General features: G+C 51.6%; 3 protein-coding genes across 3 annotated transcripts; all 3 read right to left on the bottom strand.

The window, feature by feature from the left end:
- Positions 1 to 13,414: 13,414 nt before the first annotated feature.
- On the bottom strand, positions 13,415 to 14,170 carry LOC309801059 (large ribosomal subunit protein bL32m-like; the record flags this gene model as incomplete). Its single annotated transcript, XM_082615508.1, has 2 exons — positions 13,415 to 13,659; positions 13,885 to 14,170. Coding segments are annotated over 2 exons (531 nt in total), but the record flags the coding sequence as incomplete, so codon positions are not given.
- Positions 14,171 to 17,377: 3,207 nt separating this feature from the next.
- Positions 17,378 to 35,640, bottom strand: NUAK2 (NUAK family kinase 2). Its single transcript, XM_082615018.1, has 7 exons — positions 35,270 to 35,640; positions 26,151 to 26,271; positions 23,374 to 23,525; positions 22,954 to 23,019; positions 20,919 to 21,038; positions 20,230 to 20,362; positions 17,378 to 19,546 (listed from the first exon to the last, which is right to left on the bottom strand). Exons 1-7 carry the CDS (start codon positions 35,513 to 35,515, stop codon positions 18,483 to 18,485), a joined length of 1,902 nt encoding a protein of 633 aa, XP_082471144.1. The 5' UTR covers positions 35,516 to 35,640; the 3' UTR covers positions 17,378 to 18,482.
- A 14,175-nt stretch (positions 35,641 to 49,815) lies between these two features.
- On the bottom strand, positions 49,816 to 57,017 carry KLHDC8A (kelch domain containing 8A). Its single transcript, XM_082616315.1, has 5 exons — positions 56,034 to 57,017; positions 52,935 to 53,099; positions 52,487 to 52,702; positions 51,776 to 51,877; positions 49,816 to 50,884 (listed from the first exon to the last, which is right to left on the bottom strand). Exons 1-5 carry the CDS (start codon positions 56,407 to 56,409, stop codon positions 50,691 to 50,693), a joined length of 1,053 nt encoding a protein of 350 aa, XP_082472441.1. The 5' UTR covers positions 56,410 to 57,017; the 3' UTR covers positions 49,816 to 50,690.
- Between the last annotated feature and the right edge of the window lie 3,931 nt (positions 57,018 to 60,948).

Below are 60,948 nucleotides of genomic sequence, written 5' to 3'. Positions count from 1 at the left end.
AGATGGGCAGCCTGTAGTCCAGGTAGCCTGTAGCGCAAACCACTAGGCTTAGGTTCAATGAAATTCAAGAAATGCAGTTTTGAACACCTGCTCTGTGGCAGGCACGCAGACACAAAGAAAAGTAAGACATGGTCCATGCCCTCATGGAGCTCTCAGCCTAGTGGCGACACATACACACACAGCCCTCTAACACAGAGGCAGGAAGAGATAAGTGCTGCAGCAGGGGACGGGGTGGGAAGTCCAGGGAGGGAGAGCTCCACTCTGATAGGGACCTTTGGGGAGGCTTCTCAGAGCACTGAAGGATGGGCAAGAGGCAAGATGGGAGAGTGTCCCAAGCAGATAGTTTTGGTCAGGTTCTGGGCTTGCAGGTGAGACAGAGGCATCGTTACATGGTTTGAAGGGATATGCAGTGTTTCAGGCATCAATACTGCCCAGCCTACACCCCAGAGGGCAGGATACCTGGGGAAGGGGCTTCTAAGGCCACTCCAGTGAGAGGGAGAGGGAAGAGGGGAAGGGAACCCCTACTCCAGAACTTATGGGACTTGGGGGTTTCAGAGGGGTTGTTTGTGCTTGAAAGAGAAAGGGAAGGTGAGGGGAGTTTGGGGAGAGAAGGGAAAGGGTGAGCATTCTCCTCAGGAAGATCTGGGACCATCTGGAAGTCTAGGGACTTGGGGGCTAACACTCAACTATGCTGTGTGATACTGAGAAGGTCATGCAACCTCTCTGGGCCTTAGGGTCCCCACCTCCACACAAATGGAGAATTTAGGATGGAGAGATTGACGAGGCTAGTGAGTTTCTGGGAAATCCAGAAAGTATCTCTGTGAAGCAGACTCAAGGGCAGGCTCCCGGTGTGGTGGAGAGGCGGCTTGGTTTGGGTGAGGTCTGTGAGCAGGAACGCATGCAGACAGAGGAGTCGGGATGGTGTTCTAACCGTGGGGAGTCCTCACTGCTGGATGCCTAGGTTGGGGGGAGGGCACCTGAAGGTGAGTCGGAGAGCAAGGTTGGCTCCAAAGGCTCTCCTGGCCTCCCTCTCACCTTCCCCCGGGAGCGGGGCAAAAGATGAAAGAATGCCAGGGTTCTCTTCTCCACTTGGCAGCTGTGAGATGAAAAGGGAGGTGGCTTCCACGCACAGCCGTCGTCTGCTCAGGTATGATTTTGAGGGTGTGGGGAGACCCCTCCCTCCTGGCCCAGAGTCATGGCAATATCAATCCCTTTTCCTATCCAAGACCTCACAGCTAACAATGCTTTGTGTACATGGATTCATTTTATCTCCACCATAACCCTAGTGGGTAGCTAGAGAGGTGATATAAGACTCCACTTCCAGATAGCAAACCGAGTCTCAGAAAGATGAGGGGAACTTACTCAGGGACACAGCTGGTGAATGGCCGCCCCAGGACAAACCCAGGCTTGCTGACAACGCCGCCGCAGCCGTAGCTGAAGTCTGACACCCACAGGTAGGCTAAGCGTTGCTTGTTACATGTACAAATGCAGGTAAACCTTGAGCCATTCACACCTTAGTATGAATTCGTTTATCCCATTGAACACTTTCTTTACTCTGCCAGAGAAAGAGAAGGTTAGGGTTTGAGAGGTTGAAGAAAAAACATTTTCAAGGAGGCAGAAAGGGAAAAACAATTTTCTACAAATTCCATTGACTTCCTATTTTTTCCCAAGGCTGTCCTTTGAGCCACAGAGCTTAGTGCCAACCCCAGAGGGAAAAGTCTAGGGAGGATCCAAAGGAACAATTTATTCATCTGTTCATCAAACGTACATGAACATCTGTTTTATGTAAGAGATGGAGGATACTGAGGTGAACTAGACAAACTCTTTCTCTTCGAACATCTCAAAATCTATCCAGGAAGACAGGTAAAAAAATGGCAACGGAGCTTGGTAACTGCTAAAACGAAGTTATGATCTAAGAAAGAGCAGCTAGTTGCTGGAGGGGAGCTGGATTAGCAAAGTTCTCTTCCCTCGATGACACATCTTTCATCACACATTTTTCGCCCGTCCCAGCACCTCATAAGCCTTCCAGCCAGACAGTCCTTTCTTTCACCTCACTTAAGTCCCTCTTGCTCAGCAGTGCCCAGTACCCCTGGCCATGCCCAGTAATCCCAGCCTGTGACCTCAGCAGCTAGGTGAAGGGCCGTGGGGCCTTTATGGAATCTCTGGCCAAGACTCCCATTATACACATGAGGAAACTGAGGCCCAGATAGAGGCGGTGACCTGCTCGAATTTGCCACAGTGAGGTCGTGCTGAGCCTGGGCTCTCACCGGCAGATGTGCACATTACGACAAGCACACCTGGAGGGGTTTGACCGAGGAATCCCTGCGCTCTGTACAGGGTCGGAGAAGGAAGGTAAGGTGGCTGAGGGGGAGGCAGTAGAGGAAGGTAGAGGAAGCTCTGAAGCCGGGGAGGAAAGAGAGGGCAGTGAAGAGGGCACTCATCAGGAAGGGCTCAGATGGTGACAGGGCAGCAAACTTTCTTCTAGAGGCCAGCATCAGGAGTTCCCTGGTGGCCTAGTGGTTAGGACTCCAGGCTTTCACTGCCGCAGCCCGGGTTCAGTCAATCCCTAGTCGGGGAACTGAGATCCCGAAAGCTGCGTGGCGTGGCCAAAATAAATAAATAAAGCCCAGCATCATCATCCACAGTCTGTCTTATTGAACTCTCAAAGGCCAGGCCTACTTAAAATTAAATGTAAGTTAATTAAAATTCAATAAAATTAAAAATTCATTTCCTCGGCTGCACTAGCTACATTTCAAGTGCTCAGGAGCTACGTGTGGCTGGTGTCTGCTGTACTGGATGGCACAGATGGAACGCATTTCCATCATGGCAGAAGTGCTGTTCTAGACACTTTACATGTATAATCTCATTTAAATAATATCTTCTGAGAATGATTAATACATGTTTGTCGTAGAAAATTTGAGGGAACTTCAGTCACAGATGATGCCCTCCACCCCCTATTAGCATTTGACATACATCTTTCTAGCCTTTACTTTTCCTTTAAAAGAAAATTCAAATAACGCACAGTCGGTGTAAAAAATGCAAACGATATGGGGGCTAGAGAGTAAAAATGCTGTCCCTCCGCAGGGGAAAGCACTGTCAGCAGCTTGGCACGTGTTCCTCCTGAGTCTGCGTTTCCCTCAGCCCCACGATCTCAGGAACACTGGGGGGCTGCTTTAACCACAGAATCTCTATTTCACTGGCTCTGCCCTCATCCACCTTTGAGAAGACTTCCGGTCCCTCCCCTTCCACTAACGCGAAGTGCCACAGGCCTGGGACCCTCGCGGTGGCCTCTGCTTTGGACCCAGAAGCCCCTCTCTCCTCTTCCCTCACCCAGCCCTGCTCCTTGCGACACCTCATCAGGGCCTGGGGAAGGGACGCTCTATCCTGTTACCTCACCCCCGTCATTTCTCCCAGCCATCCTCGGAGGCCACGGCAGAATAGCAGAGTGGTCCAGAGCACGGGCCCTGGGATCAGACAGTCACAGGTTATGTCCCAGCTCTACCACCTATCAGGATTCCCAAGATCCTGCACGATGTATCTGAACCTCAGTTTTCTCATCTGAACGTTGGAGATAATATCTACCTCAAACTGTTTGCTGTGAGAGTTAAATGAGATAATAAATGTAACACATTCTGCATTTCGAGATAGCAATTATTGTCATTTTGCAGATGAGAAAACTGAGGCTCAGTGAGACCTAGGTACTTCTCAAGGTCCTGCTGGCAGGAACCAGGGTTCTAACCTATGCCTGTCTGGCTCCAAAGCCCACGTTGCTGACCCCACAGGGCCATCCCTTTCTTAACCTCGCTCCTACGCTCCAGAACACCTTCATATGGGTCCAGAATAGCAAAGAAGCAAGGGAGGCAGCAGGAGAACTGTCAGGCGGCTCTAAACCTCAGACTTCTCCCAAGTCAGAGGCCTGCCGGGGCCAGGAGGGCAGCAGTCCCCTGCCATGCGGTCCCCCAGCTTCCCACTGCAGACTGGGCATCCTGCTGCTTGTGTCTGCTCTCTGCAGGCCTCAGTTTCCCCATATATATAACAACCCTGACAGTCTGTCATTTTGCACTTCCGTGACCTCCAACCCCAGAAGTCATCAGGGACCCAGACTCGACTGGAGGCAGGAGGCCAGCCCTGCCCCTCAGACCAGACCAGGCCCTGGTGAGGGGCTGACCCGCAGTTACCTCACTCTCCCTAGGCTCCCCTGGGGCCCTGAGGTGGGGCGTGGTGCTCGACAGGCCTGCTGGGTGAGGGCAGGTTTGGAAAGAGGTTTAGGAAGGGTGTGGCAGTGAGGGTGCGCCTGGCAGGCTCAGGTGAGGTCACTAGAGAGAGGGCACGCCTGCCAGCTTCCTCGGCTGTGCCAGACAGGGCCGGGCAGCTTCCCCCTCAGACCACGTCTCTGGGCTCCTCTGTGGGACCCCCATCCTTTGTGAAGTGTGAGCGGAGTTGGACAAACTCCCCTCAACATCCATCCAAGGCCAACTCACGGGACCTGCCCTGCTGGGTGGTGGGCCAGGAGGGCCCCAAGAGCTGTGAGGGCAGGAGTGGGAAACCTGTGTGCAAGCTGTGTGCAAGACAGCAGGGTCCATGGAGGAAGGGATTTGACCACAGTTGATCCAGGCAGTCAGAGAAGACTCCTTTGTGAAAGCAGGCAGAGGCCACAGGGGCCCAGATCTGGCTTGCTGTTCCCTGCCCTGCCCCTTCTCCCCTCTACAAGGCAACACCCATTCTCCCTGAGTCCCAGGGGAGGAATGGTCATTGTCTCTTCTTCCTCTTCTTCTGGGATAGAGCTTAGACCCTGCAATTTATTCCCTTCCAAAAGACCAAATATGTGGGGTAGTGGGGAGTTCCAGTCCATCCACTCCATGAAGCTCACTGTTAGAAAGTATTTCCTTTTACTGAGTTACTCTCTGCCTCCCTATAGAATCCACTAGAGAGCACTTCAAGAATTTAATGTCCACTCCCAGTCTCCATGTACTCTGTAATTCTTTGCTCTGAGCCAAATACCCTCAGTTCTTTTAGTCATTCCTCCTAAGACTGGTTTCAAGACATTTTGACAGCTTGGCCTGTGTCCCCTGGAAATATTTCCGTTTATCTGCATTCTTATAGTAACATGGTATCTAGAATGGGACTTGGCTTTCCAGTCAAAATCAGGCCAACATAGAGAACAGTACAGAACAATCACCTCCTCGACTTTGGCATGATATAGATCCCATGAGCTCTATTGTCTTGCTGGCCTGCATAGAACTTGGGCTCAGCAAACACCTCCTTGGCGATTTTGGACTCATGTGGCTGTTTAGACATGTCCTTGTTGAGTGGGTACACATAGGTCACTCAGCCTGCATGACTGTTGCCTCCAACGATTCAGAGGCCCCTCGGCCTTCCTGGGTCGGGGTTCCCTGGCAGATGACCCCCAGGGATGAAGCCCAAGGCTCAGGCAGTGGCTCTCAACAGGTCTTCACTTGTCCACTCTCTTGAGGGTCTGATGAAAAGCTCTGCATTATCTTCCCAGAAAATGTACCTTCTCAAAAAACCTACAAATGCCACCAGGACTCCCTGCAGAACACTGGGACCCCAGGTTAGGAATCCCCATGTGGAAGATGATGCCTGAAAAGTAAACTCTGAGACAGCCTCCCTGTTCTAACCATGGGGGCTCAGGACTCCCACAAAGTAACAGCCTTTCACACCAGTGCTGTGCCTTATAGCTCACAAAGTGTGTTCACACATATTGCCTCGGACAGACCCTAGAGTACAGATTATACTTGAACAAATAGGAGGTCAACGTCCACTGACTTGCCCAAGGTCACACAGCCAATCTGGGCAGAGCCAACACTCTCCTTCTCACATGGGGCCTCAGAGGAGCCAACACCGTCTGTCTGACGGTGGGGAAGACACAACAGAGAAACGGTTGCACTTGGCCGCAGGGGAGATTGGTCCTGACCGTGCCCAGCGGGCTCCTGCTGCAGCTCCAGAGAGACACACCCAACCTGCCCCCGTGCTGAGCTGTGCTTCTAACAGCCTCCCTCCTGGCACAGCAGTGAGGGGCCAAGCTACCAGGCTGCAGCTTGTGAGACAGGAGAGACAAGGGCAGAAACCAGGCCTGGAGCCTGAACCTCAGGAACCCGGGGGACAGAGAAAGAGCCCCTGGACTTGCCTCTCCCTAGAGAGCAGATACCTTACCTGGCAGGAGCACATCCGAGGATAAAATGGGGCTGGAGAGGGGGTGGCAGTCGGGATATGGAGCACAACTGAGTGAATGAGGTTTACATACAGGCACCAGACTTGACTGTTTGAAGTCAGTGTTTAAGTTTTCAAGGAATTCTTGCTCCTTAAAAACCCCTCTACTTGACCCAGAAAACTCAGCCTGCGACACGCAGCTCACTCCCTCCACGAAGCTTTCCCCAGTGTCCTGTGTAATGACGGTGCCCCTAGCAGGCTGGAGCTCTGGACTCAACATCCCACCCTGGTCCCTGGCAATAGGGGCTCAATCCATGTTTGTTCAGTAAGCTCTAGACACCAGAAATGACAGACTGTCTTTTGTCTCTACCTGTTCTGTGACTTCGAACTGGGTCCCAAACCTCCATGGTCAACGAAGGCCAGCCTGCCTCATACACACAATCACCCACTTTAACTGGAAGCCAATCATGGCCTTTAGAAACCCTCTCAAGAAGCATCTAACAGGTTTTCCCAGGATGGGATGGGGTGAGGGAGAAGGTTCAAGAAAGAAAACTGTCATTTTTATATCTTTCCCCAAACTGGGTTATTTTCCTTTGCTCCAAACAGTTGGCAGAGATGTGTGGGCAGAGAAAGGGTCTGGAACTTGGAGTGTTGCTCTGCAGGCATCTGGGTGGTTCTCCACCCTCAGCTGGTTTGCAGCCCGGGCTGGGGCTGGGGGTTGCTAAAGGGAGGGGGCTGGTTTGCAGTGGGTGGGTTGCTGCTCGGGCCTTTGATCATTAACCCTTATCAAAAAGAATTCATAAATTTGTGTTGGTTTTATGCATCTGTCTCCTCCACCGGACTCTGGAGGGTGGGAACCACATTTATTCAATTCAGAATCCTCAGGGCTGGGTACAATGCCAAGTATAGAGTAATGCTAAATACATGTTGAAGGCAAAAAAATAAAATAATTTTTAAAAAAAGCACCAAAACCTCCCTGCTAGTTTTATTTCTGGGGCACCCCTGCCTCTTTTTTTTTTTTTTTTTTTTTTTTTTGCGGTACGCAGGCCTCTCACTGTTGTGGCCTCTCCCGTTGCGGAGCACAGGCTCCGGACACGCAGGCTCCGCGGCCATGGCTCACGGGCCCAGCCGCTCCGTGGCATATGGGATCTTCTAGGACGGGGGCACGAACCCGTGTCCCCTGCATCGGCAGGCAGACTCTCAACCACTGCGCCACCAGCGAAGCCCCTACCCCTTCCTCTCTTAAAGGAAAGAGCTTCTTAGAGCTTCCCTATGCTGATGGGAGGAGAGACACGTCATTGGCCTCCATTCTAGCTGAAGGTGTGGGCCCTTCTCCCCTGGGCTGCTCCTAAGACTAATTCTTTGTCTCTGTTATTTCTAGCCCCAAACGTGTGTCTTAGGTTTCCTGCCACCTGGCCTGACGGCCCAACCGCCCCAGCTATATCTCTGCCCAGCCCCAACCAGACATGGAGATTCACCCCTGGCTTCCTGACAGCTCTCACCCCTATGGCAACCACAACTATTTTTAGCAGAGCTCAGGGGCAGCTGAATGACCTCACTGCCTCATGTTTTTGACATCCTTCAGAGACCTCAGTCCTCCCGACGGTGGGTTTCACTTTCCACTGCTTTTGCTAATCCTCCAGCTGCCTGGGTTTCTTAGAGTGAGTCTTGGGCCCAGCTCAGGGAAGACCCTTTGTCCCCGCCCCCCGCTCCTGGCTGTAACCCCTAGCCCTAAGCATTTATGGCCCTCAGACCCAGTCGTTTTTCTCAAAGCTGTCAGAAATTCTCCATCCTTTCCTGGGTCAGAATCCTAACATCTGACTCAAGTTCTCAGTCTAACCTAAATCTTTCCCGCTGTCAGGGTTGCCAGATTTAGCAAATAAAAATACAGAATACCCAGTTAAATTTGAATTTCACATAAACAACAAATAATTTTTTAGTTCAGCATGTTTTAGGTAATATTACACTAAAAAATTATTCATTGTTTATGTGAAATTCAAATTTAACTGGGTATCCTGTATTTTATCTGGCAACCCTACCTGCTGTATTCCTTCTCAGTAGAGCAGCAGTTATTAAATGTTTTGGTTTCAGGATCCCTTTATACTCTAAAAACTTATTGAGGACCCTCAAAGAGCATTTATGTGGGTGAACTGATGTTTATCATATTAGAAATTAAAACATAAATTTAAAATATTTATTAATTTATTTTAAAATAAGTTTTAAGAAGTGACAGTAATAACTCATTACACATTTACATATATAAAACATTTTTACAAAACCTTGCTATATTTTCCAAAACAAACCAAAAAAATAGTGAGAAGAGTGGCATTGTTCTACATGCTTTGCAAATGTTTTTAATGTTTGGCTTAATGAAAAAGAGACAGATTCTTTTCTTTAAAATTAAAAAATTTAATTGTGGTAACAAAATACATAACATAAAATTTACTATCCGAACTGTTTTAAGTGTGTAGTTTGATTGTATTAAGTATGTTCACATTGCTGTGCAGAGTTGGATTCTTATGTCTCCTTCAGCATCCGGTCTGTTATAATATCACACACCATGAAGCTTCTGGAAAATTCCACTGTGCACTCATGAGAGAATGACAGTAAAAAGGCAAATGATGTTTTCATATTATGATGAAAACAGTTTTGACCTTGTTTTCCTCTGAAAGGACATGGGGAACCCCCAGGGGTCCCTGACCACACTTTGAGAGCTGGTGCTCTAGAGCAACACCAGAGACTTCAGTGCCGATCAGTAGCAGCAACCTTGCCCCTGACATTGATTTTGGGTGGGTATGACACACTGCACACATAATTTAATGTGATTCCAAGCTGGTTCTTATTTCTGAGATAGGTAGTGGGGGTAGGAGGAGGCTGAGGCTGGATCTTCCCTAGTGCCTTAGCAGGGATGAAAAAAATGGGTCTAGAAAGACTCGGACCCAAGGGACCTAGGGGTGGCACACAAGTTATGAAGTGGACCAAGCTGACTCAGAGACAGAGTTACAATTCTGCCTCATCTTGAGGCTCTGAGAGGCTCTAAAGAAGGTAAACTCCTCCAGGTAGGGAGAAAAGAATGGATGGGCTCCTGGGGACAGGGTCAAAGAACCAATGTGCTCGCTGCCCCAACCGGCCCCAACCATGGCTGGCAAGGAGGGAGCTGACCACCTTACTACCCCGTCCCTCCTTGGTGCTCATCTGCTCATTCTGACCGTGTCTCTCATTTCCTGCCACGGCTAGTGGTTGTGAGGAAGGACAGCTGGGCCCTCACATTTCAACTGAGTGGACTCAAGTGAGACCCTGCCTTGGGGCCTAGACACCTAGAGACTTAGTTAGTGGGGGGCTTATTCCTTTACTGACCAATCTAGTGACAAAAGAGTGGGGACCCAAAACAGCCAGTGGTCCATCCCTCGTCCACACAAGTGGTCCCATTACAACCAAGTCCAATGGAACATGAGCGTCCTACACATTTTTTGTACCAGACATACACCCTTAGCACACTCACCTCTGGGCTGTTCACGATCATCCTGTAGATGTTATTTTATAGCTTCAACTTTATTATACACAAATTCCTTGAGGGAGGGAACCATGCCTTTATTGCTTCTGTATTTTCCACAGCACCTAGAACAAAGTAAGGTCTCAATACACATTGATGGGTTTATTAGGGGATGGCTTTTCACTGATTCAGCTATCAGATTCCCATTTCTAAGGGGCTGGGGCCGGGAGAGCAGGTGGAGGCCCTTTATTAAACATTTATTGAGTACCTTCTCCCACTCCTTAGTTTCTTTGGGGAGGTGTTGCTTACAAAGCACATTCATGAGTCATCCAGTTTAATCCTTGGGGCAACAGGACTGGTGTGAGTGTACTGTGAAAGGGGCTTTCTAAGTGACTGCACTGTGTTCTGCCTAAAGGAGGAATGTGCTAAGCCAGGAGCTTGTCTCTGGGGCAACAAATACATGTGTGGGATGTCCTCCAGAGCTGTACTGGGGAAGCGCGTCCTGAACACGGCCACCTGGCGCGTCCTGGCTGAGAGGCTGGTACTCCACGAAGACCATTCATGGCCACAGTGTTCCCTGCCCAGCTCCCATGCTGCCTGAGTAACCGTCCCACTGAATCTCGGCTTCCCCTCATGTGAAATGGCCAACAGACAGCGAACGTGCTCATCAGCAAACCCGAGTGTCTGGTTGGTTTCACAGCAGTTATATTTTTCATTATAAATCAACAAATTGGCATTCTGGCTGTGTCTGTTCATCTCCTGGAGCTTTGTGAGTCTGCCCCCTAGTCTCCTGGGCCTGTTGCAAGCAAGGTTTCTGAGCAGCCACCTGAGGCCCAGACCCTGAATTGTGAAAGGGTCTCAAGGGAGACCTGGCCAGTGTGTGAGGTTCTGAGGAGGAGACAGCCAGCTCTCCCCAGGTGCCACCTGGCCAGTGGCTTTTCCATTCACAGAGAACTGGGCACTGGGCTGGGAGGCAGAGCAAGCCAGGGGTCCCTTAGCAGAGGGGGGCTCCATGCCAGCGGCTGGCCTGCTACCAACCAGGGGCCCACCTGCTTGATGGGCACAGCCAAGGATCAGGAAGACACTGCAGGCCAGGCTGGAGGGTGATTCAGAATCCAGCCGGGGAACTTTAAAAGGTCACTGCACCCTTTCCCCGGGGTCTGGGTGAGGCATGTGGTCAGCCCTGCTGGGATAGCTGAGCGCCTGTGCTGTCCAGAGCCTGGGTCAGCGCCGCCTGGAGCTGCGTTCTCCTAGGAGGGGAAAGCAGTGAGGAGTAGGGAGGGGGTGGTGCTGGCTGGGCCCTCGTTTCCGCCCGGAAATGGGATTTTGGCCTCTTGGGCTGGGAAAATCCTGGCCGGCACTGTCTGTTTATCAGGGAAGCTGAGTCAGTCTCCTATCTCCTAAAAAACTGCTGTTTCTAGAATTTCATTGGTTAGCACCTCTCCCGATGCCTTCCTTTTCTCTGGGGAATTCCTTTGGGGGCAGGGGACAGTGGGGAGAAATTGGCTCTTTCCTAGAGACTGAGACCTGAAATCAGAGTTTTTGCCCATTTATGGACTTAAAGCCCCCCTCCCCAACCCTAGGATGACTCATTCCCCCAACTTGACCTAAATGCCCCCAGAGGGGAAAAGGTGAAATTGAGAAGGTGGGATTAGCTGCCTGGAGTGAGCAGAGAAGAGCCTGAAAAGCAGAGGGAATTCTTCCGAGAAACAATCAGTGAGGGGAGGATTTTAGAGCCAAAAGGAGGCAGAATAAGTGCGAGAGGGGGCTTCCCTGGGGGCTTCCCTGGTGGCGCAGTGGTTGAGAGTCCGCCTGCCGATGCAGGGGACACGGGTTTGTGCCCCGGTCTGGGAAGATCCCACATGCCGCGGAGCGGCTGGGCCCGTGAGCCAGGGCTGCTGAGCCTGCGCGTCCGGAGCCTGTGCTCCGCAACGGGAGAGGCCGCAACAGTGAGAGGCCCGCGTACCGCAAAAAATGTAGATTACCAGGCCCCTGTGGGCTACGCTCAAGCTCCCCAGTGATCTGAAGCAGGAAGCTCTGAAACACAGGAAGAGAACTGGGAATCTGGGAGCCGGCTTGCTCTCTGGGGCCTGGGTTGTACAAGGCAACTCCCACCCCCTCTGCCAGTTTCAGAGGCAGAGCCCTGGCCCAAGGGTGAACTTTCCAATGTTCTTATAAAACCTGTAAAAGCCTTAGAAGATGCACGGTCGTAAAGTTTCAGAGCGGGAGGGTCCTGAGAAGTCTTTTAGTACAACCCTCTCGTACAGGAAGACTCGGTTCTACAATGGACCTTCCCCCCCACCCCGCCCCCCAGCCTTCTCCCAAGGATGGGAGAAGCCCCGTTGTCTTCCTCAGGAGGAGAAAGCCAGTTGCAAACAGGCAGAACTGCCTTCCCAACTCAGCAACATCCACCTCACCCGCTGTCAAGCTTTCACAGACAACTGGTCACTTATACAAATAGCTGCTTTCCTATTCAATAAAATCCTAGAACCTTTAGAACTCAGGGACTTCAGAGATCAACTAAGGTGATTTTCCACCCAAAGCAGAAATTCTTTCCTAGCAACAACTCCTAAATCTCTATCTCCAACTCACATCTCTTTCCCAAATTCCAGACTCCTTATACCTCTTATTCTACTGCTGGAGGTCGAAGTGCTCCCCAGCTTCCCCTACCACCCCCCCGCCACCTGCCACCTTTCCCCCTCTTGAATACTGGACGTACCATCCCTCAAGTCCTCCAGGTCACCCCCACCCGCTCGCTGTTCTCAACGAGCAGCCAGAGGAATTAACAAAAAAAATCCATAGTCAGATTACGCCATTCCTTTTGCTCAAAACCTCCCACTGGCTCCCCATTTCACTCAGAAAAAAACCATAACCTGTATAATGGCTCACAAGGCCCTAGATGCTCTACTGCCCGACCCCTGCTACCTATCTTGACCCCCTAGTCTGCTACTTTCTCCTTCACTCACTCTGTTCCAGCCTCAATGGCTGTTTTTGTTTTAAAGTGCCATACAAAGGCAATTTTAATTTGCTAAAACAAACAAACAAAAAAACCCAAACAGAACGAACTTTTTCTTCCTGCTACATCTACCCTCTTAAAAAAGCGATACCCAGAATTTAAATAACCTATTTTCAGGTGTTACTTAAACAAAAGCACTTGTGTAACTATTCCTGTTTTTTTGTTTGTTTGTTTTTTGCGGTACGCGGGCCTCTCACTGTTGTGGCCTCTCCCGTTGCGGAGCACAGGCTCCGGACGCGCAGGCTCAGCAGCCATGGCTCACGGGCCCAGCCGCTCCGCGGCATGTGGGATCTTCCCGGACCAGGGCACGAACCTGTGTCCCCTGCATCGGCAGGCGGACTCTCAACCACTGCACCACCAGGGAAGCCCTGTGTAAGTATTCTTGTAAGAAAAACCAGTGGCAAACAAAACCAGAGCCCAGACGCATAATTCTGGCTACGAATTTTAAATCAGGTTTTATTCTTCTGTCCTGAAAATTCTGTTTACTAAAACTTCATAGTATAATAGAAACAGACACATAAATCCATTGAGCCTCTGCATGAACAAACATTTTCAGACTTTACTCCTGATGCATTCTTCAAATTACCCGCAAAAAACTAACTGCTTATAAAGAATGTTTTAGGCTATGCTGATGATTTAAAAACAAGCACACAACCAACATAAAAACAAAGAATCTTCCTCTTTTTCAGGAGAAACGTCTTATGTGAAGTTATCCTCTCGAAACATGTTTGGAGTCAATTCTGGGTGAACCAGGATGGCCGCTTCTGTTCTCTCTCAATGATCCTCTTGCCCTGATCTTGCTTGGAGGGTGTCTCCTCCAAGTACAGCACCATGGTCTTCATGGTAGGAGCCTTGAAAGGGCCTCCCTCTTGCTTCCCTATCTGTCGTCTGATTTCCACTGTCTCTTTACACCCCTTCTCATAGCAATAGCCACAGAGGACGTGTTTCTGTTTCAGGTGACCACATTCAGGACAAACGTCTATATTGTTTTTTTTTTTTTTTTTTTTTTTTTGCGGTACGCGGGCCTCTCACTGTTGTGGCCTCTCCCGTTGCGGAGCACAGGCTCCGGACGCGCAGGCTCAGCAGCCATGGCTCACGGGCCCAGCCGCTCCGCGGCACGTAGGATCCTCCTGGACCGGGACACGAACCTGTGTCCCCTGCATCGGCAGGCGGACTCTCAACCACTGTGCCACCAGGAAAGCCCTTATATTGTTCTTAACTTTAATAAGCTTATGAGGGTTTCTTCTCCTATACCTGTTAACTTCAATGCTGCGTCTGCTTTTGGGAGCTGCCATCCAAAAGATGCTCTCCAAAAAGCTGGAAATCTCCTTACTTCCATTGGTATCATTTGCTGGTTCTGTAAATACAGCTGGACCTTGGACCGCTAATGCTGGTCCCCATTGAGGACTGGGAAAGCCTGGCCAGCTCTGCCGAAGTTTCCGCTGCAGTTGCTCCCAACAGTTCCGGAGGAGTCCCTGGGCTGCGGGCCATGGCGCGGAACGGCAGAACCATTAGCATCGGCATGGCAGGTGCCATGTTGCTCGCCCGAAAACCTCAATGGCTGTTTTAGAACTAGCCTGACCTGCTCCCACCTTAAGGCATTTCTATTGTCTGTTCCCTCCACCTGGAACACTGTTTCCCCAAATATCTATGTGGTTAGCACCTCCCTCCTTCAGGTCTTTGCACAAATGCCACCTTCTTGATGAGCCCTTCTCTGATCACCCCAATTTAAAACGTTATTCCCTGTCCCCTTCCCATTATCCTCATGCTTATGACCTGTTAATATACTATATAATTCACCTATTTATTATATCTATTGCTTTGTCTATCTTCCTCTGCTAGAATGGAAACCCCATAAGGGCAGAGATTTTTTGTCCGTTTTGTATACAAATGTATCCCCCCAACCCCAGTCTCCTCTTAAAAATGCCCAGGCTCCTCAGCTAGCCCTTTGTCCTGGCTTCATCGCAGTCCAGACATGCTCTGGCTGTCAGTGAGTCTCTGGATTCTGGCTTGCAGAGCTGAGCAGAAGCTCTAGTGGGATGTGGGCGCTGTGCCATGCAGGGGACAGTTGCATTGCCATTTCCCCTTCCCACCAGCCCATCAGAAGGTCCAAGGCAGCCTGACTGGATGGCGTCCGGGGAGAAGGGAAGGGCTCCTCCTGACATGTCTGCCGTGGGGGTCTCCCCGCTCTGCACAGAGGAGCCTCTGTACTACCCAGTGAGGGGGTTTCCACTCAGGGACAGCCTGGATGGACTTGCCCCAGGAAAGGGCTGAGGGTAAGATGAGAATTCTGACTAAGACTTTCTTGTCTTGGTTTCTGAAGGCCCTTTCCTGTCTCCCAAAGTTGCCCCCGGTGGTTGTCTGGGTTATTCACATTCCAGAAGCACTGATGTGGCACTAAATATTCCTAGGGCTCCAGCCTTCCCCCCTGGGGCCCGGAGTCATCTCTTTGAGCCTGCTTTCTGGAATGTTTTTGGTATGAAGCATCCTGGCAAGTGAGGGGAAGTTCCGTGCAAATGGAATCCCCGAGCCTGGGTCTCTAGGGGCTGGAGTAATAGACATTCTCTTCCCACCCAGAGTCTCTTTCCCCAGCGGGCTTCCGCCACATCCATCCCCTCTCCTGCCCACCCCTCCCATCCCCTCTCCTGCCCACCCCTCCCAGCCCCTGGCTTGGAAGAGGTTAAGCAAACAGACCTCAAAGAGGACAAAGATCTCAGAACCAAGTACCTTTGTGTCCCCCCCTCTTCCTAGAAATCCGCCCCGCCAACAGTGCTAGTAGGATGGGCTGCAGGGGTTTGGCGTCCCTTCTCTCCCCCCATCCTGTCTCCCCACTCTAGCTTCTCCGTGTTCTCACTCAGTGCTAGTAGGATGGGCTGCAGGGGTTTGGCGTCCCTTCTCTCCTCCCATCCTGTCTCCCCACTCTAGCTTCTCCGTGTTCTCACTCACCCTTTATTTCCCAGCTCCCTTTTGGGGCTTTGGAGGTAAGGGGAAGGCATTTGGGGCAGAAGGAATTGCCATACTCCTTGTGCCTGGACAAGAGTGTGGCATGTCATAGTGTCTCAATAAGTATTTGTAGTTCCATTCACTGATATTCTCCCAACCCTCCAAACCCCATCTAGTTTAAATGAGCCCTCCATCGCCCACTCTGCTAAGATTTGGCATCCCTCAGACCTGGATTTGAGTTGAGTTTTCCCACCTGCTAACTAGGCAAGTTACTTTATGTTTTTGAGTCTCAATTTCTTCCTCTGTGACCCGAGAATGATAAAGATTGTACCGAACTAACAAGGCTTTCCTGGGCATTACATAACATCAGGTCTTTGATACGTAAGCACTTAATAAATGGTAGCTCTGTTATCTCCTAAGTTGCAATTCTTCTCTCTCATCATCCCAACTCCCCTTCAACATTCTCTGAACTAAAACTTTTTCTGTTGAATTTTACTTATTTTTATGCATGCTGGCTTGCTGTTCAGTCTGCAGCCTCTCTGAGGTTAGGATCTTATGCGTTGCACCAGAAACAGAGCAATTAATTACCTCTGTCTTCCATGGAGCTTAGCACACAATAGGGCTTGATTCCAGAGTCAATGAATAAATGAACACAGTTAGCTCCACATCTGAACTCTATGCTTCTTGGGTAAAGACCCTCATATTTTTCCTGTGTCTACCCACAGTCTAGCCCAGAGCTCCAGCACTCAGTTGGACCTGCCTTGTTTTCAAGTGGTAGAGCCTCGGGGCTGGAAGAGCTGTGAAAAGTCTCCATGAAAAGGCTGGAGGTGGGAACCCCATCACCAGGAGACATGGAGCCTTTTCAAAATTATCAGACTGAAATACCCCATTTGTAGCCTAAACGGTTTCTTGTTTACTCTCCCATCCTGATCCCATAGTTGCCTGGCCTCCCCGCTTCTTCCCCAGACTCAGCAACTTTGCCGGCTCCCCACGAGCAGGGAGGGGGAGGGCAGTGCAGATACTCCAAACCGGCAGGCACCGAAGGCTGGTAGGAGGGCAGGTGTACGGGGAGCAGACTGTTTGGGGGCCTTCGAACACCAGAGCCGGGTGAGGTATGGGGGAGGGAGCCTGCTTGAAGCTGGAGCCAGGCGGCTGCCTGCCTGCACTTTGTCCTTATCCTCCCTTTCATCCTGGCCCTCAGAGCCTGGGAGTTTCTCAATGGAGCGGGAGTCCGGGGAATGCTCTGCAGGGGGTGGAGAGGGACGGCCAACGAGGGGGGCATTCCAAGCATTCTTTACTTCCTTTAAGAGTCAGGCGGTTGGGGGGGCGGAGTGGGGAGCAGCTGCCTGCACTGGAGGGAAAGGGATTTCTTTGGAGGGAGAGAATAAAGGCGGTGGAGGTGCCTACAAGCAGCAGGGGACGTAGCTAGATGGGGGAGGGATGGGAGAGGGGGGGGAAGGGTGGGGGCAGGGCTGTATAATCTGCCAAACCCAGTTCTTCAGTGCTAAAGGCAGGAGGAGCAAATTGGGACCCTTAACCCAGGGCACCCTCCCCGCTGTGTGTTTACAAGGGCAGAACCGCTGATGGAGGTATAACAGGGAGTCCTTTGGAGCTAAGAGCTCGGTTTTTGGTGTGTGTTTTGTTTTTATGAAGCAGGTTCTCTTTTTTCCACCTGTGAGAGCCCAAGGGAGTGTGTGTTAAGAGAAAACCCAAAGACCTGTGCCCCACTCCCCCAAACAGAACCACAGAAGCTATTTTCCAATCATCGTTCTGGTTTTTAATGGGGTGGCTCTTTCTAGCCACCACAGAAGGGAAGAGGGACCATCAGGTAGATGGAAACAGGGCGTGGAGTGAGGGAGCCAGAGACCCCTTCCAGATAGTGCGATGGGACATGTAGATTTATAAAAGGCCCCCGGCTTCCCCTTGATCAGTAGGGAATCATTGCAAAAATATCTCCCTTTACACAAAACTTAGATGTCATAGTGCATTTCCCCAGAACATAGTATTCACATTATTGAAAACAGTAAGATTCACTATTTTTAAAATGCAGAGCTGAAAACATAAAAATAAATAAGAACATTCTAGGCCCTGAAAGCCCAGAGAAACAGATACATCCATTCTCAGTAGCAGGAGCAGCTTGGAGGCTAGAGAAGTTCAGAGTCTTTGAGGTCCAAGGTGGGGTCCAGGGGAATCTGGGCCCCTTGAGATGATGTCCAATAGCAGCCTGAGGCTTTTCAAGTCTTTCAGATTCATAGCAGCGACTCCAGGAGGCTTGGGCCAGGTTTGGAGGATGAGAAAGGGGAGAGAACCTTTGAGGAAACAGAGGCTGTGTTCTCTTACTGCTCAGATAAATAAGGAAGGGCACACTCTAGAAGACAATTCCCAGGACACCCCAGGCACATTAGGGGGGTGCCACACTCCAGTTTGAGTGGTTGGTGGAGATGGGAATGTGTATGTGAATAAAGAGTTTCCATCCCCACCTTGGCAGGAAGGCACCAATCACAAAACTTCCTCTTTATAGGAGCTGGGCGCTGAGAGTGCTCTTTCCAGCTCTCTGTGGCCCTACTATGTGTACAAGAAACAGGCAACCTGGACTCAGCCTTGGGCCTTCCTCTCTACTTCTCTACTCATTTCCCTTCTACTACCTTCTTGGTTCCATGCGGCTGAAGACATTGAACCGTCAGTGTACTTCACTTGCCCACTTCCCACATCCAGCCCTCCCCAGGGCTCAATTGCAAACCATCCCAGCCTTCTGGGCTGGGATGCTGGTCCTGGGAGGCAGGGAAGAAGGCATTTTCCCCTCAGGGTGCAGCCAGCTGCGTCTTAGAGCCAGCCAGGATGGGGCAATGCCCCACACCTTCAGCTGAGCTTTGAGCGGACCCCCAGTGCCTGTTGGTAGGTCTCTGTCACCTCCTGGCAGTCCATCAGGGAAAAGCAGCTGTCCCCCAGGGGGTCCTGCCGCCAGCACCTCACGCCCCTGCTTCCAGGGCCCTCTGAGGGGGGCTCCTCAAGCCCCATGAGGTTGTCCACAGACACACAGCCCCGCAGTGGGGGCTCAGGGAGCCGTTCGGGCAAGTCCAACTGGTCAAAGGACTCAGAGGACAGGATGCTCTCCTCACTCACTGCCCCCGAGGGGCGGCTGGCCCGGGCTGGAGGGTGAGGTGAGGCCAGTTCATCCAAAGAACCGAAAGTGGTGTGGGTTGTGAGCTCCAGGGCTGCGTGGGAGAACTTGCCGTTATGTTTGAGGATGCCCTTGCGATGGAGCAGCAGCCCTGAGGCTTGGGGGGGCGTGTGCTCCATGGCGTCCCCACTTACAAACACGTCCCCTGCATCCAAGAGCTCCCCAGACTCACTGGGTTCAGGAGAGGAGTAGTAGCCGGATTCCCGCTGGCGAGGCTTCTTGAGGATGCCCTTCTTGGGGAGGAGGGGGGCAGCCTGTCCTGAGCTCGCAGGGACGGGGCCAAGCTCAGGGTCCTCCCTTGCCCCTTCCGAGGAGGTTGATGCCTTCTTCTTGAGAATGCTTTTCGGCAGCTTGAGGTTGCCCTTGCCAGGGCGAGGGGAGGCATCAGCAGCTGGGTCCCCCTGGAGAGTCTGGGCCATGTCATTCTCTTTGCGGGACTTCTTGAGCGAATGCTGGCGCTCCAGGCCAGGGGCGAGACTCCCGCCTCCAGGTGCATGCTGCTTGAAGAAGCTGCAGACCTTGGCCCCGTTCTCCAGGAGGGGGCGGGAGGACCGCCGGAGCCAGTCAGCCACGGAGGCCCGGCCAGAGTCGCTGCCGGTGCGCCTTCCCTCGTGCACAGCTTCCTGCTCCCCGACACGGGTGGCGTAGCCCCAGTTGACCCACCAGTGACTGGCCACATCCTCCAGGGTGGCCCGGCGGGTAGGGTTCACCATTAATAGCCACCGGATCAGGCCACAGGCATCTAAAAGAAGAAGGAGAAGGGTTTCAGATCCATAGCCATGAGCATGGGCACCCACAGTCCCCCTCACTGGCTTACCCCCATTTGTGCTACGACACTGCTCACTCCTGTGTCAGATATGCCACTCCCACCTAGGGCTCCATACACGCCGCAGCCCAGGCCGGTTCCCCAGTCTCCAGCTTTTCTGGATTGACTGTCGGATTTCCTCTTCCATCCCACCACCCCTCAGGACCACCGCCATGTTTATGTGTTAGTGTGTATCCTCCTTTGCTCCACTGACATGCAACCCTCTGAGGGCAGGGACTGCTCAAGAGTAAACCAACGTCCTCACACCTTTCTTCTTGCCTTAAACATCGTACGTGAAAGGACAAAAAGATTTCTAAGGACAAGGACAAAAGCAGTAGGAAATGAGACAATTGTAGCAAAGAGGATCTAAGCTAGACCTTAGGAAGCACATTCCAAATATGATAAAGCTTGTCCATAAAGGAAGGAAGGAGCTATCCCTTCCTTCCTCGGAGGTCACAGACATAGGAGGCAAAGAGATGACAGCAGGAGTTGAGGTGGAAGGTATGCTCCATCTACAGTGGGCTGCCCTCTTCACTTTACTGTCACTGTTTAATTCCTGCCTCAGGAATGAGCAAAGGACACCCAGCACCTAGATGAGAACACCTACACCTCTCACTCACCAGAGGGTTTAGGCGGCTGCCGGTAGGCCCCATTGCTGATCTGTTTCACCAGCGTCTTATGGTCCTGCCCATCAAAGGGCATGGAGCCATGCACCAGGATGTACAGGAGAACACCCAGGGACCAGCTGTCCACCTGAGGGAGAGAGAGGATCAGCCAGGACCTCCTCATGCCACAGGCTAGAGGGCTTCCAGCCTCACCTTCATTCAATACCATGGGGAAAAGGGAGCCCATGTTGGAGAACTCAAGAGCCCAGTGTAGCTGAGGACCACCTCCTTCTAGTACCCAGGGGCAGAGAGGGTGACACTGCAGAAGGGACTGAGGTTCATGGGGAGAGCTGCCGTCATTTGCCTCCCCTTGGGAGGAGCAGCCACAAACACAAGATCAGTGACGAGGTCATCCCTTCTGGGCCAGGAGTGGTGGTTGTGACAGATACCATCCCTCCAGGGAGGCTGGCTGGGGGCTGGGAAAGGAAATGGGAATGTGGAAGGTGAGGCACAGAACCAGACTGGGGGTCAGAAGACTTAAGCTCTTGTTCCAGTTTTGCCACTCCCGCTAGAGACCTGGCCACACACTACTTTGGTGGGGAAGTGAGTTTTTTGATCTGAGAAAGGGAATAACTAGAAAGCCAGAGCATCCCTCTCTCAGGATCTAAGCTGAGGCAGGCTGGCGGAGGAGTCCAGACACTTACCTCTGGGCCCGTGTAGGGCTTCCCGTTGACGATTTCGGGCGAGGCGTAGAGGGGGCTCCCACAGAATGTCTGCAGGAACTTGCCTTGGTGGTAGAGGTTGGAGAGGCCAAAGTCAGCGATCTGCAGAATTGGGTCAAACACAGGCAGGGGTCACACCGAGGCCTGTGTTGTTCTATAGCTCCTGGTCTGCCCCCCGCCAGACCCCAGGGAAACCCAGGCCCTAGCAGGAGGAAAGGGTGCCCATGACCCCTACCCCATACCGGGCACCACCAACACAGCTCAGGCCGTGGAAGAAAGAGCCCTTTGGAGGTTGTGTCAATGAGGAAAGCCTAGGCAGAGGTGTCGGGGAGCTCCAGGGTCCTCACTGTTCCCCAGGCCCCTTTGCTCACGCTGTACTCTACTCCAGGGATGCTCTCTCTGCCTGCACACATCCTCCTGACCCAGCAAGCCCACCTCCTCCAGGAAGCCTTCCATTGCCCTGAGATCTCCTCCTCCCATGAAGCCCTACAATTTGCAGCGGCTCACGGTGGCCCCTGCTTGTCAGTTCCGTCTCCTCACACTGCCACATCAATATGCTTCCCATGCTGACCTCCTGCCCCCACCCCCCTGCAATTCCTAGCACAGCTGTGACCCATGGGTGGGACTAATGGCCACTTATTGACTGAAGGAAGGGTCTACCAGTTGGAGGGGGACAGACAATGTCTCATGCCAATGCCATGAACCTCAGAAGCGAGCTACCCCATGACTTGGGCTTGGGCTGCCCTTCCCAGCAAAGGATGCATCTCTCTTCCCACACCCGGGCAGGAACGTAGTGGCGGGACTGGGGTCAGCCCAGTATAGCTGAGAAGCAGTACTGAAGGAAGAACAAAGATTACGGCCATGGTTATAGCCCAGGAGAAGGGATCTTCTTACAGGACTTCCTGAGCCCTCTGATATTGAGGGTTTGAGGGGCCCCAAGCCCATCTTCTCATTCCTCAGAAAGACCCTTCCGCCAGCTATCCTCAGACAAAGGCTCAGGTCAATGCCCTTTTGCTCCCAACCTCTTCATCCCCAGCAGGGGGTCATGTGTGCCCAGGGTGGGGAGAAGTTGTTTATGAACTCTGGCTCCTTCATTTATGGGTTTTATTGGCCTCCTATCAAGCAGTTATCAGTTGAAGCTTATAATGAGGCAGATGATTGGTGCAGATGGGAAGGTTCATGCCTGCCTGGGTTGTGTAGATTTATTGGCTCTGGCTTCCCCCTCCCTGGTCAGCATCAAAGAGAGCCCCACCTACTCCAGGAATTGGTAAGAAAAATGAACTCAGTGCCAGGGCACCTCAGGGCACAGGTCAGGGGCCACTGGGGAAAGGACTATGATCTGGGTTCGGGAAGATTCTGAGGAGGGTCCGACTGCAGAGTCAGAGCCCTTCCAGGTATTTGCAGGGGCCAGCCCTTGCCATCTCCCCTTCCAGCCCTGAGACCTGAGTTTATCACATCAACCTGAACTTCTCAGGCCTAAATTTAACTACTTAGACATGGGAATTCAGCAGCTGCAGAAAGCAGGAAGCTGGCTCTGGAGTGCTTGCTGTGGTGAAAGGTGCTAAAGGGCTACCTAAATTGCGGCAGATTAAAGTGCACGTGCGTGCGTGCATGCATGTGCATGCATGCAGGTGGGGAGAACTCAGGCCATGGCCTCTCCGTGCTAGTCCCAAGGCTGTGAGCAGAAGCCAACCTTAGATCTAGACTCCTTCAGCCCTGTGACGTTAAGAGCACTGGTCAGGGAGTCAGAAGACTGGTTCTAGCTGAGGCTCAGCCACTCGCTAGCCATGGGACCTTATGCAAATCACTGCTTATCGCAAGGCCTCAGCTTTCAATCCATAGAATGAGGTACTGAAATGGATGATGGCTAAGGTCCTTATCAGTACCCATATAAGAGTCTGAGCTTTGCTCAACTCCTTCTGGAACCCCCTAGGGGCTTAGAGATGCTTGGCAAGGGACAGTGCAGACAGGCTAGGGAGGGGTAGGGAAGCAGCTTTAAACAAGAAGTGAGGCTCACCTTGATATTTCCACTGGCATCTAAGAGGATGTTCTCCAGCTTGAGATCCCGGTGGACAACCCTGTTCTGAAAGAGGGAGGGAAGAGGCTCAGGGGAAGGCCACCAGGGAGGGAAGGACATGAGGACCTGGTCTGGACAGTGAGGGAAACACAAAGGGGGCCGAGTGGGGGTGAGCACAGGTAGGTGGGGCGGCCCATCTTTACTGGTACATACTACAACAAATCATGGTCCTTCCAACCCCAGCCAAGAGACTTGAAGCCAGAGACACCAACATTCCCTAGGCTGAGTCCAGAATTGAGTCTTGCCTCTTTCGATCTCCCTGTGTGATCCTGGACCAGCCATGGAATCTCTCTGGTGAAACCAGCCCCCGAGCCCCAGGGACCACCCCCTCAGCACAGGGCTGAGGCGGGTGCCGCTCACCTGGTGGCAGAAGTGCACGGCGGAGACAATCTGCCGGAAGAAATGCCGGGCTTCGCGCTCGCTGAGCCGCTGCCGCTCACTGATGTAGTCGTATAGGTCGCCCCGGCTGGCGTACTCCATGACGATCACGATCTTGCTGCTGCTCTCAAACACTGGGGCAGAGCAAGGCAGGAATGTCAGGCCCCTCCAGAGTGCACTGCTCCCAGGCCCCCAAACCAGACAGGACCTCCCACCAGAGACATCTGCTAATGAGGCAGGACAGTGCCCTCTGATGCTCCCCACACCTTCCAGTAGCAACGAATTAAGGCCAAGGGAACTGGCTCACCCTCCCTTTCCTTGGAAGTTCAGGCTTCTGAGGATTCTTAACACTACCTTGGAAATTCTGAGACATCACTGGATGAGAATGAAAAACGAGGCTCTCTGGTTCAGAAGCCAGTACTTTTTTGTCTCGTGACCTTGGGCAAATCTCTTCTGGATACATCAGTAAGAACGTAGGTTTGGGATTTGAATCCTGGCCCCATCGTTTACTAGCTGGGTGACCACGGCAAGTTATTCAATCAGTGTGCCTCAGTTTCCTCATCTGAAGAGGGATAATGATATCCCTCTTCAGTCACAGAGCTGGGGCGAGGAATAGATAAAAGTTAGTCACAGCTCTCAGGCTGGCTGAGCAAGCAGGTGTGGGCTCTGACATACAAGCAAGCACTCAATAGACTGTACCTACTGTTATATTTATTATCAGCATCCTCATGCATAAACTTGAAAAATAATGCCCATAATAATGCCTGACTTGAGGATCAGAAGAGGGATAAAAGTATGAAAGTGCTTTGTAAACTGTAAAGTACCATGGAGAGCTGAGATATTTATCACCCTTAACATCTTTGACTTCCCATCCAGAATATCCAGGCTGGGGCTTTGTACATAGAAATGATCAATAAATATTTGGTAATTAATTGACTGGCCGGGCTCCTGGCAGCCAGCCTACTCCAGCTGGCTCATCTCCATGTGAGGAAGGGGCCCTATTGCCACCTCAGGCCTTGTCTTGCCTCCTGGAAAAGTAGGGAATGTCTGGTTCACCAAACTGGCCCTTCAGCAGGGTGTGTGTCAAAACATGTATGTCTGTGACATTGCATCTTTGTGTCAAACGAGTCCTATGAGTTTGGCTTGCTCAGCCAGCCCCAGAGAGATTACTGTCTAACCTGTGAGAAGGAGCTAAGAGAGGAGGCTTCTCCCAAGAAGAGTCCCAGCTCCCAGGAAGTTGTATACATGGTTAGGAGGACTGTGCTTTTTCCTAGGGGAGCACAGTGGCCCAGACTGCTGGGGGATGCCTAGCTGAGGCTCCACCCCTGTGGTTCTCCACATCTCTGCAGGATGTGTGCAAACTTTGTGCTGTAAAATTGGGGGTCAGGAGCCAGCCAGGGCACATTCTGGAGAGCAGCTATGTTAGAAGTCAGTTCTCAGGACTGCAGCCTTCCCCCCAGTCCATATCTCTTGAAGTCTGTGGATGGGGATGGATCTGGGGGAGCTCTACCAGATACACAGTAACTATGACACCCCAACATCTGCTGAACCTGAAGGTGCAGTAAGTAGCAGCTACATCCTAAGCTTCAGAGCTCAGTTCCCAGACCTAGCTGTAGATATGGGTGGGGGGAAGAATTCACACACACACACAGCCCAATCACCAAGGTTAGCCTGGCTTAACCAATATTCTGTCATCTGCCCACTCCTCCCTGGGGGAAATAAACAGAGAAACAATTAGCCTTCCAGCCACCTGCTGGGGCTCCTCATGGGAAAGGCTCAGGCCACAGGGCCATATCAGTGGCTCTGCCCTTAGTCTTTATCTAAACAGAACTGGAGAGAGGAGACCTCTCTTTCTTCCTACCAGGAATATTCAGACTGAGGGCAAAGCCACAGGCTCCCTTTCCTCCTTCCTGCTGTTCCTGCCATTCCTCACTTCCTGTCTCACTGATATTACGTAAAGGCTGGAAGCAGACAGGTGTGTGTGGGAGGCTGCTCCCCCTCTCTCCCTCATCACCCTCTCTTGCTCACTTTGTTGTCTGGGTCACAGGGAACAAGGCAGCTGGAGTGGAAAGCCAGCACCGATGTCAGAGCAAGAGGAGGCTTCAAGAGACGAGGAGAAGTAGGAGCCAGCCCCATGGCGGGAATGATTCAGAGGACAGGAGGCCTGGCTCTTGGATGTATGAAGAAAAACAGCACCCACACACCTGAGACGCGTGCAGGTCCCCGTATGTTTCATCCTCCCCCAGATTGCTAAGGATCTCATTGGTCTGGGGAGACAGTGTTCCAGTACGGAAAACCTAAGAACAAAAATGCCTACAATCTGTGGAGTTCCTCCCATGAGCGGAGCACTTGGTGACATTTAATGTGAATATTTTTTTTCCGGCAGTGCCACAGGGCATGCGGGATCTTAGTTCCCTGACCAGGGATCAAACCCGTGCCCTCTCAGGTGGAAGCACAGAGTCCTAGCCACTGGACCACCAGGGAATTCCCTGGTGACATTTAATTTGATCTTTGCAACAACCCTGTGATGTAGGTGGGATTATCCCATTTTACAAATGAGGAACTGAGGCCCAGAGACTAAATTAAATGAGTTGCCCAAAGTCATATAGCTGGGTTTCAAATCCAGCTTTTGCCCAAGCCTAAAGCCTGTGTCTTTTTTACCTCTGTGTCATCTGTTCCGACTGGACACACACACACACACACACCACACACACACACACACACACACACACACGGCTTCAAATGCTCTGTCTCTGTACCTTCGTGGATGGCAATGACGTGGGGGTGGTTGAGTGACGACATGATCTCAATCTCTCGCCGAATGTGCATCAGATCTTGCTCATCTTTGATTTTGTCTTTCTGGATCAACTTGATGGCCACCTGGGAGCAGAGAATGGAGGAGAGTGAGGAGAAAGGTCTGGCACATAAAGGTGTCCCTGAGGACAGTATGGGAGCCCTGACCCTGGTGATCTGCCTACAGCTGCTACAAAGGCCACAGCGTGCACGCAGAGAAGCCTCTCCATCCTTCACTGGGGCGGGCGGCAGAGAGGCTGGAGGGAACCTTTTATGTTATATATGTTTTACCACACACAAAAAAATCACCCAAAAAAGTTATGAAAAAAATGCTAGTCTCTTCGGTCTAGGTAAGTACTGTCTCTCCCCCTGCAACAAACAAACAACTAGACAGTTAAACAGAGTCCTCCGGGCTTTGCTATCTTGTCCGTAAAGGTGAAAATGCCATTTAAGGATTAAACTCTCTGGCTGGTACATGTGGTGGGTTCAGGAAGGGTGGAGGGAGGCAAGAGGAAGTGGAGAATGAACTGCCAAGAAGCAGTTTAAGCAAAGCTCTTAGAGACTGAGGCATCTCGCCCCCTTCTCTGTTCTACCGCACTGAGCAGCGATGGTGACAGAGTACCAACAGCGCGTGCAGTGTGTGGGGAGGACACCGCGTGGTGAGTCAGGGGACCTGGGCCCTCCAGGCTCTGTTGCTGTGCTCATGGGCAAGGCCCATGCCCTCTCCCAGACTCGTTTTCTGTGAAATAAACAGGTTGGACTAAGATGTCTGGAGTGCTTTCCTGCTTTGACTCTGTGAAATGACCATATAAATGCCCTGGGGCCCTCGGAGGCTACAACGCTGGCATCAGGTGCTGGGCGGGTATGGGGTGGGGTGTCACAGGGCTGGTCAGTTCCTGACAAGTCCTGTCCAAGGACACAAATGGTAAATACAAGACTTCCCCTTCACAGGAGCCGGGCAAGTTATGAGAAATCCCAAGGCATAGGCTGAGGAAAACAGCTCCTCGTTCATTTCCCAGAAGGGTTCACCTCCCCTCAAGGTTCAAAAGGAGGCGGAAAAAAGGGAACCCAGAGCCCAAGGGGCGGGGCCTCTAATCCCCCTTTCACAGGGCTCTGGAGGCAGACAAAGGCTTCCGGCTCCGCTCCGGACCGCGGGCCTCGGGCCTATGTCCCCCTCAGACAAGAATGCGGAACAGCCGTAATCCTGTAAGAGGAGCAGCTCACAATGCCCTGGGCCTGGTCACCCCGGCAACGGGCCAGGGATGGCGTGCCCTCCACCCCGCTCCTCCCCTGGAGCTGCATCCATGAAAGAGGGGAGGCCCGGCTCTCTCGCCCTCCCAGAGCAGGGCAGGGAGGACAATGGCAGCAGGAGGGACGGTCACCATGGAGTCTCCTGCCCAAGCCCCTGGAGGGGCCCACGCTGCAGCTGCAGGGACCAGGCTGCACCTCAGGAGCTCTCTTCACGCCCCCCACCCCTTCTGCTCCAAACCACCCCAATGAGCTAAGCAGAAAAATCCCTGGCTTAGAATTGACCAGGGGGTGGGGATGGGGGGAAGGGGCTTAAATCCTCCTCCACCCAGCCTGGAGCTTGGTTCCTGAACACCTCTCCATACCCTTTTTCTCTCCCTGAAGGGGAGATTTTATGGATTAGTTCTTTTCTCTCTGAATTCTTTGTTTTAAAAATCAGACAATACAGTGAAGCTTCAAGACAACTCTTGTTGCTCCTAATTCCAACCCACTAGAGCCACTAAAGTCTCTCCCACATAGAAACTCCAGAGCTGCAACTGTCTTGATATATCAGATAATGTTCTAATAATTTTTCAGTTATGAATTATCACTGCAGAAAAGAATTATGGTCTTATAACTGCAAAAAATGAACTCTAAGTACCAATGAAAGAGAGTTGTCATTTGTACATGAGGACACACCAATCCAGTGGCAACTAAACGTGTTTGCCAAGACTTTAAAGGTTATGATGATTATAAATATGAACATAAATGCCTGCACTGAAACGTAATTGCATTACTTGGTGGTGGGGCTCAGGGCAGGCTACCCCAAACTGTCACTTTGGCATGTGGATGATTTCGAGCTGAAGACAATGAAGGCTCAGCAGACTCAAGAAGAGCTTTTCATCCCTCCCTTAACTGCATTAAAGAATTTAGATAGGAGGCTTGTACCGGAGAGAGCGCTATTAGCAGAGATAATTTTTTTCATCAGGAAGACTTATCTGCATGGCCCAGCAAACATTCATCTACCAAGCATTTGCTCTTCCCATCTTTCTGTGAATTGCCTTCCTCCCCTTTCAAGTGCCAGACCCCTACCCCCTTCTCCTTAGCTCAGGATGGCATGTAAGCCTCAATTGCCAGACTGTTGGGGAGCCACATATTTGGGGGGGTTCCTGTACATGTGAAATTAAATTTGTTTTTCTCCTGTTAAAAAAAAAATCAGACAATAGATAAAATGTCATGAGCTCTTCACATAAATGCCCATAAGACTGAATTAACAGATAGTAAAAAAAAAAAATCACACATAAATCACATACCTAGATAATGAAACAAACATCTGAGAGCTTAAGATACACACATATGCACAAACTAGGCATATCTTGGATGTACAATTGTACACATACAAACATATACAATGAGATAAATCATCGTGGGCCAGGGAGCAGAGCTCTAAAGAAGACAAGGCCTAAAAGAAATGAGGTTTCCGGGCTTCCCTGGTGGCGCAGTGGTTGAGAGCCCGCCTGCCGATGCAGGGGACGCGGGTTCGTGCCCTGGTCCGGGAAGATCCCACATGCCGCGGAGCGGCTGGGCCCGTGAGCCATGGCCGCTGAGCCTGCGCGTCCGGAGCCTGTGCTCCGCAACGGGAGAGGCCACAGCAGTGAGAAGCCCGCGTACCGCAAAAAAAAAAAAAAAAAAGAAATGAGGTTTCAAAAAAATAAAGGGCTCTGAGGGGTTCTAGAAGGAGTCCCTGCATGGGTAGAGGGTGTACAAGTTGAATCCTGAGATCTATTTCTTTCAACTTTGGAAGTGTACGATTTTAAATCAGAATTGTTAATCCTTAGTGGACAGTTCTGTCCTCCTGCAAGCTCATGCTCTGGCCTCAGGGGGTGAGGTCAAGGACCGCCCCCACCCCCCGCATTGTCTATATTAGGTCTTAGGAGACCACAGCTTGGCTGGCACTTTCCAGGAAAGAAACAACTTAGGTCATCATGCCTCCACAAGTCCCCAAGCAGGTGACAGACAAGAAGAGCCATGTATCACTGCCCTGGTGGGGCTGGGCCACTGTTCCCCCATCTATCCTAGTCTCACTGGACAGACCTCAACTGTTTACTGGTGAACACAAATCACAAATACATATTTATTGGTTAAGTCATTGGGCTGATCCCTGACTGATGGGACCAGTGCCCAGATAAGACTTTCTGCCCTTTTTCCAAGGCATGGGTGGAGAGTCACCCATGTTTATGAGAACTCATTTTCAGGGACCTTTGTTCTCATCTGCAATATAGTTGAGCAACCACTCTTTAGAATTAAAATATAGTGACTAGAGGAAAGGAAGAGAAAAACAATCGTTGAATGGATCACCCAGAGGTAGGAAGGCCACCTCCCTGGGGACAATCCTGGGTCATCCCGTATAATTATTAATAGTGCCCCTTTTACTCCACAAAGTATTCAAGTTGAGATGTTATATTATACAGCCACCCTACTCAGAGGGGGCAGGAAACAGAGGCACAACAATGACAATATAAATGTGAACACCAGATCAGTGGAGGGGTGTCAAGAGCCCAGGTATCTAGTCTTTATTTGCCCCTTTGGAGCTACGTAACTCAAGACAAGTCATTTAAATGATCCTGTTAACTGGCCTGGCTAGTTTTAATGTCCTCATCTGAAAAATAAAAGGACATTTATCCTCCAAACATTTGCTGAATGCCTACTACGTGCCTGGCGCTATGGTAGGTGCCTGGCGCTATGGTAGGTGTTGGGGATTCAGACAAAAATTGGATAGTCCCCGCGCCAAGGCCCTTGGTCCAGTCTCGTGTGATGAACATGACGGTTGAGATCCCTGCCTGCCCAGGGGCTCCAGGAGCACTGGAGAGCTTCCTTTGCCTGGAGGGGCAGGGCAAATCACCCCTGGGAGAAAACTCTGTTTTAGATCTTGAAGGAAGAGTGGGGTTTGCCAAGCCGAGGTGGGCAGGCCTTGGAGAGGGGCAGTGCAACAAGGGCAGAGAGAAAGGTTTGAGCACAGGCCAGAAAGAAAGGAAAGGAACTATATACGAATTTGCACATTAGGATCTCTAAGCTCCCTTCCAAACTCTAGCATTCTCTGCTGAGCTTCTTCAGAAATGGGTCACGTGCTACTATGCCAGGAAGGTGCTAGCCAAGGATTGTTATAATAGGTTTATTCAGAGGCCCCATGCTATATCTATGTTTACCTGCCTGAGCAAAATTCCTACTGATACCAGCCCAGTGATTTTCTTGCCCCTGTGGCCCTGCATGCTGGAAAGGCAGCAGGGCTAACTCCTTATCCCATTTTGTAAATGGCAAACACTAAAGTCCAGAAAGGTGACTCTTCCGAGGTTCCTCAACATATCAAGGCTGTCAGGACCCAAGATGGAGGAGTGTTGCCTGGAGAAGCCAACCACCTCAGAAGACAAAAGTTCCTTGCAGATGCTCTGCCCTGCCTCCAGCTCCCTGCCTCCTACCCCTGGAGAAGAGAATGCCCCACACCCTGCCATGGGCCAGGCTGTGCAGTACCACCAGCCACCCTCATCCCACTTACAGATACACAAAGACGCTGGAGAGATGGGCACTGGGGCTCAATTGGTTAAACACTGCCTTCTCTCCTCCCAGTCCCCACAGGAACTCAGATCAAGAATAATCTGGGGCTTCCCTGGTGGCGCAGTGGTTGAGAGTCCGCCTGCCGATGCAGGGGACACGGGTTCATGTCCCGGTCCGGGAAGATCCCACATGCCGCGGAGCGGCTGGGCCCGTGAGCCATGGTTGCTGAGCCTGCGCGTCCGGAGCCTGTGCTCCACAACGGGAGAGGCCATAGCAGTGAGAGGCCCGCGTACCACAAAAAAAAAAAAAAAAAAAAAAGAATAATCTGGATTCAGGAGAGGATGGCAGAAAGGTCTTAGAAAAAGAAGATCTAGAGGTACTGGTTTCAGGTGCCGGGAGAGAGGGTACAAGCTGGGCATCTCTGGTCATAGCTATCACCCAGAGTTGGAGCCAAGATCCTTGACTCCTTTTTGGCCTTTCACGGAGCAGCTGCCTCTGGGAGGTGGGGCAAGGAGCTGGAGGATGACCCATTTAGATAATGGAGGAGAGGTTGGGCTGGGCTGGCCAGGGCTGGCAGAGTGGGGATGGCTCACCATCCCACCAAGTCTGCCAGAGAAACAGGCTGGGAGCAGGAATGGGCTCTGAGGGGAGGCTGAGCTGCTTCCCCTAAACCCCATGCTGTGCCCACCCTTTCTTTGCCCACTCTGCCAGGCTGCCAGGCAAGGTGCTTCCCTGCCCAGCCCTCTTGTGTGGTTTGGCCAGAGCCCAAGGACAAGAGTCACCTTTAGCTGGAGTCTCCCTCCCTGCTGCTGAGCAGGCAGATGCAGGAGGAGCTGGGAGGGCAGCACCACACAGAAGAGGCCGCTGGCAGCTGGCCAGGCGGGAGCCCTTCTCTGGATCAGGGGCTAAAGGAGAGGCTGGGACTTTAAACAAAGTAGAGACCAAAGGGCTTAGGGAAGCTGAGCACAAGCCATTCTCTTGCTCAGGGCAGGACAGACCCAGGGTGGGGGGACTCTCCCTCCCCCAAGAGAGGGAGGGTAGGACCTCAACAAAGCCAGCCTTGCTGGGATAATAACACTGTGTGTGTCAGCTACTGTGCTGAGCACTTTACAATATATTATCTTATTTAATCCTATGAGGATCCCACGAGGTAAGAATTATTATAATCCCCACTTTACAGATGAGGAAACTGAGATACACAGAGGTCACAGAGCTGGTAAGCAGTAGAGCCAGGATTTTGAATGCTTGCACTCTGATGCTGAGCTGAGCAGTCTTCCTGACAAAGTAAAAGCCTTGAATGTAGTGTAGCTCACCTACTCGGGATCTCTCGACATTGTCAGTATGTATGGGGTTGGGGGTTGTTCCCAGTGACTCCTCCCACCCTCAGCGCGCCTGGAGCTCTGGGAAAGAGCTAGCTGTTGGAATGACAAAGCACACTGAGGCAAGCCTGGGCTCAGCCCAAAGCCAACTCCCAGTCCAAGACTCAGTATTGGTCATCTAGCGCCTGGGGTGGTCAAGTCAGGAGCCTATGTTGCAGGCATGCCACTAGCCAGCCACAGAACATGTCACCTTCCCTCTCTGGATCTCAGTGTCCCCATCTGTCAATGAAGGAATCAGACCATCTCAGTCATTTTCAAACATTTTGAAATCCCACACAACAATCCAATATATGAGACAGAAGCACCCCTGTCCCAGATCACTGTCCCCTTGGACTTCCCTGTGCTCCTCATGGAGTAAAAATTCCATGCAGATCAACCTAAAGGCTTTGGGGGACGCCACCGTTCCAGGGACCCTAGCAGGTGCTTTTCTTTTTAGGGGAGGGGTTGTCAGGAGAGCTGTGAGAGTCAAAGGAGGAAATGCCATGTGGCTAACAGGAGTGTAGTCAGAGCTAGAAGATCCAGAGCAAATATTGGTTTTTCCTTTAATGCCCTCCTGGAGGAGCCATTAGTCCTGCCCACCTGCCCCTCCCTCCGGACAATCCCATCTGGCCCGAGAATCCTATCCAGGCAGGGTGGGAATACGAAATGTGGTGGAGAGAAATTGAAATGGAAGTCACCCAGCGGGCTTTCCTCTGAACCCTCAGTTCAGTTTGAGGGGAGGCTGTGGGCTGCTCCCAAACCCCTCTCCCCCACTGAAGATCCTGAGGCACCAGGTTGGTCTCTCTTCAGGGAGAAGAGTGAAGAGACAGGAATGGGGGTGTGGTGGGGGGAGGATTCCTCTCCAGAATTTTGAGAAACCGTTAGCAGCGCGTACAGCTGCTCTCCAAGGAGGAGGGAGACCCTGAGCAAGCTCCCAGCAGAAGTGCAGGGTGGTCTATGGATCAGGGAGCTTTAGGGCAGGTCCCACTCCTCCTGATATTGGCTCCCTGCATACAACAAGAGACATGAAGCCAGGGAGAACCTTCTGAATTCTCTCTGTTCTGATGTAATAAGAGCTGGAATCCCTGCCTACAGCCACTGAGGTCTGAAAACTGAAAGCTGGTTTATCTCATTCCAGAATCAATGATCTCTCTTTCTCTTTCATACACACACAGAGACACACATGTGGTGACCCAGGTCAAGAGCTTAATGGGATTTCTGAACTTCAATCTCAGTTTCCAGGCCACCCCAGTCCCCCCAATCCTGTCTGCCCCCCAAAAGAGGCACGAGCCACAAGCAGCTATTTTCCAGCTGAGCCCCTGACAAAGCCTGGGCCCAGCTGTCTCCTGCCTGGAGCCTCACCGGGCCCTCACACTTTATAGAAAGAGAAAGAAAAGGAAAGCCAGGAAGTACATGATTGCCCAATAGCTGAACCTGGCAGCAGGCAACTCGGGACCGTGCCAGGTGTTAGCAGGAAAAACATACTGGGTCCTATTTATGAGGCCATAATCCACTCCCTTTCCCCAGCATCCACTCTCCTTCACCAATGAAATGACTCCTTGAATTTCAAACCAGCTACTGGCTGCAAAAGCAAACAATCTGGGGAGGTAACTGCTGCCATAGCTGATAGGGCAAACCATGGCCACCCACGCAGTCACAGACACACATACATGCACATCTCATAACCAGCACCCATCTGGATTTGGCAAAACAATCCCTAAACCACCTGCCCTAAAAGGCTTGTTAAAATACAGAGTATTTAGGGCCTTCCCTGGCGGTCCAGTGATTAAGGTTCTGCGATTCCACTGCAGGGGCCACAGGTTTGATCTGCATCCTGATCCCACATGCCAAGCCTGCAGGGCACAGCCGTCCCCCCAAATACAGGTTATTTGGCCCCATCCTACACCTTCAGAATAAAATCCTCTGGGTGTGGAACTAGAGAAGAAGTATTTTAAACAAGCACCCAGGTGATTCCTATGCACATTAAACTCAAGTTTGGGGACCACTGTTAACTTTTGGCAAAACTGCTATCCCTCCGGGGCTGGCCTTTTCAAATATAAATACCAGTTCTCATGGCGGTTTCTATTGTCAGCAACAATTTAAATTCATATTTGTATCTCATTCTATCCTCATAGCAGCTGTGAGGGAGGCTGTGTTTTCTTCATTTTTGCAGAAGGGGAAACAGAGTACAGAGATAAAGTAAATTACACAAGGTTCCACAGATTACTACTACTATACACACACACACGTCCCAAATTAACAGGACACATACCTGAAAAGGCCCCAAACCCAAAGGTATCTTGGGGCACAGTGGATCTTTCACCAGAGCCTGGTTTCACATTTACCAGAATTAAAAACCCATCATAATGAAACTCTGACTCAATCTTAGACTTGGAAAGGACCTAAATGTCAAACCCACCCGCGCCCCCCGGGAGGGGGTGATATCTCCACAGTATGCTGGGCTGCCAGACTATTAGAACTGAATTGAGGAACTGGACACTTCATTCACTATTTCATTCAACTACACTCATTTACTAACCCCTTGCTAAGATCAGGTGCCTTCTACCTTCTCTTCCCCTCCCACTCTATTGGATAGTCTGTTACAAGCAAAATTCCACTTAAGTCTCATCGTCTTTAGGAAGCCTTCTCATCTCAGGACACCTTTCGTCCTCTATGCACCCCGCCTCACTTATTAGGCAATCATCACTTGCTGACCGGAGTTGGTGGGGTTCTCAGGTCCACGACCATTGTCCCTACAACCATGGACAATTTCTACAGTGAACACTACCAGCACCCCATACACATACGCAACCTCAGCGCGGTAAAGACTGAGCGCGGGCAAGTCCACCGAGCAAGGCACTAGCTCCCGGCCCACCCTCCATCACCCGCCGCCTGCGGCTAAGTCCCGAGCCCGGCCGGCTGGCGCCGCGAGAGGGAGCCGCACTCACCAGGCGCCCCGAGCTCTCCCGCGCCTTCTTCACCTTCCCGTAGGTCCCCTTGCCCAGGGTCTCCAGGAACTCGTAGCGGTGTCGCAGGTTGTGCTTGTGGTGGTGCCGCTTCACTGCCTGCTTCTTCATTAGGGGCTTGGGCGACTTGAGGAGCCCTTCGGCCAAAGGCCGAACGAGCTCCGCGGCCAGGGCAGCGGTGGCCGAGGGGGCCGGGCCGAGGCGCCGGGGGAAAGCCAAGGACTCCATGGCGAGCAGGTGAGCGAGGGCGGAGGAGGAATCGGCTGCGCGGAGAGAGCTAGAGCCCGGGGCGCCTGCCCACTCCCGGCGCGAGAATCCACAGCCCTACCAACGCGCGCGACCAGGCGCCGAATTCCAAGTTGTTATAAACGCCCTGAACTAGAGGCTCTGGCCACACCCGCCGGCGCCCATTGGCCTGATCGCTGGCTGCGCGTGACCAGGACCGCCAGCATTGGCTTGCCGGGTCCCCGGCTCCGCCTCCTCCCGGAGCGGCTGGGAAAGGTGTCAATGGAGCCCCTCCCACCTGGGCCCCTGAGGGGCAGGCAAGGGGGAATACCTTACGCCATAGGCGGCTACGCTGGGCAGGGCGGAGATGTTGGGGGGTTGTTGAGGGGGGTTGGGTGAGTGGCGGCGGGGGTTGATACCACTGGGGTCCAGAAATTTTGAGGGGCCCTGGAACAGCTCTTGCCCCTGAGAGGCTCTTGGTCCTGGTTAGAGGCACCTGTTGTCTTTCCATTGTGCTGTTCTCAGTTAGCAAGGGGCAATCTGACGGTACTAGAGGTCACCAAAGTATTTCCCCATCCTGAGTAATTTGCTTCTCTCAAGTCAAAATCTGTAAAGTCACTTGACCACTTCTTTAAGACCATAAGGAGGAAGGAGGGATGGAATGGGATGGAGGCAGACTCTCAAGTTGGAGGGCTAGGGGAGAGCTGTCTCAGGGTTCTGAATTCAACTGTCTTCAGTTGGATCAACCTTAATTGTATCCCAGAAATGCAGTTCTGGAAAGTTCTTACTTCTTCAGCAAATAAGGCTTCTAAATTTGAGTGGGTCCCTCAAGATGTGGTGGAATTTACGAAGCATTGGGAGGAGGTGGAGAGAAACAAAGGGAAACATTCATTCATTAAAAAATATATTACACTCCTACTATTTAACTTGTGTCCCTAAACCTGTAAATAGCTGCCCACTCAAGTTTTCCTTTCTGTGACTTTGGAGCCAGGTAGGTCATGACATATGGCTTGGTTTTTAAGGCCTGGAGCAGAATCCCCAGGTCCAAAATCCCCATACTGAGTGTCATTTAGAGTGAAATGAGGATATCCACAGGCTCTCCTGCTTCATCTAGATGTGGAGTGTAATGGGGAGAAAGGAACATTTCCCCTTGAGTCTTCATGGTAGCTCAATCCTGTGCCCAAGGCCACACAACTGGTGAGAAACTGGCATAGCTGGGATTCAGAGGCCTCAGGAGGATGGTGCCTCCAGCTGTGTATTCAGGACATGCTGAAGATCAAGAAGGACTAGATCCCCAGTGACTGAAATTTATATTTAGTGTCTGCCCACTTTCCCACTTCCACTGATCCTTTCTATTGTGAGTTAGGGATGGAGAATGGGGCCGTTGGCTTCCTTTATAGCTGGAGAGGATACACTTATGCAGGAAACCAACACTGCTTCCCCAAATCTGGAGACCACAGGAGGTGGTAGCCAGTTTGGCGTTCTTCTCTCTGCCGACCTCCCCTGGGTTATCTGTGAAAATAGAATGAGGCCCAGGTGAAAGTTCCCCCGATGTGCTCTTTCCTTTCCCCAATGAGATCTGCATCCATTCCTGGGGCCCAGGTACCTGGGGCCATCTAGATAGATTAGGGCTCTCAAGAGGAAGCATGGGTAATATAAGAGCAAGTAAAGGACTGAGTGTTAGGAGCCCTGAGTTCTAGTTCTGACTGACACCAACCATGTCTGTGGCCTTTTACCCTATCACTTAGTAATTCTACAAATACTGGTGCCCACTAGGTGCTGGCCTATGGATATGATGGTGCCAGGGTGGACATGGTCTCTGAGAGTTCTCAGTCTAGTGAGAAATAAGCAAGTCCTAGACAGAGGAAGATGTGTCCACAATGGGGGAAGAACAGAATGCCCTTGGGGTATATAACAGGAGGGAGCCCCTAGCCCAGAGAGGAGGAGGTTGGTCTGGGGCAGTTCCCTGCAGACAGAGCCTTTTAAGCTGAGACCTGAAAGATGTGAGACAGTTAGCCAGATGAATCAATATTTTCTCATAAGTAAGATGAAAGAATCATACAGATGAGCCTAAAATTCCCTTTCAAGCTTAATCAAGACTTCTATGAAATCTAGATTAATCTAGACCTAATCTAGATTCCAGGTATCCCTAACACTTAGCCCACTGCTAGGCACAAAAAAGGCACTCAAAAGATGTTTATGAACTAAAGGAATGCATGTGCAGTGGAATTCAAAGGCTAAAGTGATTTCCCTCTGTTCCCAGCTAAACTGACTATTGCGGGGGGGAGGGGGGGAGTTGGGGGTAGATCTTCCGTACCTCTTGGACCTGCCCCACCCTCACTTCAGCTTCCTTTGATCAGAATGTGAATCCCCATTTAGGGGGCAAGCCATGATAGCCAAAGTCTGCAGAGAAAAGAGATCTCAGTTCCAGTCAAGATGCAGCCTGCCGGCCTCTAAGGAACTACAAGAGAGGGCTTTAGTGATGAATGGACCTGGCTGCTGTCTGCCTACAGCAGACAGGCCAGGGAGGCAGACAAACAGACACAGAGCCGGAACAGCATACAACTCGGAAGTGATCTTAACTGTTGAAACTCAATGCTCAGATTCCTTAAAGGGAGACCTGGTCTGTCTCAGAGTGAGAATGCCTGACAGAGAATCTGATTACGTCAGGGGACTTGGCTGCCGGCAGGTATTGGGGAATTCCTGGGTCATGTGCTTGGATGTGCCCAGGAATCTGGGCTGAGCTGAGCCATCTCAATCCTGCCTGCCCCACCAGCCAGTTGCGGGGTGTTGGGGGGAAGCCTACTATTGGTGATCACTGTGTGAGGGGCTCTGGGATTAACCATTTATTGAGCCTACTAGGTGCCTCGCTGGGGAGACAGTTAGGAACAAATATCTGTGCCAGTCCTTGCACACTTCACAATCTGTGTGTGTCTGTGTGTGTCCAGACCAGCAGAAGAGGATGTTAACATGGCTCAGAATAAGGACTGCTGTGATGTGTGAAGTGCAGGGTGCACGTGGGAGGGCAGGTGAGGGATACCAAGGCCACGCTTTGGGGTATTTCTACTGAAAAAGAAATACATCTAAGATGACCCTTGAGGGGCAACTAAGAATTAGCTCCCTGCTCTCAGGAAGTTTACAGGTTAGTAAGGGAAATAAGATAAATAAAGTACCATCTAATCCAAAGCAGGAAGCGGGAAGGCTGGGGCTTCCCTGGTGGCGCAGTGGTTGGGGGTCCACCTGCTGATGCAGGGGACACGGGTTCATGCCCCGGTCCGGGGGGATCCCACGTGCCACGGAGCGGCTGGGCCCGTGAGCCATGGCCGCTGGGCCTGAGCGTCTGGAGCCTGTGCTCCGCAACGGGAGAGGCCACAACAGTGAGAGGCCTGTGTACCGCAAAAAAAAAAAAAAAAGTGGGAAGGCTCTCAAGACACAACATTGTAAGTCAACTATACTCCAATAAAATTTTTTAAAAAGTAAAATAAAAGCTAAGAAGAAGGTTAGATAGGTGGTTTGGTCAGTAGCACAAATTTAGGGCACAAGAGAGGCACTTAAATTCTTGAAGGAACTTCCCTGGTGGCGCACTGGTTAAGAATCTGCCTGCCAATGTAAGGGACACAGGTTTGAGCCCTGGTCCAGGAAGATCCCACATGCCACGGAGCAACTAAGCCAGTGCGCCACAACTACTGAAGCCCGCGCACTGCAACGAAGAGTAGCTCCCCCCAACCCCCGGCTCGCTGCAACTAGAGAAAGCCCGTGCACAGCAACGAAGACCCAATACAGCCAAAATTAAATAAATAAATAAATTTATTTTAAAAAATGCTTGAAGAAAATATGAAAGAAAAAGTTTTGAGTGTTAACCAAAAAATAAGCAGCTTCTTGCAACTACACTATGTCTGGTCTCATACCATAAATTTCACATCCCCATATCTACACTGTTAATCCAGTCATTCCCTTGGAGAGATGAAAACAAACTATAATAAATTTAAACTATGTATGTATTAAAAAAAAAAGACAGGTACAAAATGCCACGTGGGGCTGAAAGGATGGGTCTTATTCTGGCTCAGGGGTTTGAGGGAGGGCCTCACAGGAGGCCAGTTGGACCTTGAAGGGAGGGTAAACTGTGATGAAAGACCTTCTGGGATGGGGTGGGGGTGGGGTAGGAGTGAGGGGAGATGCTGAGAGAGTAGTGGGGGCAGGAAAGTAGAGGGCCAGCTAAGCACTTTCTGGATCTGATGATCTGCAGGGGAGCTCCCAGGCCCTAGAGCATCTCCTGCCTTGGGATTTATCTCAGTATAGATGCCTTGGCCCCTCTTTCCTTTTCTCTGGAGAAAGGGCTGCTGCAAGCTAAAGGGCTCAGCTTACCACCTCTTGGCCTGAGACCTCAACCATTATATTTCCCTTCCTCAGAGCTCTGAGCTACAGCCCTCAGTAACTGACACTCTCGGGTGGTGGACAATATGGCCTTGAAGGTGCTGACCTTTCTTTCTCAGGGGCTGGTGGAACTGCTTGGTTAGGAACCTGCACGTTAGAAGTGGCCCTCCAAGATTGGGAGCTGGGCAGCCGAAAACAGGATTGTGAATTCTGAAAGTCTCTGGCAAATTGAGATGCTTGACTCAATGCTGCCCTCTGCTGACCGAACTAAGCCTAGCAAGTTTTATGGGATGCCCGATGCTGTGACCACAAGTGGTCTGCTTAGGCAATTTGTTCATTTAATGAGAAATTTGTTCATTTCATTCATTCATTCATTCAACAAATATGTACTGAGCAACTACAATAATAGGTATAATGTTATCCGACATTTATTGAGCCAGCCCTGGTTCTAAGCATCTTAGATATAGTGTCATGTCCAAGACCACTCAGTCCTAGCTATGAGTAACACAGCTGGGAGGCAAACCCTGTCAGTCTTACATCACAACTCAAGTCCCTAAGAATCACATTGTCTTGTGGTGCCCACATGGGCTTTGGAAACACAAGATGGAACTGGTGAGCCGCTTACAATATAAATTTAGTAAGCCTTACCAGGAGTTTGGGGAATTTTGTGCTGCAAACACTGAAAACAGTCCCCAAGCTCTCAATTACAATGGGAAATTGAATGTTATTCACAGGCCAGTCCTGAGAGGGATGTGACCAAGGAGAAGCTAGCTCTTCTCCCCAAGCCAGAGAGTTTGCACTGTCTCCCACCTGGAGCAGCAGGGAAATTACACACAGACGGACAGGAGTCACGAGTCCTGGGTTCCAGGGAATTCCCTGGTGGTCCAATGGTTAAGAGTCCGTGCTTTCACTGCCGAGGGCCCGGGTTCAATCCCTGGTCAGGGAACCCCGCAAGTTGTGTGGTACAGCCAAAAAAAAAAGGAGTCCTGGGTTCCAGCTCCTCTTTTACCGCTACCCACATTGTTGGTCATGGCCAAGGACTTTCTCTTTGGGGTGCAGTTTCCTCATCTATAGAAAGGGATTTGGATAAATCAACTCTGAGTTCCATTTCAACTCTGCTGTAACTTCTCTGCAATGTTTACGTAGGGACAAATTAGAAATCTCAGTCATGCCTGTTCTTTTGCCCACCTGGCAACTGATTCCCTCACTACAGGACACTCAGGAGCCCCATTCCCGCTCCCACCCCTGGCATGATGTTTTGGCTCAGGAGTCTGACACCCTGGGCTCCAGGCTCTGCTCTGCCACTAACTGACTATGACTATCCCTTATCTCTCAGCAACTCTCTGGATAAGAATTATTCTCTTTTGCACAGCTAACACACTTACTGTGTGCTAGTCACTGTATGAATGAATTCAGTCCTCACCACAATTCTATGAAATAGGTTCTAACATATGATTATCCCCATTGCACAGATGAGGAAACTGAGACCCAGAGAAATTAAATACCTGCCCACGTGGGGTTACAGAGCTGGCAAGTGGTGGAGCCAGATTGGAGCCTAGGCAATCTGGCTCCAGAAATAGCATTCTCAGCCATCATACTTTGGCTTGGAGAAGATTCTTAATTTGCCCAAGTCTCAAGTAGACTAAGCTCTCTACGTCATAGTTCACTCAACCTGAAACATGCCTCAGGACCCCTCGTGGGCTTGCTGTGGGATGAAACAAGATGTGAAGCTGTCAGACTGACGGTTTCCTCTCAGTCTGCTTGGGGTTTTGCTGGGCTCTGGTCCTCCCAAGTCCGCTCCCCCCAACCCCCATTCTGGCTGAGACCCAAGTGTGTGTTTTTGTGGATGGGAGCTATGACAGCAAGGGGCTGTCCCCCTGAGCTACAGCTGATCTGATCTAGGACAAAGGACTGTTAAGATAAGTTCAGCGCTAGGAAGTGGTCATTGAAACCACCCAAGGCTGGAGCTCTGTGCTGGGGGAGGGAGGGAGCAGCCCCTCTTGGGGGAGAAAAGGAAGGGCCTTTGAATTACTCTCACTGCTTGCTTTTTAATGCCAGACAAGGGTTCTTGCTGAGAGTTGGGAGGTGGGGTGGGTGGATATTTGTGTAGCCTTAAAGTCTAGGGCTTCTAGTCAGTACTTTGGAAAGGGGTCTCATTAACCCATTGTTAACAGCAAAACAAAAAGAGCTCCTTTTCTGCCCCTCACTTCTATATTCTTTTCTCAGTCTCTGAGGTTGTGTAATTCCCATTGCTGTGGGGTTGGGATGTAGAGGGGGGCACCTATGCTTATAACTGGGACAAAAGCTTTCATGGGATTCCTCCACTGGGTACCCAGTCACCAAGTACTTTCCACCAGCTAACCCTGGTGTACTGTTGCCATTAGCCATCTGAGATCCTTGATGGACCGAGATGGAGAATAAGCAAATAAAAATAAACCCCTATCATTACAGTGGTCAATACTTTCATACCCACTGATCCTTCACTGACCCTGTGAAGTCAGGGCCTTGGGTTAGATTCTGGGGTACAAAGGCTGTTGATATAGATGAAGAAGGGGGTACATGAGCCTCAGAATGGCTGTCAGAGGATGGGTTTCCATACCGAGCTCTGCCCCTTGCTGGCCACATGACCTGGGGTGGGTGACTCAGTCCCTTCAGGCCTCAGTTCCTATTGGCCAAAGGAGATCCTGAACGTGGAGCCTCTTTGTAAACTGGAAAAGGCTCCCCAGCAGCTGGGGATTTATGGCTGTGGGTACTGTGGCTTAGAACTCAGGACTTTATACTCCATTTAAATGCTGCTCCCTTGAGGGGGCTGAGCATCTTCCTGCTCCTGGCCCTGCCTCCACAGCTGCCACCCTGCACTCAGGGAGGTCCAAAGAGGTCCAGGCAAGACCAGAAAGGGCAGGGCATGGGAGGTGTGCCCAGGAGGGACGAGGGAGGAAGGTCTGCCCAGTGCCGCCTCCCTGCCCATGCTTGGCTCCCACTGGCAACCTAAGCCCTTCGCCTCCCAAACTGATCCTGGAATGTAAACCCCTAGCCAAGCACATTCTTTAGCCGGGTCACCAGCTCCTGGCCCTTGGGAAGGGAAGGCAGGAGCCAGCATTTCTCTTGGCCCTGAACGACACTAGCACAGTCTGGTGCTGGGGCTGCTACCACCCGCCTGGATTAATAGGCTGGCTGTCACCCACAGTTTATGAAAAGCCCAATTCTGACCTACCACTCCTGTCAGAGCCCGGGGAGAAGGGGAGAGAGAACCCACCCCGTAAGCAGGGGGATTTGAAATACTGCTGATTTCCTGGCTCTGGTTCCTCATACCAGCCAGATGCGCTCAGAAGAAGGGGGGCTTTGTAAAGGTTACTCTCAAAGCTGGTGCTCTCTGGGCCCTTGGTTGTCTGACTTTCCTTCTGTTCGGTCGTTTGCTACACATTTATTCCATTCAGCCACTTGTTACACATTTAGGCTCTGGTGCCCAGCGCGGTGATGCTCTGGGCCCACGAGGGTTAACGATCTCACCGTGTCCTGTGGAGCCCTGTGTGTATGGGGGTGAGGTGGGGGTACACAAGGAGGGGGTATTCTGCATTCTGCGGGGAGGGATGGGCTGGGGCGGGGTAGTGGGGGGAGCAGCAGGGACAGGTTAGGGAACTGCCTGCTCCAGCGGTCTCCCACAAGCTACACTTGGCAGAGGTGAGGAGGGGGGCTGGAAGGGCAGGACTTTGGTGAAGGGTCTTAGAAGTCAAGACGGAGGACGGGACAGCTGGGGGAGGGTGTTTCAGCTCTGTGAGGGTGTAGGCAGGTTTGCAGATGAGAACGATTTCTGAAAGGGCGAGGAATCCAGCCGCCATGTGGAGGGGGCCGGAGGTGTGGAACAAGGCGGTCGTTTTCCACCCAGGGTTGAGCTGCCTTCCTCGAGGTTCTGGGACTTGAGTCTGAGGCAGAGTAAGACCAGTTTGGAAGGGCAGCTCCAATCCAGTCCCTTCTCCTACAGATGGGGACGCTGCATCTGGAGTGGGGAGCCTGGGAAAGGGATTTGTACATTATTATTGCCTTATAAACGTTTGTTTTTAAGAATGTGAATTGCTAAACTGAGATTAGGACCAAGGCCCATTGTCTGTTGAATGGGAGGCTGGTCGCCCCAAAGTCCTCCTTCTGGTGCTCCAGATAAGGCAGGCAAGGTGGGCCACCTTCTGGAGACAGTGAATGGGGCCTCAGGGGTCCCTCACCTCCTGGTACATCCACATCCTCCCTTCCGAGGCTGACCAAGGCTGGAGCCTGGACAGCCTGGTTAGGGCCCAAGAGGGTCAGAAGGCCACCAACCGCAAGCCCGGAGTTCCTCGCCCACCCCGTCTCCACACTGCAGCAACGTGGAGGGTGCGGGGAGGGGGAGGCAGACCCCACGAGCCTGGGGGAGACAGAGTTCTCCCTGAACCACCTACACAAGCCACCACTTCTAAAGTGTCACCTCAGGCATCAAGTCTTCAGACACTTCCGGGCCTCCAGCCCCTCACCCCATTGACCTTCTGAGTCATCTGCCAGATATTTCCTCTTCAGAGGAGGTAGGCGGGTGGGAGATTTTGCATGAAAAAAAAGAAAAGAAAAGTCTCAAGAGCCAGGAGAATTCAGTCTGGCTAAATTAGGAATGGGACTGGGGCACCAGGATCTTTCCCCTGTTCTTTCCCTTCACACATTCACTGTCCCAGTCCAGGCTTATCAAGTGCTGGCTGCGTGCCGGGCACGGACCAGGTGCTGAGCACGTGAAGGTAAGCAGGGAAACCATAAACGGTTCCCCCCCGACACCGTCCCCCCCCCCCGCCCCGTTTACGGAACTCGTGACAGCTTGGGGAAGCCACAGGACTCCTTTGGGTCTCAGTTTCCTCCCCTGTAAAATAGACGGATCCCAGTCTTTCCTAAGGTCCTAGGGAAATGAGGGTGCAAAGGCCCCCCTGGCTGTTTACAGCAAACTGTGCACGAGGTTCTGGAGGGGCCAGCAGTGTGGATGTCAAAGCAGTGGATGCTTCTGAGCTGGCAACTCACCGTCTACACTGAAGGGGTTCTGAGCCCAGGCACCTGCTCCCAGTGCGTGTACCAGAGTGTAAGTGTGAGGGGTATATGTGTGAGTGCAAGGCGTGCGTAAGAGCATAAACATGTGCATGAACGGGTGTGCACATGCGTGTGAAGTGCGTGCAAATGTGTAAAAGTGTGGGGTGTATTTGAAGTGTGTGGGTATAAGAGTTTAAGGCACGTGTGAGTGTGAGCTATATTGTAAGGGTGTGAGGCAAGTGTGAAGCATAAGAGTGAGGCGTGTAAGTTGTGTATGTGAGCATGAGTGGTTATGTGAGTGTAAATCTGCGAGTGTACATGTAAGGTCTGTGTAAGAGTGGGGTATGTGGCTGTGTGAGGTGTGTGTGAGCATGAAAGAGAGAGGGGAGGGGAAAGGGAGAGAGGTGAGTGTGTGTGTGTGTGTGTGTATGTTTGTCAGTGTGCGCATGTGCAGGGGTCAGGCTGGCCCAGAGCATGCTGGGTGGAGTCGCAGGAAGTTTGTCTGGTATGAAATACCAACTGCACGTAATCTGTAAAGGGGTCCATCACTCTTGGAAACAGGGACACTGTGGCCTCTGGGCTGCGGACGGTGGTTCCTTGGTGCTCTGCTTCATGCCGTCAGGAACACGTGGGCTCTGGGGGTTCTTTGAACCAGGCACACACCTGCCGGGGGAGCTCAAATGAACTGGATATTTGGGAAAACACCCCACAGTTTAAATTATGAAAGGGTCACATCCTGAGGGAGAAGGCAGACTCTGCAAGAACGTAACACAGGGCACTCTAGAGACATTGTGCCCTTGCAGCCAGCTGGCTCGCCACCCTTTCCCAGAGATGGGCTCCTCCCCCCTACTCCCCACCCCCTCCCCCGTCACTCCTGGCACCGCTGATGGAGAGGGGTGTGCTCGGAGAGGCGGCCACAACCATCATATCACACTGATGCCCACCTTCCTCAAACCCTTCTTCTCGAGGCATCGACCCCCTATTCAGGGTCGGCACAGGCTCCAACTTGCCTTCTAATCTTTTTTCACATCACTCCCCACTCCTGTGTGCACTTTGGCACCCAAGTCTCCCTTCCCTTGAGGCCCAGTTATAACAGCAGTCTCCTCCAGGAAGCCTTCCCAGATCAGCTCAGTCCTCAGAGCCAGGAAGAGGCAAGGAAGATTCCCCCTCCCTCTTGATTTCAGACTTCTAGCATTGTGAGGCAATACATTTCTGTTGTTTCTGAAGCCACCAGTCTGCAGTATTTTGGTCTGGCAGCCCTAGGAACCTAATAAAATGGAAGCTTACCTGCCCAACCTGTCTGGGTCCTTTTCTGTGCCTGTCTCTTCAGCTCTTGCCTGTGCTCTACCTCATGCCTTCACTTCTGCAGTTGTCTAATGCCAACAAGAAGCGCCTGCCCACGCAGCTCTTTGATCTCACCAAGCCTGACCTGAGGCTTTGATCCTGTTCTGCCGCTACCCAGGGGCAGGGATGCCATCTCTTACTGCAGAGCTCAGAATGGTGGGTGGTGGGGGTAGGCACTACCCTCCACCCCGGCAGCTGGATTAGAGTCTCCGTTCCCTCCCTTGTTAGCTGTGCCACTTGGGTTAGTCATAGGGTTCCCGGTTCTATTTCTACGAGATGGGAGTTGGAAAAGGCCGATGGTACCCCACCTCCTGTTCAGGGTATCTGTGGGCCAGAAAGCTCAACGCAAATGCAAGAGATCACTAGAAATTCTGGGGGAGAAGAAGACATGGAAGGGAGGGACTTGTCCACTTTCTGTGGTTCTAAACCCTTCTGGCACTTTAATTGCCCAGCAGATGCACCTTCCTCCAGAGGAGGCCTGACAAGCTTAGCCCATGTGTTTTTCTGAGGATTCCAACCCCAACTGGAGTTCTTTCTTTTAAAAAAAATTTTTTTTGGTTGTTTATTTATTTATTTATTTATTTATTGGCTGTGTTGGGTCTTCATCGTTGCACGCGGGCTTTCTCTAGTTGCCGTGAGCGGGGGCTGCTCTTTGTTGCGGCGCGCGGGCTTCTCATTACGATGGCTTCCCTTGTTGTGGAGCGCGGGCTCTAGGCGCTTGGGCTTCAGTAGTTGTGGTGCACGGGCTTAATTGCTCTGCCGCATGTGGGATCTTCTTGGACCCGGGTCCCCTGCATTGGCAGGCAGATTCTTAACCACTATGCAACCAGGGAAGTCGCTGGGGTTCTTTCTGATCTTAGATGGTGCCTTGGTGATTTTACTTACTTTGTCTTCCTCAGAAGAGGAACTTGGCTGATCCTATGTTCCAATGGCACAAATCTGATCATGATGCTTCTCCACTTAAAATCCTTAATTTGCTCCCAGTTTCCCATATGGATAAAGTCCAGACTCCTTAGCAAGGCACGTAAGGCCTCTTGATCTGCCCTGCCTGTATACTTCCAGTCCATCTCCCTAGACTCTGCAACGTGCATATTGTCCCTCAGTGGACTTGAGTACACCTCTGTCTCTCTCTCAACGACAAAAAATAATAGTGCAGCTACTCACCTTGTATATGCAAATCATTTTGTGTATAGTAGGTAGCTCTTAACCTCAGTGAGGCCTTATTTTGTTCATTTTACAAATAAGGAAACTGAGATTCAGGGGTTAACAGTGTACCCAAGATCAATCCGCACATGACAATTATGATTTGAACCCATATTTCTTGCTTCAAAGCCTGGGGTCATCCTCCTCTGCCTGGTTGTTCTCCCTCTTCTTTCAAAGTGCAGTTTGAGATTTGTTTTCTGGAAACCTCTCTGATCCCCTCAATTCCTCTCAGTTCTCTGTAGCCAGTAAGGATGGGGCACCTCTGGGTTACACTAGCAAAGGCTGACACTTGTCTCCTCATATACTAACTGCAGATTTAGTCCCCGTCTCCCTCCCAAGACTGCAACTACTGGAGGGCAGGAATCCCAAGTCCAGCACCATGCCAGACACATAACTGGAGTTCAGTGTCAAACAATGCTTTGGAATAGCTGACACAGTCAAAGAGCCAGAAGGGAACTTTCCTGGGGTGTAAATTTAGGAATATTCTATGCTCATTTCACATTAGGGAGCCCTTCCCAATCTTTCCTTGCTAATCCTCATACTCATTCCTTGGGAAACAAAAGGCATATTTGGAGACCTCCATCTTTCCAGGTTTGACATTCTGAGCCCTTACAAAGTACGGAGCAGCTGATTTTCTTCCCTTTCCTATGTGCTATTCCATTTGAGGCAATGCAGTACTGTGGTCACAGGTTTTAGAATCAGATTTGCTTCAGTCACTTACTAGCTTGTGACCTTGGACAAGTTATATAACCTCTTGAAGGCTTAGTTGTTTCATGTGCAAAATATGAGGATACTGCCTTCTCCACAGAGTTGATCTGAGGATTGAAGCGAGTGATTGCCAACTTGTGAGATGGCATTGTCATTGCTTTTGTTTTACAGATTGGGAAATGAAGACAAGAGAGGGGAGGGACCCTCCCAGAGAGGGATGGGGATGGGAAGGCCTATGGCAGGGAGGGGATTGAGGCCCGAAGCCAGGCCATTGGACCCCAGATCCTGAGTGGCCTCTGCAGCACCATGAGGTACAGCCATGAGGTGTGCCGCTGACACCCCCTATTTTCCTGGCTCCTCGGTGAGCCACACCCAAAGTCTTCCCAGCATGGACCTCCAAGAGGTGAGTCCTCAGCAGATACCAGCTTGAGCCCTGAGTGGCCCTCACAGGTTGCAGCAGTCAGTCCCCCATTCTCATAATGGGAAGAACCTTTAGGGCTGGCTACAGCCCTAAGGTACCCCAACTATTTAAAATGCCTCAGTCCCATCCACATGTCTGGTGTCATTTTGTGTGCTTGGAAAGCCTCCTACACACAAAGCTAAGCTTCCTGTTAGAAGGGGTGGAGGGACCCCATTTGTAACTGCCTTTCTTGGGGAGGGGTTGGGGAGGGTGGGAGCAGGCAGTGCAGAGACAGAAGTGGAATGGAGGGCTGGGCTTTGCGATGCTTCCCCTAACCTGTTCCCCCAGCCTCTCTTTCTAACAGTCACTTCAGGGGGCTCAACGGAAATGGGCTGGGGGTGGAGGTCTGGAAGCAGTAGGGAAGGCCTCTCTGCAGTCTGCTCTGTAGGGGACACCCGTGGCCACAGGATGCCAAGGTGGGAGGGAAAGGCTGGGCCAGCAGGTGGCAGTGTCCTTCCAGTGCCCAAGTAAAGAAAAAGATCAGGTACAAGAGAAAGGGAGGTAAAATGTCCCATAAAGACCCTGGTTCCACTTGTCTGTGAAGGTTCAGTGGAGGTGTTACCTCTTCTAGGAGGCTCCCCATGACCCCTCAAGACGGGTGTTCCTGCTTCAGGAGAAATAATCATACCAGCGCGTGGTGAGTGCTCTCTGACTCCCCCACCGCCCCTCCAGGACGTGTATTTTTTCATCTTTGTATCCCCCGTGTTAGCACAGCTTTTAAAAATAACTTGGAATCAGAAAGCGGTGTTATACCAGCTAAAAGGAGGCATGTCCTTCATGTTTTTACATTAGTGAGGAATTCCTTTTCTACTGTGGGCAAGACAGAAATGAGCTCGAGCTGAATGAACTGAGGCCAGTCACAAGGAGTAACCCAACGAAGAAGTCAGTTAATGAGTGCAGCCTTTTCCCAACACGCCTGTGGGGCATCAATGCTCAGGAGACAGAAAATGTGCTGTTTTCCTAGGAGTCAGGTGACTGGTCAGGGCAGGGTGGTTTGAAGGTGGAACCTCCTCAGAAGGAACAGCCAAGAACAAGTGGTCCCTTGGGGCCCCATTCAGCCTGAGAATGTCAGAGGGACTGTTTCATGCGGTCCCCTCCGCATATCAAGACACCGCCCACCCCACCCCTGCATCAGGGTGCCAGAGAAGATAGGAATATAGATTTTAATCATTGTGCTGCTGCTGTTAACCAGAGTGCATCCTTTGTGGCTTTTGATGCCACAGTGTAAATAAGAAGGTTTCACACAGAAACACTCTGGGGCTGTCGGTGACAAAGGGGAGGGATGCCTCTGGTGCCTCTGGTGGGGAGGGGTGACCGAAGGAGAAATGAAGTGAGGAGAGGAGTGGGGAGCAGACCCTGGGCTGGGAGTCGGCTCCATTCCCATCATTACGTTCCCATCAGGACCCAGAGAGGCATGGGTCCTTCCTGGCCAGGGCTTCTGACCTGGACCAGTGCACGTGAACCCGACTTCCCTTCCAAATCAGCCGCCTCCAGCTTCAGGAACAATTCTTGCTGAGTAGATGAGGTCCAGGGCAGGCCCACAGTTGGTCACCAAAGGGGGAAGGGATGTAGACCAATGGAGAGAAGAGGGGTTGGGATCCCTGCAACCCTTCTCCATCTTCCAGCCCAAGAGACCTTCAGACTAGCGCAGATCCAGGGAAAGGACAGCTACAAGTAGCTATCCTCTGGGTCAGAACTGCCCTGCCTACCCCCTATCCTGGAGATGGGAGAGGTAAACCCACAGGAAGGGAGGTAGCATATACTCCTGCTACCCACCTTTCTCTGCCTGAGCAGTAAGTGAGGACTCTCCCCAGAAGTCACCTGAGCTCCAACAGGGGAAGGGGGATGGCAGAGTCATCGAGACTTCTTACAGTTTTCTCAGGTTGGTAGGGTTTGGAGGTGCAGAGGTCACTTAGAGCCCTAGGGCCTAACCCCACTGGCTGCTGACAGGAGCTGGCATCCGGGGAAGCAGCCCAAGCTACTTTGATGAGATCATTCCTCTTGTCCAGAGTGGGGTGATCCGGTCCAGGACACGGTGGCTGGGCCCAGAGCCAGCTAGGAGTCAGAGACACACAGGGCTTCCACCGCATCGCTCAGACCCTGGTTGACGCCCCCCACGGCCAGGAGGCAGTTCTTGACAACGATGCTGGAGCAGGCACAGCGGGGCGTGGGCATGGCGGGGAGGACCTCCCACTTGTTCTTCCCCGGGTGGAACGCCTCTGCCGTCTCCAGGACAGTGGGTTGGTTCCCTGAAAGTGCCAAGGGAACCGGACCTTACAAAGGAGTCCAGTCTCCAATCTGCCCCAGGGAAGTCCCCCCATCTTGCTCCCCCGCCTCTGGAACACAAGCAGATGCCAATCAACCTCAACTTCCTTGGCTACAGAATTGCTCCTTCCCCACCCTTTTGTCAAACAGCTGCTTTGTCCTTCCTGCCTTCTCTGTCTTTTCATCTCAAGAGTAACTTTCTTTCCCCACCGCCTGCTTTCACCAGAAGTTTCTAGACACTACTGCCGCTCTTCTGCCCTTTACTAAGAAAGCTGCTCACATGGTCTAGCTTACATCAAGCTGCTTTCCTGTGTGGGTAAATAGCGTGTCTGTCCACACTGAGTAAACTCTGGGTTCCTGGAAGCTCTGCTGCTCATATGTCTCTCCCCTGTTGATGTTGGGGTCCCGCCTTCAAAATACCCTAATCTCTGGGAGGTCTTATATAGCAAATCCTGAATTCATTAGAATAACTGATTTGATCAGACTGCTTTTCTACTCCATGACAGAGTTGGGTATCCAGGGAGAAGAGAAAGAGGACCAAGGCCAATCCCTGCCACACTTTCACCTCCAGTCATTCCTGGACAGGGGCCCAGGGACCTGTGCTTGGCAAGCCTGTGGCACATGGTTATCAGTATGTCCCTTATGCTCTCTGGGCCTCAGTTTCTCCTGTGTAAAAGGACAGATAGACCATAACTGAGGCCCGTCCACGGAGACATGACATCTAGGCTGGGACGAGGGGAGTGCTTTGAAATTCTTTGGAATAAAGCAGTAGGCAGGCAGTGTGCAAGGAGCCAGCACCCTCTCCTGCTCATGCAGAGTGCCTAGAATCCACCAAGCACCAGACCACAGCGCCAGACCGGAAGCTCTATCCTTACCAAGTCCTCCAGCCACTATGATCCGTCCACTCAGAGAGCCGGCCACAAAGTCTGCCCGCCGCTTCTTAAGGAAGAATGAGCGCTCCATCTTCAGCCATCCCCCTACAGGCCATGGGTGATGGCAGGAGATACACAGAGAGAATTAGATGCTGACCACCCGCCCCTCCAAATACACATCAGTCCCAAACTGCTCTCACCCTAGGCAGCATCTCCACTCCATCTACCCTGTGTGCTCAGCGCATATACAATGTCTCCTGCTGTTTGAAATGACACTCTACCCTCTCCCATGCTTGCTGCAATCCAAGGAACCATAACCTCTTTGACAAATCACCTTGTTCTACCTCTGTTCTCACGGGCTTTAAGCTGGAAAGGAGGCTGACTAGAGGCAGAGGGCGTCAGAGTCAGGATCCTTCTGTTTTTCCACGAGTAAAAAACAGGAAAAAGCCCTTCCTCACCTGGCGCTGGCTGGATGTTGTAAGAATGGACAATAGGTGGAAAAGGCTTTGATAAAAACAACTAACCAATCAAAGGGAACCCTGTACAGATGAAAGAACTTGATCCCAAGAGTAGCCCTGAATGGAGAAGGGTGTTCAGACTCTGAAAGGCTCACCCAGCTGAGTAAGTGAGCCTGGGTGGATGGATGGGATGGGGGTAAGGTGGGGGATTCAGCCAGAAGGGAGGTGTGCAGCCGGGGACTGGTGCCCAGCTTACCCTGTTCCATGTCGAACATGTCCATCGTCCGGAGGAACTTGGGCTGCTGGTAGAGCCGACCCTGCCGCAGGCCACCCAGGCTGTACAAGCGGTCATCTAGGGTCACAAAGCTGGAGAAGGCCCGCTTGCAGGGAATGTTGGGGAACTTGGTCCAGGAGCGAGTCTCGATGTCAAAGACTTCGAAGGCATTGACCGCGTACTTGGACTGTCGTCCCCCTGGAGGCCAGAGTAGGGCGAAGGTTGGGCAGAAGAGTAAGTCTCTGAGGACTGGGGCTGGGTTTCCCCTTCTGACTGTTATCAGATCATATAGGAAGCTCCCTGAGGGGTGGGGCAGCCTGATTAACCCCCAGTGCCCAGGAGGTGCTCAGCACACAGGCACTGCTTCCAACAGGAACTGACCCGGGGGAGGGAAGAAGGGCCAGATATGGGCCAGACAACCCGTCCTTACCCAGAACATAGATCTTGGAACCTCGGATGAATGAGGTGGCAGCATATCTCGGGGTGGGCATGGGTGCTAGAGACACCCACATGTCCTTGAGCATGTCATAGTGTTGGAGGTGGTTGTGTGGACGGAGGTCCAGGCCCATCCCGCCTGCCGCGTACACTCGGTAATCTAAGGAGAAAGGCCATACAACAGACACTATGAGACAGGCCCGTCGTACTCAGCTCCCACCATGGCCAGGCTCTGTTAACCCCTGGAACACAAGCACTGAAGCCTGGCCAGGTCCCAACCACCGCTCTGCCCGAGAATGGGTTGGTGGCACCATTAAAAGTCCCTGCCACAGTCAAGCCTGGGTCTTCTTGAAGCCATGTCAGGCCTACATGCCTTAGCCTTCCTTGGTGGCTGGCCCTTGGTTAAACCCGAAATACTAAGGCTTGCACAGAGGTAGACTGCAGTGGAGTCTAGGCCTGGACAACCCTTTGCAGGTCTTATCCCCTCCATTCTCCTCCTCCCTGGGCAGCCAGAGGGATGCCAAAGAGGAGGGGTATTCCTCTGATACCCTCCAATAGTGGCCTCTTCCCCAGGCACTCCCAGATCAGAACTCTCTAGACCTAGCAGGAGCCTTTGGAAATGAGGTCAGCCCTGCTGTCATTGGACTTGTGGGACACTGGCCTGCTGCTATCTCTTTCTTTGTCCAGATAGGGGAAGGCCATCCTCCTTCATGCACAGGAAAGCTCTGGGCTCCAGGAGGCACCCTGCACTGAATGGGCTAGGGGTGAATGAGGGAGAGGCTTTGGAGGAGAGAAAACTGGCCCCTATAAGAAGCCCTGCCCAGAGAAGTGAGTTGCCCCCCACTCTCTACTGCTCTTGGCTGCAGGTGACACAGTGCAGCAGAGAGGATGGGCAACGCCTCCATGTTTCCCTGGGCCTCACCCCAGTACCTCACGCAGCCTGTTAAGGACACAGCCCTACCCCCAGGGCCCTCTTTTTCCCAGGGACTCACCCCTGCCCGGGATTCTGTCTCCTAGTAGCCAGTCCTCACCGCTTCTGGCTCTATGAGACTTTCATTCTTCAAGGGGATTGCAGGGGTGAGTACTACTTCTTTCTACTTTCCAATCTTACTAAAGAGAGGGAAAAAAAATCCCAACCCTAGCCTGTGGCTGGGAGACGGGGCCTGCTAATGAGAAATTTACCTTACACAAACTCCGCCTCTTCTATTCCTGTTTTCACCCACACAACTCCAGCTGGGAACCCTCACATCCAGTCCACACTACCATTCCTGCACCCAATTCTTTTTTTTTTTTTTTGCAGTATGTGGGCCTCTCACTGTTGTGGCCTCTCCTGCTGCGGAGCACAGGCTCTGGACGCGCAGGCTCAGCGGCCATGGCTCACGGGCCCAGCCGCTCCGCGGCACGTGGGATCTTCCCGGACCAGGGCACGAACCCGTGTCCCCTGCATCGGCAGGCGGACTCTCACCCACTGCGCCACCCGGGAAGCCCTGCACCCAATTCTTACTCATCCTTTCAGAGTCACCTGAGTGTCCCTGGACTGCAAGGCTGGGCTGAGAGCGGCGACTCAGGACCTCCTGTGGCACCTGCATCATCCTACTTGCCACACGTTACTGAAATAACCTTTGTATGTTTCTTTCAATAGATTGTTTGGTTCTTGAGATTTGTTAATCTGTGGCCCCAGCATCTGCTAGAAAGCGTGGCACACAGGCATGTAAAGTCTTAGTAGACTAACTGTTGAACCCATTCAATGCCATAGTTAAGAGCACAGACTCGACCATCACCTGCTGGCTGCGTAACCTTGGGCAAGTTACTTAATCTCGCTGGGCCTCACATTGCTTCTCTCTAAAATGAAGATAATAATAGCACTTACCTCATCAGACAGGTTGTGAGGGTCAAAGGGGTTAATACCTATAAGGCACCTACGGTAAGGACTCAATAAATGTTGGTTCTTAATCTTTCAGCCCCACTTATTGAGATCTGCGGATAAAGGACTACCCTTTCCCTCTCTATTTCCCCATGGGCCTCCATGCTTTCCATCTTTCTTACTGGAAGTTCAGGAGGCCCCATTGGCTACTCTGCCCTCAGGGATTTTGAGTTAGAGTTTCTCTTTCTGACCTTCATTGGTAAGACCCGGGCTCCTAAAGGCAGGGATCAGATCTTCTGCCTCTTTCCTTCCTCCCTGGGACCTAGAACTGTGCCAGGGACAGAGCAGGTGCTCAAGAAATACTGGTTTCTGATCTACAGTAGACCTGACAGGCAGCTGAAATGGTTTTGCAAGAGAAGGAGGGAAGGTCTCATCCCACTAAGCCTGTCTGATCTGAACTTGGGGTCTCCTAACTCCTGCTGGGCCATTTTCCATAAAACCCTGTGTGTTTTAGCAAAAGAGCTTTCAGAGCCCCCTCTGTGCTCTGGGCTGTACCAGGCCTGAAAAGAAAGAGATGGGCTTGGAAAAAGCGAAATGAGAATTAAAGCTACCTGATCAGCACATGCATGCCCTGAGAACCTAGTGAACCTGGGCAAGATGCCGCAGAAGCACGACCCTCAGGAACGTTATGGTGTCCACTCATCAGTGTCTCTGAGATTAGGAGGCAGATGGTGGTGAGAAGGTCCTGGAATCAGGTCCCAAAGCCCTCCCAGTGGGGCCTGGTGATGGTACGAGGATGGCATGAACATCCCCAGGGCCCCAAATATGTGTCTGGAGGTGGTGGCACTTGCAAGGAAGATTTCAGGGGATTTGGTGCTGTGGGTGGAAGGCCCAATCATTCTGCTGAATGAAGGAATGTACAGGGACATTGCACTAACCTCCTTTGGCTCTCCCCTCTGGCCCGGCCTGCCCAGCTTGCTGGGAGGAACCTGGTGGGGTGGAGGGGAGCTCTGGCATCATATGGATTTACTAGACACTTCACTTGCCGAGTCTCTATTTTCCCATCTGTAAAATAAGGCCAGCGGGTCTCCAGTTTTAGTGTCCATTGTAAAGATCAACTGGGGATCAGGAATGTGACAGTGGCCTCCAACTCAGTGTTGGCTTCCATCCCTTTCCCCGTGGCCCCCCACTCCCTTCTCTCTGCCCGCCCTCAGCCCTGGCCCCACTCGCCTTTGGCCGTGACAGAAATGCCCATGGCGGCCTCGCGCAGCATGCTCCTCTTCTTCCACTTGCCCTCATCGATGTTGTACATCTCCACGACCTTCAGAGGCAGCTGATTGGTGCCCACACCCCCGATCACCATGATCCGCTTCCCCAGGGCGGTGACAGCCACCCCGGCCCGGGCTGTGGGCAGGGGGCACAGGTCGGTCCACTGGTCGGCCTCGGGGGAATAGACCTCAAAGCAGTCCACGGGGACGCCGTTGTCGTCACATCCCCCGATGGCATAGACCTGCCCCCCGGTTTCCAGCAGGGAGCAGTAGACCCGGCGGCTGGGCAGTGGCGCCAGGCGCTTCCACTGGAAGTCCTTGACGTTGGGCACCTCCATGGCAGCCCGGGGACCCCGCCCGCCGCGCCCCCGCGGAGCGCCGTGGGAGGTGAGAGCCCGGGAATCCGCCGGCTACTCCGCGCCCCCTCTCGCCGCCTCCATCTCGCTCCGGTTCGCCTGCTCCCGCCCGACCCCCGGCAAGGGCCCCGACGCCGGCCAGCGCTTCACCGTCCCTCAAGACTCAGCGGTCCGGAGGCGTCCGAGCCCGGCCCTGCGGGAGGAATGGGGGGCGAATCAAGGGCAGCCGGGCCCGGCGCCCTGGCCTCCTGGCGTGTGGGCGGGCGAGCGGGCTCCCAGCCCCCCGCCAACTTTCAAGGGAAAACGCGGCGGCGAGGGCGCCACCCCGCGGCGGCATCAAACCCGCACCGCTTTGTCCCCCGCCGCTCCCAGCCAGCTGGTCGGAAACCCGCGGAACGCGTCGGGGGCCGGGGGCGTTCCGGGGTTCAGGTGCCAGGCTGCCTCCCGGCGACGCAAGGAGTTAACACCTTTCGGCGCCGCCGCCTGCCTCCCCCGGCTCTCCCTCCCAGCCAACTCCCGTCCCTGCCCCCGCGCCACTTACACAGTGCGGCGGCGAGGCGCAGGCAGCGCATTTCCCGAGAGCGGCGCGGGGAGCAGGGGAGAGGGCGCTCTGTCCTTCCCCGGTCCGCACACCGCTGTCACACACCCAGAAGAGGAGAATAAATGAGCAGCAGGAAGGAGAAGCGGAGCCGCCGCCGGAGGGTGGGGTGGGGGGAGGCCGGCGAGCTGGCTCCACGCACATCCCCACCATCAGCCGCCACACCTGTGCAGGAACCCGCGTGCGCCCCGCGGCGAAGCGAGCCCTGACCTCTTTACAGAAGCCCTGGCTGCGCCCGGCCTGCGGGGGAGGAAAAGGGCCCGGCGGGAGACGCTCACCTTGCCCACTGTTCAGGGAAAGCGGGGCACTAGAGCCAAGTACCCAGATGACGGGGACTAGACTCCCTCCAGTGTGGGAGTGGGCGGTTTGTGAGTGTTTGTTTCGGATGAGGAGGCGGAGAGTCCAATTACCCAGTTTATCTACAGTACACAGACCCAGTTCGTGACAGCCTGGCTTAACAGTCGGCTTTGCTTTGGGGGAGGTATTATCAAATGGTTTAACCTAAGAGAAACAAGTTATGTGGGTGTGACACACGTAGACCTGACACGGGTGCATCCAAACAATGTACACACCGACCTGCGCACATTTGCATAATTTACACATCACCTCACCCTCCACCCGGAAATGGTCATATCCACGGAGAAACTGACAGAAAATGCACAGTAATGCGGACACACAGCCAGAGACAAAAGTGGAAAGGCAAACACGTGAGTGGTCCCTCCCACATCACACCTTAGGAAGGGAAAACCTGGTTATCAAATCTTAGCCCTCAGCACCAACCCACAGGTCTTGCCAAATAATTCTTTCAAGCCATTCTGTAATGGCCTTATCAGGACAGTAGTCCCCAGTAACAAAAGTGCCCATGACACCAGTGAGCCACCTGGTGTGATGAACTGCAGGCTTGTGGGGTCCTCCTACATGGTTCCCTTGAATAGAGCCAAGTGTTGAAACGCTCAGGCTTGGGAGTCTGACAGACCTCGGTTTGAATTCTGGCTCTGAAATTATTTAACTACTTCGAGGCTCAGTTTCCTTATTTTAGTTAGATTAAACTTTGTATTTTGAGATAAATTGTGGATTCACATGCAGTTGTAAGAAATAACACCTTTTACCCAATTTCTCTCAATGGTAACATCTTGCAAAACATATAGTACAATAATACCATAGCCAGGATATGGAAATTGATCAGTCAAGATTTAGACTATTTCCATCACCACAAGAACACTTCACGTTGCCTTTTTTTTTAATTGAAGTATAGTTGATTTACAACACTGTGTTAGTTTCAGGTGTACATATTGCCTTTTTATACCCATACCTTCTTCCCTCTCACCCCTCTCTCTCCAACTGCTGGCAACCACTAATCTGTTCTCCGTTTCCATAATTTTGTCATTTTAAGAATGTTATATAAATAGAAACTTACAGTATGTAACCTTTGGATATTGGCTTTTTTTGTTCCCAGCATAATTCTGTGGAGATTCATCCAAGTTGTTGCATGTATCACTAGTTCATTCCTTTTTATTTCTGAGTAGCATTCCATGGTATAGATATATCCTTGTAGATTTTTGTGAAGATTAAATAAGATGATATTTTGGGGACTTCCCTGGTGGTGCAGCAGTTAAGAATCTACCTGCCTATGCAGGGGACACCAGTTCGAGCCCTGGTCCGGGAAGATCCCACATGCCGCGGAGCAACTAAGCCCGTGTGCCACAACTACTGAAGCCCGCATGCCTAGAGCCCGTGCTCCGCAACAAGAGAAGCCACTGCAGTGAGAGGCCCGAGCACCACAACGAAGAGTAGCCCCTGCTCGCCGCAACTAGAGAAAGCCCTCGTGCAGCAACGAAGACCCAACGCAGCCAAAAATAAATAAATAAATAAATTTATTTACTTATTTATTTATTTAAAAAATGAGATGATATTTGTGAAGTGTTCAGTTCAGCTTCTGACACACAGCAAGGGGCTGGTAAATCACTATGAATACCATTACTACTAAGACTACTGTCAACAAAACCAAGAAAAAGGAAAACTGAGAACAAGCACAAACATTTTGCCCCTCACTGAGAAATGACTTCCTGTGAGAAACAGAAGTCACAGTACCTCTTAACAGTTCATAGGCCCACCTTAACATCTTGAGTTCTTGGTTTAGAAATTCCACTGCTTTTTAGTTTGAATTCTCTGTACTTACATAGTAAGTACCTCTAAGAACCTTCACAGAGGACAGTTGTGTTGGGGCTCAGAGCAGGCCACCCCAAGGTATACCACAATGGCATATTTATTATTTTAAGTTAAAGTTACTTGAGAAACAGCCGTTAGGAAAAAACATTTGATATTAAAAAAACACTCTGTACCTCTTCTTTCCCCCAAAAGCGGGAAATAAATCTCCCATGTGATAGTATCCTCCCCATATCAGGAGAGAGAGAGCATCCTTACTTATCACTACAGTTAGGGAATTCAAGGCTAAGAAAACTGTATAAACAGATTTTGTTACTTCATTAGTCTGTATCCTAAGCGCAAGCCCCTTTGGTAAGTCTTCACAAATAACTGTTTGTCTAAAAATGACATATAAACAGCCTGCTGTGGCACTTCGGGGGTCCCATTTCTATGGGACCTCTGTGCATGTGAATTAAATTGGTTTTTTTCCCCCTCCTGATAATCTTGTCAATTTAATTATTAGACTAGCCAAAAGAACTCAAGAGGAGTAATAAGGGGGGAAATTTCCCCCTCCCTGAAATTTGTGTTTTGTTTATTCAATAAAAACACAAATTCCAAAAAATGTGGTCTGAATTAATGAAGTTTCACAGGAAACATCAAACATTTCTCTTCTTCCTGGAGATCACAGTCTGCCCAGAGGAATAGGGAACAAACCCTCAACCATCATTTTAAACTGTCTTCACAAAATCACGACAGGGTGATCCGGAGGATTGAAAGCCATACGCATTCCTCAGGGGGGCTTGTTGAGGGTCCACCTTCAGCCTCTCTTGACCATGGAGCCTTCTCCCAAAGCAGTGAGGCAAAGCTTCTTGTGCCTCCACCCACCCCAGCTGGGACAGCTTAGTGAGCAGGTATATAAAGTTCATACTACTTTATGTTTGCATAACTTGAGCTAAACTAAGCCCTCGCACATCCACTTTCTCGTAATCTTGAAAACCCTAGGAAAGGTTGTCGGGCAGGTATTAGCACCCTTTTTTACAGATGAGGACTCTGAGACTTAGTGAAATGAAGTAACTGACTTATGACCATGTGAACCATTCAGGGTGGGTCTAGTTTGTGAATTCCAAATCCAGTGCTCTTTCGCTTTATCATAATTAAATCACAAATGAAAGAATTGTGCATTATCAAGGACATCAAACCTCACTACTCACACCTGGCTTTCTGTCCAATTACAGTGAAGGAAGGAGCCCAGACCTCAAAGCTTTCAGTGACTGTCCTCTCCCTGTTGCCACACTGTCTGTGCCCAGGCAGCATAGCTGGGAAAGGACTAGAATCCAGGCCCAGAATAGGCCCCATTCTAACCTAGTGTTCATGTCCTGCAAGCAACACCCTCTGTGAGGACTATGGGACTCAGACCCTTGGAAAAGTACTAAGAACAGGATGCCTTCCAGGCCATGGCCTAATTCCTTGTTTTGGAAGTCCTGGCTTTTCTCCATCTCCCCCACTCCTTCCCCCATAGCTCTTCCTCCCAGCCAGGTGACATCCTTTAGTCTTTACACTGAATGCACATAGAGGAAGCTTGTAACCTAGCAACCGCCACTTAAGATTCCCTGAGTCACCTGCGGTTTCCATGTCTGGGCTGAGTGCACCAAGCTGGGGACTTGTGGAGTGCCAAGCAGGGGTGGGGAGTCCAGTGACCCCCTTTAATTCTTCCCCAGCTCGTTCCAGTGGGTAACCACTTTCCCCGTCAGGAAGTTCTTCCTCCTGTCAAGACTAAA

This window comes from Mesoplodon mirus (genome assembly GCF_964341445.2).
Source record: "Mesoplodon mirus genome assembly, chromosome: 3".
NCBI lineage: Eukaryota > Metazoa > Chordata > Mammalia > Artiodactyla > Ziphiidae > Mesoplodon > Mesoplodon mirus.
Note: the sequence above shows the minus strand (reverse complement) of the source record. Positions and strands in the feature narration are given on the sequence as shown.

What these genes read in the sequence shown, in the direction of transcription:
- KLHDC8A (XM_082616315.1), bottom strand. Translation starts at nt 56,409, where the DNA reads ATGGAGGTGCCCAACGTCAAGGACTTCCAGTGGAAGCGCCTGGCGCCA. An exon ending in CATTTCTGTCACGGCCAAAG is followed by an intron (nt 53,100 to 56,033) that starts GCGAGTGGGGCC and finishes CTTTCTCCTTAG; the next exon opens with ATTACCGAGTGTACGCGGCA. An exon ending in CATAGTGGCTGGAGGACTTG is followed by an intron (nt 50,885 to 51,775) that starts GTAAGGATAGAG and finishes TGGCACTTTCAG; the next exon opens with GGAACCAACCCACTGTCCTG.
- NUAK2 (XM_082615018.1), bottom strand. Translation starts at nt 35,515, where the DNA reads ATGGAGTCCTTGGCTTTCCCCCGGCGCCTCGGCCCGGCCCCCTCGGCC. An exon ending in CCGTGCACTTCTGCCACCAG is followed by an intron (nt 23,020 to 23,373) that starts GTGAGCGGCACC and finishes TCCCTCTTTCAG; the next exon opens with AACAGGGTTGTCCACCGGGA. An exon ending in AGCCCTACACGGGCCCAGAG is followed by an intron (nt 20,363 to 20,918) that starts GTAAGTGTCTGG and finishes TCTCTCCCTCAG; the next exon opens with GTGGACAGCTGGTCCCTGGG.